Source organism: Bufo gargarizans, chromosome 2 (assembly GCF_014858855.1).
Source record: "Bufo gargarizans isolate SCDJY-AF-19 chromosome 2, ASM1485885v1, whole genome shotgun sequence".
NCBI lineage: Eukaryota > Metazoa > Chordata > Amphibia > Anura > Bufonidae > Bufo > Bufo gargarizans.
This window is the reverse complement of record NC_058081.1, coordinates 442239761-442302811: the sequence shown is the minus strand read 5'-3', so window position 1 is coordinate 442302811 and position 63051 is coordinate 442239761. Positions and strand designations below refer to the sequence as shown.

The 63051-nt window shown below is 50.6% G+C and overlaps 5 protein-coding genes across 5 annotated transcripts in view; 2 read left to right on the top strand and 3 right to left on the bottom strand.

The window, feature by feature from the left end:
- Positions 1-14981: 14981 nt before the first annotated feature.
- On the bottom strand, positions 14982-22326 carry LOC122928279. Its single transcript, XM_044280956.1, has 3 exons — positions 22273-22326; positions 18504-19152; positions 14982-17188 (listed from the first exon to the last, which is right to left on the bottom strand). Exons 2-3 carry the CDS (start codon positions 19142-19144, stop codon positions 16144-16146), a joined length of 1686 nt encoding a protein of 561 aa, XP_044136891.1. The 5' UTR covers positions 19145-19152; positions 22273-22326; the 3' UTR covers positions 14982-16143.
- A 462-nt stretch (positions 22327-22788) lies between these two features.
- LOC122925991 (serine/arginine repetitive matrix protein 2-like) lies at positions 22789-25634 on the bottom strand. Its single transcript, XM_044277384.1, has 3 exons — positions 25602-25634; positions 24512-25541; positions 22789-22859 (listed from the first exon to the last, which is right to left on the bottom strand). The coding sequence occupies exons 1-3, from the start codon at positions 25632-25634 to the stop codon at positions 22789-22791; spliced, it is 1134 nt and encodes a 377-aa protein (XP_044133319.1).
- Positions 22792-32299, top strand: LOC122928278 (interferon-inducible GTPase 5-like). Its single transcript, XM_044280955.1, has 3 exons — positions 22792-22984; positions 29193-29836; positions 30532-32299. The coding sequence occupies exons 2-3, from the start codon at positions 29196-29198 to the stop codon at positions 31658-31660; spliced, it is 1770 nt and encodes a 589-aa protein (XP_044136890.1). The 5' UTR covers positions 22792-22984; positions 29193-29195; the 3' UTR covers positions 31661-32299.
- Positions 25640-26901, bottom strand: LOC122925990 (nuclear transcription factor Y subunit beta-like). Its single transcript, XM_044277383.1, has 2 exons — positions 26869-26901; positions 25640-26731 (listed from the first exon to the last, which is right to left on the bottom strand). Exons 1-2 carry the CDS (start codon positions 26899-26901, stop codon positions 25640-25642), a joined length of 1125 nt encoding a protein of 374 aa, XP_044133318.1.
- Positions 32300-54716: 22417 nt separating the features above from the next.
- The window catches only part of LOC122925989 (urokinase plasminogen activator surface receptor-like), a 19924-nt gene continuing 11589 nt past the window's right edge, over positions 54717-63051 (top strand). The window contains exon 1 of the mRNA XM_044277381.1: positions 54717-54868. Coding sequence (XP_044133316.1) covers positions 54817-54868 — 52 coding nt within the window. The 5' untranslated portion in view covers positions 54717-54816. The remainder of the gene's footprint in view (positions 54869-63051) is intronic.

Genomic DNA, 63051 nt, shown 5'->3' with positions numbered 1-63051 from the left:
TTATGCTATAGAAAGTCTTGAAGAGTGTAAAGGTGCTCATGCCCTTTCACCAGTCGTTTGGTGGATAGCCATCCATTCTGACCTGCTCGGCAGGTATGTGTGACCAGTGGACATAAAGGCACTAAGGATCAGGCAGTGAAACCCCCTATACATATTACTTGGTGGCCAATCCCAATGAAAACAGTAGACAATAGCCTTTAAAGAGCATCTGTCAGCATGATCAACCCTATTAAACCAGGCATAACGCCTGGTAGGTGTAGCTGGCCAGCTAAGACCTGTCCTAAGTTGCTAATACAGCTTATATGTTTATACAGCTAGACCTGCCAATAACCGTAATACAGTTCCTATGTTCGTGTGTTAAAGACAATTGCAGAGTTAATTACAGTGACTTCATATTTTGGATGTCATATAACTGTTATATATTGTGTTCACAGAAGCAGAAAAGATAATATGCCTTTAAGATTCATTATATGGATGTGAGGTAAGCTCAATGTCACAGCAATGTCTACAGCCAGCCTTACACGTAGCCTGTGTGGGAAATTCCCCTAGCAGGAGCTGCTAGAAATTGTTATTCACCAGAGAGAGAAGCTGAACAGACATTCACTCCACTAAGAGCTGTGTTTTATGGAAGCAGAGAGGCCAAAATAGGTATTTAGAACATATAATGTTCCTACTGTTAATATAGTGATTAGAACTGTATACTGAACCAGTTATATGTGTGTTTACTTACAGCTCCACCAATTGCAAACTTCAATCCAAATTCAAATTCCATATTGCAATCCAAATTGCATACAACCATACCAGATCATACTCAACCAATCTGCAAATAGTTACTGCTAACTGCATACTGCAAATTGTGACCAAACTCAGATATACCTCTCAGAGAGATCAGAAGGTGCTTAAATAACTTAAAGTGGGAGTACAGATACTGAAGAGAGAAATATATCCACCATTTTATGTTGAATGACAAGATTGAACAGTTGAACCACCATCTTATGCATACCGCCATTTTGTGATATCTTTTGAACACGTGTTATGTACATGGACTATCTGCTGCGGAGGCGGCAGTGTTATATATGAAGAAAGGTTAAAGTTAATAAAGAAGTTATTTCCAGCATTTGTTGTGCTCTTTACACCTACTGTTTCCATAGAACGGCGCTAGAAGAATTACAGAGTAATAGACAGTCTGGTTAGACTAAAAGTCAGAGATATCAAATTCTTCTAATACCACAGCGCAAAAGGCACTTCATAGTGCTGCGCCTGCCACAATAGGGTTGAACATTCTGGGTAAAATTACACCGTTTTTGTCTCTGCATTGTACTGCTGCGAGGTTACTTTTTAGATTTATGCAAATAACAAATTTCGAGCACCAGGGGGCTGGCCGCAGCAGTTGGAGCGCAACATCGATCTGTTCTGTGCACTCCTCCCTTGATTGACACAACTGGACATGTCTTCTAGCTCTGCGTTGTCGCGTCACCACAGAGTTGGCTCAGTGACTCGGTGCTTGCACAGAGGATGATGTGGCGAAACCAACCTCACCACGGTGTTTTGGAGGGGGCTGTTTGCCAGCCTCCTGCCCCAGGATTACGGCCCTTTGAGATACTTTTGTTAACTTTTAAACCACTGAACCTATTCAAGTGAATTTTGGATAGGTTTGTCCCCAAGTTATACTGTTTAAATTGATGTAAGTTATATGTATGGACAATGTAACCTCACAAAGTTATAACAACTTATAATAAGTGTAACTTGTCAGCTTGGGAGGAATATGCTGGGTGTGTTTCTATTGTCCCATTGTGTGTTTAAATGGTGATATCTGTCCTGTTGTCTCCACATGTGTATTGGCGATCTCCCCTTTGTCCTGAGAGATAATTGGATTGCCCTCGGTTGTCTCCGGGACAGAGAGGAGGAAACCATGATGCATTGTGGGGATGTGTTGTATCTGTTCTGTGTCGCAGTCTCCCATCTGGTCCTCTAGGGGGCGGGAACGATTGGTTGCTGTACTTGCATTGTGTGTGTTGTAAGATATTGATTGGTTGGATTTCAAAACCCTGTGGGCAGTACTATGTTTGTTTTTTATGAATAAAAGAGGCTGTACTTGAAGTACAGTCAGACCACTGCTTGACCCTCAAGACGGAGCCTTGTCTCGTTGTTGGGGGGATTCCCTGTATGCTGTTAGAGACTGATTGCCAGGAGTGTAAGCTGATTGGATGCTTTTCCTGTTCGTCTGCTGGCAGCTATTTGTGAGGTTCCAGTTTGGAGTGCTATTTGGTATCCCAGTTCGGGAGTTTGGTGTTCTGCAGTAGCTGGCCTGTCTCTCAGAAAGGGGCATATCGCCTAAACGGATTTTAACCCCTTGTCTGCTGAACGGTCCGTTACATTGGTGGCAAGCAGCGGGATCGTTCCTACAGCCAGAGGACAGCTACAGAAGACACCATTTCTTTGGATTTTACAACTTAAGGGCAACGCATGTCTCAGTACGGTGACCCTAAAAGCACCAGGATGGAACAGCAGTGGAGTACAGATACTCTGTTGAGGAATTTGACCGTATGATGTGGTTGCGGCTGAACTTCTTCGGACCCAATCCAGCTGAGAAATTCCGTGAAGTTCGTTGAGGAGTCTAGTGTTCAAGACCCTACTATACCGGCAGAAGTGACGTCAGCTGCCACGTTGGGTGGACCTCCATCGGAAGTTACAGTTGCGGGACAGAGGGAGCCCAGTCTCCATTCCCCAGCGGCAGTGTGAATTGCAGGGAATTGGGAGCCCAGTCTCCATTCCCCAGCGACAGTGTGAAGTGCAGGGAGAGGAGAGCAGCGGCCTCCCTCCCCAGCGGCAGGCTGAGTTACAGGGGGCAGAGGTAGTTGTTCCTGCCCCCCAGCAGCAGTAAGGCTACTTTCACTCTGGCGTTTCTGGGTCCGCTTGTGAGATCTGTTTCAGGGCTCTCACAAGCAGCCCAAAACAGATCAGTTCAGCCTCAATGCATTCTGAATGCATAAGGATCCGTTCAGAAGGCATCAATTTGGCTGCATTTGGTCTCCGTTGCGTTTTTTAGACAGTCACTAAAACGCAGCTTGCAGCGTTTTGGTGACCGTCTGACTATGCAGAACCTAACGGATCCGTCCTGACTTACAATGTAAGTCAATGGGGACGGATCCGTTTTTCACTGATACAAGATGGTGCAATAGAAAACGGATCCGTCCCCCATTGACTTTCAATGTAAGTCAGGACGAATTCGTTTTGACTTAGACTTTTTATTTTATGACTAATGCAAACTGATCCGTTATGAACGGATACAAGCGTTTGCATTATTGGTGCGGATCCGTCTGTGCAGATACATATGCCATAAACAATCTCACAGATGCAGGTCCCACCCATGGGACGCCTATCTGTCTGAAGAACGGGGCCCGCTCCCTGGCTGCAGTGTATGGAGAGGCACCAGTGCATCGGATTCATTAAGGCCCCTTTCACACGAGCAAGTTTTCCGCGTGGGAGCAATGCGTGACGTGAACGCACAGCACCCGCACTGAATCCGGACCCATTCATTTCAATGGGTCTGTGTACATTTTCACGCATCAGTTCTGTGTTGCGTGAAAAACTCAGCGTTTTTCACGCAGCCCTGGCCCCATAGAAGTGAATGAGGCTTCAGTGAAAAACGCATTGGATCCGGAAGCAAGTGCGGCTACAGTGTGTTTTTCACTGATGGTTGTTAAGAGATGTTGTTTGTAAACCTTCAGTTTTTTTATCACGCGCGTGAAAAACGCATCAAAGCGCATTGCACCCGCGCGGAAAAAAACTGAACGCAATCGCAGACAAAGCTAACTGAACTTGCTTGCAAAATGGTGCGAGTTTCACTGAACGCATCCGGACCTGATCCGTAACCCCCGTGTGAAAGAGGCCTGAATAAGTGTATTTCTGTGAAGTGGCAATTGTGGAGCATCTTTTCTTAGAATGTTGTAATCCCTCAGTTATTCCTCCTGGAAATGTGTGACTAAATTGAAATTGATTTAAAACTTTTTTGATGATTAATGCTTTCATTTTATAATTCAGATAATTACCAGTTATGTATGTTTTTTCATATGTAATTTATTTACAAATTACAGATGTTTAAAAGAGAAAAAAAACAACGCAATTCTGCAATTGTTTGTACTTATATATATATTTTTTTTAACCTTTATTCATAATGGGGTGAATGATGCCAGAGGTGTCAGCCGGCGCCTGTGATGTCATGGGGACATGCCCCACCAGCAAGGGAACTGTGACATCCAGTTGTCAATTTGGTCACACATTTCCAGGCGGAATAACTGAGGGATGACAACATACTAAGAAAGACGCTCCACAATTGCCATTTCACAGCCTGTTCCAGCTCTTGATTTCTCAGAATATTCCCAGCAGCGTGCAGTGTAAATCACCGCTTCCAAAGCGGTGCAGCCGACAGGCGCGGCGGACAAGTTTTACTGCCCATCTACGGACAGAATATGTTCCGTGTGCAAATCAGGGCGGTATATTCTGTGTGGTCCAGGTGAGGAGATAATCTCATCTCACTGCAGACAGCCAGTCTGCTATTCTCTGCAGAAATATATGGCGCTGGCTACATGTGCATACGAATGCCGGCCGCGGACGTGCTGCGCCATTCCAGACGCTTAATGCGGCCATAGATCTGAGCCCGATCCGACCAGAGTTCATGTTTCTTGCTGGGACCTTCATCGCAACGAAACTCTATGCGTAAACCACTCACGGGTGCCGACCGTCCCGTTATACACTATTAGGCCTCATGCACACGACCGTTGTGTGCACCCGTGGCCGTTGTTCCGTTTTCCGTGATTTTCTGCGGACCCATTGACTTTCAATGGGTCCGTTGAAAACTCGGAAAATGCACCGTTTGTCATCCGCCTCCGTGATCCGTGTTTCCTGTTCGTCAAAAAAATATGACCTGTCCTATTTTTTTGACGGACAACGGTTCACGGACCCATTCAAGTCAATGGGTCCGTGAAAGAACACGGATGCACACAAGATTGGCATCCGTGTCCGTGATCCGTGGCCGTAGGTTACTTTCATACAGACGGATCCGAAGATCCGTCTGCATAAAAGCTTTTTCAGAGGTGAGTTTTCACTTCATGAAAACTCAGATCCGACAGTATATTCTAACACAGAGGCGTTCCCATAGTGATGGGGACGCTTCTAGTTAGAATATACTACAAACTGTGTACATGACTGCCCCCTGCTGCCTGGCAGCACCCGATCTCTTACAGGGGGCCGTGATCAGCACAATTAACCCCTCAGGTGCCACACCTGAAGGGGTTAATTGTGCGTATCATAGCCCCCTGTAAGAGATCAGGGGCTGCCAGGCAGCAGACCCCCCTCCCTCCCCAGTTTTAATTTCATTAGTGGCCAGTGCGGCCCCCCCTCCCTCCCTCTATTGTATTAATATCATTGGTGGCCAGTGTGCGGCCCCCCTCCCTCTATTGTATTAATAACATTGGTGGCACAGTGTGCGGCCCCCCCTCTCCCCCGATCATTGGTGGCATCAGAGTTCCGATCGGAGTCTCAGTTTAATCGCTGGGGCTCCGATCGGTAACCATGGCAACCAGGACGCTACTGCAGTCCTGGTTGCCATGGTTACTTAGCAATTGTAGAAGATTCATACTTACCTGCTGGCTGCTGCGCTGTCTGTGACCGGCCGGGAGCTCCTCCTACTGGTGACAGGTCTGTGCGGCGCATTGCTGTCACTTACCAGTCGGAGGAGCTCCTGGCCGGTCACAGACAGCGCAGCAGCCAGCAGGTAAGTATGATGCTTCTACTATTGCTAAGTAACCATGGCAACCAGGACTGCAGTAGCGTCCTGGTTGCTCATGGTTACCGATCGGAGCCCCAGCGATTAAACTGGGATTCCGATCGGAACTCCGCTGCCACCAATGATCGGGGGGGGGGGGGGAGATGGGAGGCCGCACACTGGCCACCAATGTTATTACTAGAATAGAGGGAGGGAGGGGGGGCCGGGGGAGGCCGCACACTGTGCCACCAATGTTATTAATACAATAGAGGGAGGGAGGGGGGGCCGGGGGAGGCCGCACACTGTGCCACCAATGTTATTATTACAATAGAGGCAGGGAGGGGGGGGGGGGGGCCCACACTGCCACCAATGATATTAATACACTAGAGGGGGGCCGGGGGGGGGGGGGGTCCGCACACTGTGCCACCAATGTTATTAATACAATAGAGGCAGGGAGGGGGGTCCGCACTGGCCACCAATGATATTCAAACTGGGGAGGGAGGGAGGCGTTCCCATGGTGATTGGGACTCTTCTAGTTAGAATATACTACAAACTGTGTACATGACTGCCCCCTGCTGCCTGGCAGCCCCTGATCTCTTACAGGGGGCTATGATACGCACAATTAACCCTTCAGGTGCGGCACCTGAGGGGTTAATTGTGCTGATCACGGCCCCCTGTAAGAGATCAGGGGCTGCCAGGCAGCAGGGGGCAGTCATGTACACAGTTTGTAGTATATTCTAACTAGAAGAGTCTCAATCACCATGGGAACGCCTCTGTGTTAGAATATACTGTCGAATATGAGTTTTCACGATGTAACTCATATCCGACAGTATATTCTAACATAGAGGCGTTCCCATGGTGATGGGGACGCTTCAAGTTAAAATATACCATCGGATTGGAGAAAACTCCGATCCGATGGTATAAAAGGGACTCCTGACTTTACATTGAAAGTCAATGGGGGACGGATCCATTTGCAATTGCACCATATTGTGTCAACGTCAAACGGATCCGTCCCCATTGACTTGCATTGTAATTCAGGACGGATCCGTTTGGCTCCGCACGGCCAGGCGGACACCAAAACGACTTTTTTTTCATGTCCGTGGATCCTCCAAAAATCAAGGAAGACCCACGGACGGAAAAACGGTCACGGATCACGGACCAACGGAACCCCATTTTGCGGACCGTGAAAAAAATACTGTCGTGTGCATGAGGCCTTAGGCATCTGATAGCTGTAACCCCCATAAACATTTACGTTCAGCTCGGCCAAACATGTCTACCCTCTGGGGAGAGTGGAGAACAAAAGGATCAGAAGAAAATATGGGGACAGTGGGAGAACAAAAGGATCGGAAGAAGATATTCATTTCACCCGACCTTTCTCTCCCCCGAAATCATCGATATAGCATGACATAGATGGTGATGGGCGCCCTTACAACGATACTACGGCTGGCACTGAGCAGTAAGTGTTGTCATAGGGACGCAGGGGCAGAAGGACGACAGGCTTCAGAGCAGTCACAGTTTTCATGGGCACTCCGGCCTCCGTTACCAAACTACAGAATCTACGCGCTTCCATCGCCTCAGCTGACCTATGAATAATTAATAACGACAATTTCCGAGGACGCACTTGGATAAGCCGTGTGATTGGGGGTAACACCGCTCGTAACGTTCTAACGTCCTCGCAGTCGAGTGTTTCATATGGAACAGTCTGACATTTCCCGGAGGTAGCATTACACGAGTCCATGAATTTCATCACACGGTTTAGAAGGGATCGTTGCGCTGATGACGCATGGCGCCGCTCAGGGAGAAGGTTACGAGACGGCGGCAGAAAACGGGCGAACGCTGTTATCTGAAAGTTGTATGTTCTGCCCCAAATCAAGGTCTGACATGACGTGACACTCAAAGGGTTCCAGGCAGCTGAGATGCGGGGTGCTGTTTGTAGGGCCATCACACTGCAGAGCTGTTTTGGATGACTGGGTGTTTTTCAGTTTTTTTGGTTTCCACGTCCTGTCGTCCCAAAGCCATAACCTTTTCATTTTTCCATTGACGTAGCTGTATGAGGGATGGTTTTTTGCGAGACAAGTTGAACTTTCTAATGTTAGGATTTACGGATACATACAATGTAGTGGGAAGCAGGAAAACAATTCCAAATGAGGTGGAATTATAAAACAAAATTCTGCCAGTCTTATGGGTTTTGTTTTTACAGTGTTCTCTATAAGATAAAACGGACCTGTTCTCCTCATTCTCCGGGTCAGTACAATTACAGAGATACCACATTAGTATAGTTTTACGGTTTAGTTTTTATGGCGTTACCTATAAGATAAAACGGACCCGTACCCTTCATTCTCAGAGTCAGTACGCTTACAGTGATACCACATTTATATCGTTTTACGTTTTTTATGGCGTTCCCTATGAGATAAGACTGACCTGTAACCTTCACTCTCCGGGTCAGTACGATTACAGCGATACCACATTTATATCTTTGTTATTCTGTTTTAATACTGAATAATGTGCATCGCCACATTCTGACCCCAATCACTTTTTTACTTTTATGTGTACGGAGCTGTGTGAGGACTTTTCATTGATACCATGTGTGGAGCGTGTATGACTTGTCCCTAAGGGCACAATGGGAACGCTCCCTAGGGGCACAATGGGAACGCTCCCTAGGGGCACAATGGGAACGCTCCCTAGGGGCACAATGGGAACGCTCCCTAGGGGCACAATGGGAACGCTCCCTAGGGGCACAATGGGAACGCTCCCTAGGGGCACAATGGGAACGCTCCCTGGGGGCACAATGGGAACGCTCCCTAGGGGCACAATGGGAACGCTCCCTGGGGGCACAATGGGAACGCTCCCTAGGGGCACAATGGGAACGCTCCCTGGGGGCACAATGGGAACGCTCCCTAAGGGCACAATGGGAACGCCCCCTAGGGGCACAATGGGAACGCTCCCTAGGGGCACAATGGGAACGCTCCCTAGGGGCACAATGGGAACGCTCCCTAGGGGCACAATGGGAACGCTCCCTAGGGGCACAATGGGAACGCTCCCTAGGGGCACAATGGGAACGCTCCCTGGGGCACAATGGGAACGCTCCCTAGGGGCACAATGGGAACGCTCCCTAGGGGCACAATGGGAACGCTCCCTAGGGGCACCATGGGAACGCTCCCTGGGGGCACAATGGGAACGCTCCCTGGGGGCACAATGGGAACGCTCCCTGGGGGCACAATGGGAACGCTCCCTGGGGGCACAATGGGAACGCTCCCTGGGGGCACAATGGGAACGCTCCTGGGGGCACAATGGGAACGCTCCCTGGGGGCACAATGGGAACGCTCCCTGGGGCACAATTGGGAAGCTCCCTAGTGGGCACAATGGGAACGCTCCCTAGGGGCACAATGGGGAACGCTCCCTAGGGGCACAATGGGAACGCTCCCTAGGGGGCACAATGGGAACGCTCCCTAGGGCACAATGGGAACGCTCCCCTAGTGGCACAATGGGAACGCTCCCTAGGGGCACAATGGGAAACGCTCCCTAGGGGCACAATGGGAACGCTCCCTAGGGGCACAATGGGAACGCTCCTGGGGCACAATGGGAACGCTCCCTGGGGGCACAATGGGAACGCTCCCTGGTGGCACAATGGGAACGCTCCCTTGGGGCACAATGGGAACGCTCCCTGGGGCACAATGGGAACGCTCCCTGGGGGCACAATGGGAACGCTCCCTGGGGGCACAATGGGAACGCTCCCCTAGGGGCACAATGGGAACGCCCCCTAGGGGCACAATGGGAACGCCCCCTAGGGGCACAATGGGGAACGCCCCCTAGGGGGCACAATGGGAACGCTCCCTAGGGGCACAATGGGAACGCTCCCTAGGGGCACAATGGGAACGCTCCCTAGGGGGCACAATGGGAACGCTCCCTGGGGGCACAATGGGAACGCTCCCTGGGGGCACAATGGGAAAGCTCCCTAGGGGCACAATGGGAACGCTCCCTAGGGGCACAATGGGAACGCTCCCTAGGGGCACAATGGGAACGCTCCCTAGGGGCACAATGGGAACGCTCCCTAGGGGCACAATGGGAACGCTCCCTGGGGGCACAATGGGAACGCTCCCTGGGGGCACAATGGGAACGCTCCCTGGGGGCACAATGGGAACGCTCCCTGGGGGCACAATGGGAACGCTCCCTGGGGGCACAATGGGAACGCTCCCTGGGGGCACAATGGGAACGCTCCCTGGGGGCACAATGGGAACGCTCCCTGGGGGCACAATGGGAACGCTCCCTGGGGGCACAATGGGAACGCTCCCTGGGGGCACAATGGGAACGCTCCCTAGGGGCACAATGGGAACGCTCCCTAGGGGCACAATGGGAACGCTCCCTAGGGGCACAATGGGAACGCTCCCTAGGGGCACAATGGGAACGCTCCCTAGGGGCACAATGGGAACGCTCCCTAGGGGCACAATGGGAACGCTCCCTAGGGGCACAATGGGAACGCTCCCTAGGGGCACAATGGGAACGTTCCCTTACAGTTACAACTATGGGGCAGAAAAGGCTAAAATACAAAAAAGAATAAATAAAACCGCCACACTCCCCTCGCCGATCCTGCAACGCCACTGTAGAGGCTTACCGGGTCCCCGATGGTCTCTACTCCCCCTGTCACGGTAAGTGGGGTCCTGTACGTTTTAGAACAGCAGCAGCGGGCATCGGTAAGCCCACCGGATGACTGAAGTGAACGGAGAGCAGGCGCCCCCTCCATTCACTGAGCGTCCTCCGCTATCGTCAGAAGTCCCACAGCAGTGAATGGAGAGGAGGCCGCGCCTGCGCAGTGTGCTCCCTGACAGGGCCCCAGGGGACACTGATGGCACGTCCCCGTGATACCAGGCTGACACATTCAGACCCCTCACTGATAATCATCTGCCCAGTAACCTCATGACTTTGTCCATCCAGTTGCCTAGCAACACGAGGCCCGGTCCGTGGGGGACACACACAGGTCTCCGCACTCTCATGGAGTCTGGAGGTGTCACCCACATTTAAATGAAGCAAGATGGCCGCCCCCCCCCCCCCCCCCCCCCCCAGTCTTGGGGTGAGGTATTCTCCGGTAGCCCGCGGTCACCGTTTTTTTTTCCGGCAGATGTCCGCCAGACACGGGCTGAACAGGGTTAATTTCGGCAGAACCACAGGGGCCCGAGTGTCGTGGCCGTAACCGGGGGGCTACCACACACTGTAAACTTTCCTCGTGGTGGGGTCCAGGGGGTCGGCCATTATAGAGCGGTCACTCCACACTGCAATGAATGGGAGACAGCCATGTCTGTCAGGTATGTCACCACAGGTAAGTGCATGGCCACCATTTTGCTGGCATCACGTGACTTGGGACAGGGTGGACTACCCCCCCTCCCAGACAACACAGGGGGCTGCTCCCCCCGTCCTCCATCCAATATTACGTCACAGCCTGCCCTCCCCCATGACAGAAGCAGCCCAGGTCACGTGACCCCCCCTCCTCCTCCTCACCTCGTCCCGCCGGGCAGCCTCAGGGGTCAGAGGTCAGCGCCTGAACGCCGTTACCATCACAACTAAACGCCCAGACAGCTGATGCTCAGTCAGTGGGCGGAGTCGCCTCCTCTGCCCATGACGTCGGCGTTGTAGAAGAACAGGACGACGGCTGGGTCACGTGATCGTCCCGACGCAGCGGCCATCTTGGAGGTGGCAAATTCCGCTGTGAACACGCTACCCCAAAAATAATGAAATTCCGGATAATTTCATGTTTGATTTTTACACGAGGCTAAAAGTAAAAGCCCAGAAATGGGTTTGGCTCCATTTTATGACTGGAATCCCTTGTAACCAGTACAAATCCGCTAATAAGTATCTATGTACATAGTGTGAGGGGCCCATGTAGATTCTGACTGACCACACCCCTTTTAGGGCATTAGATTTGAAGATGGTGCAGTGTATTTTAGTTTACTTTAAAAAAAATGGCGCTATACGTCACAGATAATTTTTGCGGACGTTGAAGGCTTCATTTTCCGGCTGAAACAAAGACAGTGCGTCATATTTTCTGGTTCTGGAACCCCCCTTAAAGACCACATCCATGGTCAACAACGATGTCTAAGTGCGACCGGCGACTGTGGCGCGGTACCCACAGGCCAAGCTGCACGTGTAGTACCGCCCTGAGACAGTGTGACCGGACGTGGCGATGCAGCGGTTTATGTTCACCGGGTGTCTCTATATTTCATAAGTAATGGGGGTCGAACGGCGCTGCGCCAGTTTCTTATGTAAAAAAAAATCTCAAAAGCCTTTTGTTTGCAACTTTTTAAACACCCGGGTGACAACAGTTTGTTGCCCAGGCGTCTTTGTGCCAGATTCGGGAGTGGTGGGCGACAAACTCCTCCAGTAATGGGGTGCAGTAGTTCCTCAGCCTGGCGCACGGACGGCTGATTATAGTGAGGCAGGCGGCATCCTCCGCCAGCGCAAGGGGGACCAAGACTGGGGGAAAAAGACGGTCCTAGTAAATGACCCCCAATGTATTTTCATATGTGTTGTATATGAGGATATAGCGTATTCGTGTACGCAGAGCGCGGGGCATTTACCTTAAAATGTTCTCATGGTCCAAAGGCTTGTGCACTCTGTAAGGGATCATTCACACTGTATGGGATCATTCACAACTGTATGGGATGATTCACTCTGTAAGTGATTATTTACACTGTAAGGGATCATTCGCTCTGTAAGGGATAATTCACACTGTAAGGGATCATTCGCTCTGTAAGGGATCATTTTCTCTGCAAGGGATCATTCACACTGTAAGGGATCATTCGCTCTGTAAGGGATCATTCACTCTGTAAGGGCTCATTTTCTCTGCAAGGGATCATTGACACTGTAAGGGATCATTCACACTGTAAGGGATCATTCACACTGTAGGGGATCATTCGCTCTGTAAGGGATCATTGACACTGTAAAGGCTCATTCACACTGTAAGGGATCATTCACACTATAGGGGATCATTCGCTCTGTAAGGGTTCATTGACAGTGTAAAGGATCATTCACACTGTATGGGATCATTCGCTCTGTAAGAGATCATTCACTCTGTAAGGGATCATTCGCTCTGTAAGGGATCATTCACACTATAGGGGCTCATTCACATGACCGTATTGTTTTCTGGATCCACGTGGCCTTCTTCTAGTCCACATCTCAGGATGCCGATAGCCATTCAGTAGATGGGAGTAGAATAATACGGAATCCATATGCATTTTGCGGATCAGTTGCAGAATGAAATGTAGACCTGGCCATGTGTATGAGGCCTAATCCTGTGAGCACGGATCCGACATGGAGGCCGTCCATGTGCTGCGTTAGGATGGCGCTCGAGGGTCAGTATCCAGGGAGAACTCCGTATTACAGCACAGGATGCAGTGGGGCGTGTGCAGGATTATATGGACTCCATCAGAAAAGAAAACCCAAATAGAAGGCACATTATGGGCTCCATATTCCGAGTCTGACCACTGCAGGGCCTCATGAATACATGTACGGTATACGGTTTTATGGCGGCCTTCAGTCTGCTCCACTAATGTATACCAATGGATTCCACCATGACAGTGGCCAGTAGGACATCGCTGAGGCCTCCGTCGGTAAATGGGGCCCAGTATAACAGACAGACTGGGAGCCTTTCCCGGCGTATACACTAAATGTAGGCAGGGGCGGACTGGCATAGACCCTTCAGGGAAATGTCCGGTGGGGCGATGCCCAGGGGCCACCCACGCCCTCCTCATGGCTGCCAGCCAGGTACATAAAGATCTAAAGCTCTCAGCATTAATTAAAGGGGTTTTGCGGGCAGGTCATCAATATCAGATCGGTGGGGGTTCGATAACCGGCACCCCGCCGATCAGCTGGATGAAGAGCAGGTACGCGCTGTGTACACGTGCCGTCTCCTGTCTCTCTTCCTGCCCGCTGCTGCTCTGACCACGGTAAAGCGGCAGCAGCGAGCGGGCAGAGAGAAGGGACGTGCGCACTGTGCACGCCGTCCCTTCATGTAGCTGATTGGCGGAGGTGTCAGGTGTTGGCCCCCCCACAATCTGATATTGATTACCTATCCCGAGGAAAGGGCATCAGTATTAAAAGCCTGGAGAACCCCTTTAATGTAGGAGCCTCAGGCACTTATCGCCTGGCCAGGGGCCCCACTGAACTCAACTGTATCGCCGTCCACAGGATGATGCTACAGCTTTGTACTGTGGCATTTGGTTCTACAGGGTGGTATTCAGTTCTGCGGGGTTGTATTAGGCTCTGCGGGGTGGTATTCGGCTCTGCGGGGTGCTATTCAGTTCTGCGGGGTGCTATTCGGCTCTGCGCGGTGGTGTTTAGTTCTGCGCGGTGGTGTTTAGTTCTGCGCGATGGTATACGGTTCTGCGGGGTGGTATTTAGTGCTGCACTGTAGTATTTGGTTCTGCAGTGTGGTATTAGGCTCTGCGGGGTGGTATTCAGTTCTGTGGGGTGGTATTCGGCTCTGCACGGTGGTATTCGGTTCTGCGCGGTGGTATACGGTTCTGCGGGGTGGTATTTAGTGCTGCACTGTAGTATTTGGTTCTGCAGGGTGGTATTAGGCTCTGCGGGGTGGTATTCAGTTCTGTGGGGTGGTATTCGGCTCTGCACGGTGGTATTCGGTTCTGCGCGGTGGTATTCGGTTCTGTGGGGTGGTATTCGGCTCTGCGCGGTGGTATTTGGTTCTGCGCGGTGGTATACGGTTCTGCGGGGTGGTATTAGGCTCTGCGGGGTCGTATTCGGCTCTGCGGGGTGCTATTTGTCTCTGAGCGGTGGTATTCGGTTCTGCGGGGTGGAATTTGGCTATGCGGTGTGGTATTTAGTGCTGCACTGTAGTATTTGGCTCTGCGGGGTGGTATTTAGTGCTGCTCTGTGGTATTCGGTTCTGCGGGGTGGCAGTATTTTGTGCTGTACTGTAGTGTGGCCGGCCCTGCCTACTTGGCCCTACAACATGGGGCCACTTTAAATTCGCGGTCGGCCCGGAATCTGGGGTGGGTGCACAGTCTAGCTTAGCTCCAGGCTCGGGGTGTAAGGACCTGAAGGCACCTAGAGCTGCAGACATCACCTTGGTCACAGTGGGCAGCTCCTGACACCCGACTCCGCAGAGCAGCTGCCCGCTTCCTTCTCTTTTCCCATTTTGCTGATCTCTGTAGCGATGACGGGTTTGACCATCGGAACGACACAGACGCGTTTCACAGCCACCGTGATGACAACAGCTTGTTTATTAGCGACATTATAATTACAAGACACCTGCGCGCACCGGTGCGAGGACATGCTGGACGTGTGGGGACGACTGGTTTTCAAGCAGATTGCTGAAGTTTAGCCACTGTAGCCGCGTACGCACATGCAGAATGCAGCCCTTTACTACCGCACACTCCTGGCCATCCTCCGCTCCTGTGGCCGTAGACAGGCGCGGTGCATTCCTCCCCGTGTCTACAGTCCAAGTAAATATAACACGGCAGAGATAGTGCTGTCTTCATATACCAGGAGAGGTGCGGGCTGGCGCGGTGCCACGTGTGCCTTCACCCCAAGTCCTATCTGCCCCCCTATGTATTGTGTGTCACCTCTGTATGAGTACAGACTTTACAACTGGCAGCAATCAGACAACCGATCCCAGTGTGGACAGTTGTGCGGCACTACTACGCGGTCTGCCATGTACATACTGTAATGCTACAGTGGGCACAATTTCTATATATCGCCCTATCCTGTACTTATATACCATATCACTTTGCAATCCGGGGGCCTCAACGGACCAGACATTGGTGTCTGTCCCCCCATTATACTACTGTATGACTCTACACACAACCTGGTGGACGGTGACTACTGTGCGGACACTGTACTAGTCTACTGCCTGCCACAATAATACCGCAGCTGTGTGGCAGCCACTGCTATGGGGCATGATTGCAGCACACAAGTGCCACGGATGGGGCAGTATGCTATATGGAGCTGGGATAATATCTGGTCCCGGTATAATGTAGGGACTGTACTGCTATCCGGCATATTGTGGCGGTATTCTCCCACATGGTTGCGTGGGTTATTTTCGGGGTCCCCCTGGCATAGTCAGTGATAGTAGTGGTAGGACGTGAAAGAACGCCGTCTGCCTCCATCTCCGTCCTCCTATTAGCCTGGCATACACAACACCCGGGTATCACGTTGGCAGTTGGACGGAAGTAGCTCCATGCATGGTGCCCAGGTCTACTGCAGGCACGCTACACAATGAGGACAATGCACAGGTTTATTTTATTCCTCCTATTACTACTATGGGCACTATTGTTTCTATATGGGGTTTAGGGCGATGCCAAGCTTGCCACCCAGACACAGGTACATTGAAGCATAAATATGGGGGCCACGGCTCTGGAGAAACGAGATCACACACAGGGCCAGTGGCAGAAGGCAGTCTTTTCTTTTGCCACCTTCTGATTGGTACACCCATGCAGCAGTACCCTCTCCGCATCCTCCGCCATGCCCCATACGGCCTCCACCAGTAGCCGGTAGGTACGGTCTGGAGACAGTCTGGTGGGGGTCTCTTCTCCTCCGCCCCAGTGTGGCACATAACTCCAGACGAGCTCCGTCAGGGAAAGCGGTTGGGAGGTCAGTTGAAGCAGTTGATCCGCGCTCGGATCTTGTGCCAGGGGGCACTGAATCTCAGTACGCAGGTCCTCTGTGCTGCACCCGGTCACTTGGGATATCAGGGTTAAGGAATCTTCATCCAGACCGTAACGTGCGCGGAACGAGGACAGCTTGGAGGACATGGTGGCCAGGGCATCTTGCAAATGCCCTTGACTTGCCCTGGCACACAGATCCAGGCAGATCTCATATATCGCCATCATCAGCCTCCTCCGCTCACGTCGTACCAGCTGGGCAATGATGGCGGGGATGGCATGAAGCAACCTTTCCCTCACCAACTGTGGTGCTCCCTTCTCCAACGCTACCCTCAGTCCAGGTAAGTCTGTCCCAGGATGGCACTTTTTACCCCCTTCCTCCTGCCCCTTGGCATCCTGTCTGTGCCGCTTATCTCCTTCTCCACCAATCAGCATGCAGTGTTTGCCCGCTGCCACCAAGGCTTCCACCAGTATGGCGCGGGAGCTGTTGTCCATCCCTGAGCCCAGAATCAAGTAGACGTCACAGGCCTCGGACTGCAGGTTCTGCAGGTACTGCTCCACCGACATGGGGGGTGTCCCGGGACCAGGGAGGGGTTTCACAACGAGGCCTGAAAGCGGCGGTTCACAGAGAGCGGTGACTGTGGCTTCTTTATCGCTGCCCGTCACGCCCACCACAGCGGAGACCGGAGGAGGGTTGTCTAAGAAGATGCTGAGCAGCGAGCAGAACTCGGAAAGTCCTTCCTGGTCGCACTGCACCTCAAACACCGACACCAGTTCTTGACATTGGGGTTCAGTGGTGAAAGGGACGGGCCTGCAAGCAAAAAGACGAGCCATGAGCGCCATCCAACAGGATTGGACCACGGGGGCAGCTTTTACCACCAGCTGTCCCATTGGTCTTCCATTGATTTTGCACTACTGATGCAAAAAATGCTTTGATGGTTTGGGGGTCCTACTGCTGGGACCTCGCACGACTGGAACGGCAGTGTGCACGTGGGCCACGTCCATTCCTACGAGTCCCATAATAAATGCAACGGTGGTCACACATGCGCACTACTGCTCCATTCACACTGGGATTCGGGGGGGCCCGTCCTTGTGACATCATCATCACCCCCAGTCGTCATACATTGATATGGACAGATGAAAAATGTTAATGGCCAACCCCTTTAAAGGAGTTCTCCAAGACCGGGCAGCCAGGGGTTAAAAAAATAAAATAAACCTCACCTGCCTGCACTCCCTTCTCCTCTGCTTCTGGTCCCTGCGGCGCTATCTACGTGGATTGGGACCGGGAGCAGAGGAGGCCCGGAGTGCCGGAGCCAGGTGAGATTTCGTTTTTTAACCCCTACACCCTGCCTGCCTATAAGAAAAGGGGTTTCCAGTCTCGGAGAACCCCTTTAACAATTGCAGACAGTCTACACTGCGGACATGTCTGTTGCAGTAAGTACTTGCATTCCCCATGCGATAATTCTGGAGCATCTATTCTCACCGCCCTATGCTGCGCCTTTCCTTTATTATTCCTCCTAGAAGTTATGAATGAATTGCTAGCAGTTTGCAATGAAGGTCCAGGTGGGTGTTACCAGGTGGGGGGTGTCCCTGCACAGGCTGGCACTGACAGCAGGGACACAAGCCTAAGGGCTCATGCACACAAACTTAATTTGTGTCCGTTTTTTTTTTTTCGACCTGTTTGCGGAACCATTCACTTCAATGAGGCCACAAAAAAAAATAATGAGGGGGTTTTGCGGATCTCTTATTTGCCGTCGTGTGCATGAGCCCTAACTGGTAGCATCCTGCTGGCTATTCACTCCCAACTGCTAGGAGGAATAATATAGGAATGGCCTAGCATAGGGTCCTGAGAATAGTTATTACATGGGGGCAGTCACTACAACAGCCATGTCCGGAGAGGTGCCTGCCCCTCTTTCTCATGCCTGATCTGACGCCGGACTTGGAGAGCTGCCATTTCATGCTGGACAGGTGGCACCATACAATGCCCAGGGAGTGCCCTATACCCTCCGGGTGTCGTAGCGGTAGCTGCACCGCCCAGCCTGTAGCAGCGCCCCTCTGTGCCGGATTTCAGACAGGGAATCTGGATGTCAGAGAGGGCGTCCCCTGCTGGAGCCCTCATCGCTCACCTCTTCCACTGCAGGATCTCCTTCTCGATGTAATCCACCATTCCTGGAAAGTCGTAGTTCTGGGGTTCTAGACCGGACACCAGAAAGACACCGGATCCTGGCAGTGCCCCCAGCTGCTCCTGCGCTTTACCCCTCAGGGCCGTCAGCGTCTGCCCCCTCCAGTAACCCTTCCCCTGCTGTCTCTTTTCTGTGTGCAGGGTGAGGTCAATATGGGTTTGCACTACACAGACGGGTTTCCCTAAATGTTTTGTGGCCCCCAGAAGCTGCAGGTCTGCGTCAGTGACGGTCTCCCCGAATGTTAGCACCAGGCAGTGCACCCCGTCAGGCTTGATGCTGTCTATGTATACAGAGGCAGGGTCGCCAGCTTTATACCCTGGGCAGTCGAGGAGAGTCACGTTGGGCAGTGGTGGGTAAGTGTGCTGCTGGACGCCATGGTCTCCGTCCTCCCCCCTAAAATAAGAGTCCAAGAAGCTAGCAGTGAACTGCTCGGTGCGGTTACAAAGAGATCGGACTAGCGTGGTCTTTCCAGAACCCCTCGGTCCAATGATGGCGACGGTGAAGTGCAGAGATTCTGGGGTTGGCGGGGTCTCAGGGGCCGCTGGTCCAGACCCAACATCTTCAGGTATCTCAGCTTCGGCCATGTCGGATTCTTGCAAGAAGATAAAGATTCAGAGGTTAAAATAGAGAACAGAAAGAGGGAGCGTACATCATGGGTCGGCGGCGAGGGTGGGCCGGGCATGGCGGTGAGTAAGCAACACCAGCTGCCAATGAGGGCACCGTGACGCCCGGCTCTCAAAAATAGCATCGTATAAAAGATTAATCAGGACTTAGGACAACTTGCATCAAAGTGGTGGACCGGAGCGAAGGTGGGGGAGGGGGCTCCAGACCACTGGTGCCAGCAGAGTAATGAGGGGCCGAGACCCTTGCGCTACTTTAGAAATAACTGGGTTCTGCTATTTTGCCTCCAGTCCTTGCAAAACTTTACATCACACCCATGTCCTGTTCTCCGTCACCAAGGCGATGACTGTCCCTCATACACGTAGCACCGGGGTCCTACATGGGATCAGTTTGTGCCCCTGCTGCCCCCCGGGTATCACTCTCATTAGGTCACAGCCAAAGGGGATGATGACGATTATAGTAGGCAGCTATGAGGTTACATTGTAAAGGGGCACAATCATACACAGGGGTCTGCCCGAGACAGCAGGGTATTGGAGGGGGGGGGGGCATAGCATGGTACAGGGGAATATATATGTGTACTTACCTGCCGGCCTCAACTGTGCCCGGCGCTGGTCAGGGAGGAGACACAGCAGGATATTCGGGGGCATAGCGTGGTACAGGGGTATATATATATATATATATAAAGGACGTATGTATGTTCTACGATCACTCAAAAACGCAACCATCGATTTTAACGACACTTGGTATACACGTCCCTTGCTACCGGGAAAGAAATCTTGTGGGGTCTCAGCTCTCTAGGACGTACCGTTCCTGAGATATTCCCCAAAAATGACCTGCATTAGACAATACAAGCCTGCAACTGCCATACACACGGTCACATGACCCTCATCAGCCAATAGAAGCTCGCAGGCCCTTAGTCTCCACACACAGTTTTACTCCAGGTTTCCATAACAACCCGGCCATTTTTCTTCACTGCTGTAGGTCAGCTTTAGGCCTGGGCTACACGACGACATGTGTCGCGCAAAATCCATCTTGGACCATAGACTATCATTGTAAAAATTGTTGTGACAAAATGTCGCGCGACATATGTTGTCGTGTAGCCCTAGCATTAAAGGGGCAGGGCGCTGTGGAGGTCACTGTTAAAGGGGCAGGGCGCTGTAGAGGTCACTGTTAAGGGGGCGGGGTGCTGTACAACTCACTGTTAGGGTCCATTCACATGTCCGTGTGTGTTTTGCGGACCGCACATCGCTGGCAGTAATAGAATATGCCTATTCTTGTCCGCAATTGCGGACAAGAATAGGGCATGTTCTATTTTTTTCGGGAATGGAAATGCGGACCCAGAAGTGCGGGTCCGCATTTCCGAATCCGGGGCGCACATCGTGCAGCCCCATAGAAATGAATGGATCAGCAATTCCGTTCCGCAAAATGCGGAACAGAATTGCGGACGTGTGAATGGACCCTAAAAGTGGCGGGCTGCTGTGAAGGCCAAAGTTAAGGGGATGGGCTGCTGTGGAGGCCAAAGTTAAGGGGATGGGCTGCTGTGGAGGTCCCATTTTAAAGTGGCGGGGCACTGTGGAACTCACTGTTAAAGGGGCGGGTGCTGTGGAGGTCACTGTTATGGGGGACACTGTCGATATCTTTTAACAACACACAAACATTAAATGAAATATATCCGAGCGAAGCCGCGTCCTTCTGCTAGTGTGTATATATATATATACTTACCTGCCGGCCTCAGCTGTGCCCAGCGCTGGTCAGGGAGGAGATACAGCAGGATATAGGGAGCATAGCGGGGTACAGGGGTATATATATATATGTGTACTTACCTGCCAGCCTCGGCTGTGCCCGACACTGGTCAGGGAGGAGATACAGCAGGATATCAGGGGGCATAGCAGGGTACAGGGGTATATATATATATATATATATATACTTACCTGCCGGTCAGATGCTATTGTTGTTGGCAGCCCTCGACTGTGCCCGGCGCTGGTCAGGGAGGAGATACAGCAGGATATCGGGGGGCATAGCTGGGTACAGGGGTATATATGTGTACTTACCTGCCGGTCAGATGCTATTGTTGTTGGCAGCCCTCAGGCCTTGGCTGTGCCCGGCGCTGGTCAGGGAGGAGATACAGCAGGATATCGGGGGGCATAGCTGGGTACAGGGGTATATATGTGTACTTACCTGCCGGTCAGATGCTATTGTTGTTGGCAGCCCTCAGGCCTTGGCTGTGCCCGGCGCTGGTCAGGGAGGAGATACAGCAGGATATCGGGGGGCATAGCGGGGTACAGGGGTATATATGTGTACTTACCTGCCGGTCAGATGCTATTGTTGTTGGCAGCCCTCGGCTGTGCCCGGCGCTGGTCAGGGAGGAGATACAGCAGGGTATCGGGGGGCATAGCGGGGTACAGGGGTATATATATATGTGTACTTACCTGCCAGCCTCGGCTGTGCCCGGCGCTGGTCAGGGAGGAGATACAGCAGGATATCGGGGGGCATAGCGGGGTACAGGGGTATGTATATGTGTACTTACCTGCCGGTCAGATGCTATTGTTGTTGGCAGCCCTCGGCTGTGCCCGGCGCTGGTCAGGGAGGAGATACAGCAGGGTATCGGGGGGCATAGCGGGGTACAGGGGTATATATATGTGTACTTACCTGCCAGCCTCGGCTGTGCCCGGCGCTGGTCAGGGAGGAGATACAGCAGGATATCGGGGGGCATAGCGGGGTACAGGGGTATATATATATGTGTACTTACCTGCCGGTCAGATGCTATTGTTGTTGGCAGGCCTCGGCTGTGCCCGGCGCTGGTCAGGGAGGAGATACAGCAGGGTATCGGGGGGCATAGCGGGGTACAGGGGTATATATATGTGTACTTACCTGCCGGTCAGATGCTATTGTTGTTGGCAGCCCTCGGCTGTGCCCGGCGCTGGTCAGGGAGGAGATACAGCAGGGTATCGGGGGGCATAGCGGGGTACAGGGGTATATATATGTGTACTTACCTGCCAGCCTCGGCTGTGCCCGGCGCTGGTCAGGGAGGAGATACAGCAGGGTATCGGGGGGCATAGCGGGGTACAGGGGTATATATATGTGTACTTACCTGCCCGGTCAGATGCTATTGTTGTTGGCAGCCCTCGGCTGTGCCCGGCGCTGGTCAGGGAGGAGATACAGCAGGATATCGGGGGGTATAGCGGGGTACAGGGGTATATATATATGTGTACTTACCTGCCGGTCAGATGCTATTGTTGTTGGCAGGCCTCGGCTGTGCCCGGCGCTGGTCAGGGAGGAGATACAGCAGGATATCGGGGGCATAGCGGGATACATGGGTATATATATACGTGTACTTACCTGCCGGTCAGATGCTATTGTTGTTGGCAGCCCTCAGGCCTCGGCTGTGCCCAGCGCTGGTCAGGGAGGAGATACAGCAGGATATCGGGGGGCATAGCGGGGTACAGGGGTATATATATGTGTACTTACCTGCCGGTCAGATGCTATTGTTGTTGGCAGGCCTCGGCTGTGCCCGGCGCTGGTCAGGGAGGAGATACAGCAGGATATCGGGGGGCATAGCGGGGTACAGGGGTATATATATATGTGTACTTACCTGCCCGGTCAGATGCTATTGTTGTTGGCAGCCCTCAGGCCTCGGCTGTGCCCAGCGCTGGTCAGGGAGGAGATACAGCAGCGTCACTGCAGAGAGGAATGAAAACAGGAACATGTGAGAGGAAGGAGGAGGAAGAGGAGGAGAGACACAGACATACAGCCGCTGCTGGAGGAAGGCCCTGCCACCAGGAGATCTGCTGCACCTGAAACCAGTGAGAAAGAAGGGGACCCCCTCCACCCCCCATGTTGTTGGCCACGTCCCCCTGCATCACGCCTCTGCTGCATGCCCCCCTGTGATACATTGTAACCACCCTGTATCAATTCTACTATATTTACCTAATTCCCTCCCCCGCTCCTATTATAATGGGGGCTCGATATCTTCCCTGTAACCCTTCCCCCTCCTTCCTCCCTGCGCTGTAATTGTACATTCGCATGATGCTCCTTACCTTATATACACTGTGTAATGGTCTTCAGCCCGTGCCCCTCCCGCTGGTGCAGAACTAACACACCCAGCATGTGGCCTGATGTGAGCTGTAGTTCTGCAAGAGCTAGAGAGGAGTGCTTCTTCTCAATTGTGCATTCCAGAAAGGAAGGAGTTAAAGCTGTGCAGAGGCCCCAATAATGGCTCTAGCTGCCCCCAGGGTGCGGGGACTGTTAACTCTGTCCTGACCAGAGCCCTGCTGCAGAGCCACAGGTTGGAGACCACCGCCCTATACTAGTAGGGCTCCTTCACACACAGCAGGTTTTCTTCTTCCTGCCAAAACGGAACGGATTCTGCAACAAAATCTGCTGCGTGTGAAGGCGCCCTTAGGTCCCACATAGAAATTACAGCAAAACCGTCCCAACCTGCTGGTTTCAGAGGGGGCGACTCCTCACATCTGAGCCTTCCCTGCACCAGCAGTGGTCTGAGAGCTACACAGCACAGCAGCTAGCTGACTTTGTTACAATGTATCAGCTCACAGACCATTGCCGAGCCTGGATACAATTGTAGCAGTCATCGTGACTTTTGGGTTTCACATAGTTAGCTCCTTCAGTGTTTTTAGATCTTTTTGTCAGATGTTTCTATGGTAACTGATGGACAACCCTAAGAATTTCTGAAGCATTTTAACTTTTATTGACAAATCCTTCAAGTTTATGCAAAGACTAAATAGGGGTCATTTACTAATGCCAGTTTAGTGTAAAAAAAAAAAAAAAAAAAGGGTCGCATGGCACAGTTTTCCGACTTTTTATTCACCCTGGATGCTGGGTGTCAGTTTCTGGGTCCAATTCTGACTGATGGAGACCCATTCTTGCCTAATCAGTGTTTGCAGTTCATCACAATTTCTGTATTTTTGTTTGTCCGTCCACTTTTTGAGGTCTGGGGAGTTTCCTGGCCACGGACCCAGAATTTAAACGTTTTTTTCATTGAGCCACTAATTGATCACTTTTATCTTGAGGCATGGTGTCCATCATGCTGGAAAAAGCACTGTTCATCACCACATTGCTTCTGGATAGAGATGAGCGAACTTTGTGTTTTTAAAGTTCGGCGTACAAGGTTCGGATTCGGGTAATCTAAGAATTCTATTATGGATTCCACTATCACGGACCATATAAGTTATGGTCCATGGTAGTGGAATCCTTAACAGATATGGATTCCACTATCACGGACCATATAAGTTATGGTCCATGGTAGTGGAATCCTTAACAGAATTCTTAGATAACCCGAACCTTGTACGCCGAACTTGAAACACAAAGTTCACTCAACACTACTCCTGGATGGTTGGGAGATGTTTCTCCTGTATGGTCGGGAGACTGTATGGTTGGGAGAAGTTTCTGTTCCTGGATGGTCGTAAGAAGCTGTTCCTGAATGATTGGGAGAAGTTGCTCCTGGATAGTTGGGAGAAGCTTCTGCTTCTGGATGGTTGGGAGAAGCTGCTGCTCCTGGATGTTGGAAGAAGCTGCTGTTCCTGGATGTTGGAAGAAGCTGCTGTTCCTGGATGGCTGGGAGAAGCTGCTGCTCCTGGATGGTTGGGAGAAGCTGCTGCTCCTGGATGGTTGGGAGAAGCTGCTGCTCCTGGATGGTTGGGAGAAGCTGCTGCTCCTGGATGGTCGGGGGAAGCTGCTGCTCCTGGATGGTGAGCAGCTCCTCGATGGTCGGGGGTAGCTGCTGCTCCTCGATGGTCGGGGGAAGCTGCTGCTCCTCGATGGTCGGGAGAAGCTGCTGCTCCTCGATGGTCGGGAGAAGCTGCTGCTCCTCGATGGTCGGGAGAAGCTGCTGCTCCTCGATGGTCGGGAGAAGCTGCTGCTCCTCGATGGTCGGGAGAAGCTGCTGCTCCTCGATGGTCGGGAGAAGCTGCTGCTCCTCGATGGTCGGGAGAAGCTGCTGCTCCTCGATGGTCGGGAGAAGCTGCTGCTCCTCGATGGTCGGGGGAAGCTGCTGCTCCTCGATGGTCGGGGGAAGCTGCTGCTCCTCGATGGTCGGGGGAAGCTGCTGCTCCTCGATGGTCGGGGGAAGCTGCTGCTCCTCGATGGTCGGGAGAAGCTGCTGCTCCTCGATGGTCGGGAGAAGCTGCTGCTCCTCGATGGTCGGGAGAAGCTGCTGCTCCTCGATGGTCGGGAGAAGCTGCTGCTCCTCGATGGTCGGGAGAAGCTGCTGCTCCTCGATGGTCGGGAGAAGCTGCTGCTCCTCGATGGTCGGGAGAAGCTGCTGCTCCTAGATGGTCTGGAGAAGCTGCTGCTCCTCGATGGTAAGCAGCTCCTGGATGGTTGGGAGAAGGTTCTGATCTCATTCTTTATGCAGTGTTCTTAGGCAAATGTGAGTCCAGTGTCTTTGATGAGATGCATCCCCACACATGATGGTCTCAGGATGCTTAATGTTGACATGACAGTTAGGTGAAGGTTGGGAGAAGCTGCTGCTCCTGGATGGTTGGGAGAAGCTGCTGCTCCTGGATGGTTGGGAGAAGCTGCTGCTTCTGGATGGTCGGGGGAAGCTGCTGCTCCTGGATGGTGAGCAGCTCCTCGATGGTCGGGAGAAGCTGCTGCTCCTCGATGGTCGGGGGAAGCTGCTGCTCCTCGATGGTCGGGGGAAGCTGCTGCTCCTCGATGGTCGGGGGAAGCTGCTGCTCCTGGATGGTCGGGTGAAGCTGCTGCTCCTCGATGGTCGGGGGAAGCTGCTGCTCCTCGATGGTTGGGAGAAGCTGCTGCTCCTGGATGGTTGGGAGAAGCTGCTGCTCCTGGATGGTCGGGAGAAGCTGCTGCTCCTGGATGGTTGGGAGAAGCTGCTGCTCCTGGATGGTCGGGAGAAGCTGCTGCTCCTGGATGGTGAGCAGCTCCTCGATGGTCGGGGGTAGCTGCTGCTCCTCGATGGTCGGGGGAAGCTGCTGCTCCTCGATGGTCGGGAGAAGCTGCTGCTCCTCGATGGTCGGGAGAAGCTGCTGCTCCTCGATGGTCGGGAGAAGCTGCTGCTCCTCGATGGTCGGGAGAAGCTGCTGCTCCTCGATGGTCGGGAGAAGCTGCTGCTCCTCGATGGTCGGGAGAAGCTGCTGCTCCTCGATGGTCGGGAGAAGCTGCTGCTCCTCGATGGTCGGGAGAAGCTGCTGCTCCTCGATGGTCGGGGGAAGCTGCTGCTCCTCGATGGTCGGGGGAAGCTGCTGCTCCTCGATGGTCGGGGGAAGCTGCTGCTCCTCGATGGTCGGGGGAAGCTGCTGCTCCTCGATGGTCGGGAGAAGCTGCTGCTCCTCGATGGTCGGGAGAAGCTGCTGCTCCTCGATGGTCGGGAGAAGCTGCTGCTCCTCGATGGTCGGGAGAAGCTGCTGCTCCTCGATGGTCGGGAGAAGCTGCTGCTCCTCGATGGTCGGGAGAAGCTGCTGCTCCTCGATGGTCGGGAGAAGCTGCTGCTCCTCGATGGTCGGGAGAAGCTGCTGCTCCTCGATGGTCGGGAGAAGCTGCTGCTCCTCGATGGTCGGGAGAAGCTGCTGCTCCTAGATGGTCTGGAGAAGCTGCTGCTCCTCGATGGTAAGCAGCTCCTGGATGGTTGGGAGAAGGTTCTGATCTCATTCTTTATGCAGTGTTCTTAGGCAAATGTGAGTCCAGTGTCTTTGATGAGATGCATCCCCACACATGATGGTCTCAGGATGCTTAATGTTGACATGACAGTTAGGTGAAGGTTGGGAGAAGCTGCTGCTCCTGGATGGTTGGGAGAAGCTGCTGCTCCTGGATGGTTGGGAGAAGCTGCTGCTTCTGGATGGTCGGGGGAAGCTGCTGCTCCTGGATGGTGAGCAGCTCCTCGATGGTCGGGAGAAGCTGCTGCTCCTCGATGGTCGGGGGAAGCTGCTGCTCCTCGATGGTCGGGGGAAGCTGCTGCTCCTCGATGGTCGGGGGAAGCTGCTGCTCCTCGATGGTCGGGGGAAGCTGCTGCTCCTCGATGGTCGGGGGAAGCTGCTGCTCCTCGATGGTCGGGAGAAGCTGCTGCTCCTCGATGGTCGGGAGAAGCTGCTGCTCCTCGATGGTCGGGAGAAGCTGCTGCTCCTCGATGGTCGGGAGAAGCTGCTGCTCCTCGATGGTCGGGAGAAGCTGCTGCTCCTCGATGGTCGGGAGAAGCTGCTGCTCCTCGATGGTCGGGAGAAGCTGCTGCTCCTCGATGGTCGGGAGAAGCTGCTGCTCCTCGATGGTCGGGAGAAGCTGCTGCTCCTAGATGGTCTGGAGAAGCTGCTGCTCCTCGATGGTAAGCAGCTCCTGGATGGTTGGGAGAAGGTTCTGATCTCATTCTTTATGCAGTGTTCTTAGGCAAATGTGAGTCCAGTGTCTTTGATGAGATGCATCCCCACACATGATGGTCTCAGGATGCTTAATGTTGACATGACAGTTAGGTGAAGGTTGGGAGAAGCTGCTGCTCCTGGATGGTTGGGAGAAGCTGCTGCTCCTGGATGGTTGGGAGAAGCTGCTGCTTCTGGATGGTCGGGGGAAGCTGCTGCTCCTGGATGGTGAGCAGCTCCTCGATGGTCGGGGGTAGCTGCTGCTCCTCGATGGTCGGGGGAAGCTGCTGCTCCTCGATGGTCGGGAGAAGCTGCTGCTCCTCGATGGTCTGGAGAAGCTGCTGCTCCTCTATGGTAAGCAGCTCCTGGATGGTTGGGAGAAGCTGCTGCTCCTGGATGGTTGGGAGAATCTGCTGCTCCTGGATGGTTGGGAGAAGCTGCTGCTCCTCGATGGTCGGGAGAAGCTGCTGCTCCTCGATGGTCGGGAGAAGCTGCTGCTCCTCGATGGTCGGGAGAAGCTGCTGCTCCTCGATGGTCGGGAGAAGCTGCTGCTCCTCGATGGTAAGCAGCTCCTGGATGGTTGGGAGAAGGTTCTGATCTCATTCTTTATGCAGTGTTCTTAGGCAAATGTGAGTCCAGTGTCTTTGATGAGATGCATCCCCACACATGAATGGTCTCAGGATGCTTAATGTTGACATGACAGTTAGGTGAAGGCTTATGGAGGATGGCCTGGTGTCAAGAAGGGCAGCAAAGAAGCCACTTCTCTCTAGGAAAAACATCAAGGACAGACGTACATTCTGCATGAAGTATAGAAATTAGACTGCAGGGGACTTGGGGAAAGTTATTTCTCTGATAAAGCCCCATGCAGACTATTTTGGACATCAAAATGATTGTCTGGGGAAGAAAAGGTGAGTGCTACCATGAGTCCTGTGTCCTGATAACAGTAAAGCGTCTGGAGAGCATTCATGTGTGGGGTTGCTTCTCATCCAGTGGGCTCACTCACAATTTTGCCTAAGAACTAAGCCATAAATAAAGAATAGAATCAAAACCTCCTCTAACAGCAAGTTTTCCCAACCATCCGGGAGCAATCTGGTGATGAACGGTGCTTTTTCCAGCATGATGGACATGTCACAATGTGAGAGCTAAGTGGCTCGATGAAAAAAACACAGAAATTTTGGCTCATTGGCCAGGAAACTCCCTAGATGAAATCCCATTGAGAACCCGTGGTCAAGCCTCAAAAAGTAGGCAGACAAACAAAAACACAGAAACTGTGATAAACCCTTCATCAATCAGGATTTGGCCCAGAAGTTGATTTCCAGCATCCAGGGGGGGGGGGTGCAGAATTAAGAGAAGAGTCAGCACTGGAAATATTGAGTCTTTGTATAAACTTGATGGATTTGACACGTTTGAAGTTAAAGAACTTAAGATATGATTATAATTGTCCTTCAGTATACCATAGAAGCATCCGACAAAAAAGATCCAAAAACACTGAGGCAGCAAACTGTGTGAAAAAAAATTTGTGTTAGTCTTAAAACTTTTGACCATGACTATAGTCTCGGCTGTGAGAAGCATTTGGTCTGGAGGGATTTTCAGCTTCAGGACGTAAACCAGAATTTTACTATTTAGTGACAGCAAGAAGTGATCTTCAAATCTCTGTATTGCAAACGTCTGTCACTTTTCCTTCTAGGTCATGGAGACATTTAGTGAGCTGAGCCTGAAGGAGGTTGATCTCAGACAACTGGAAGATGAAGGAAGCCATGAAGATCCCCTTCTCGAGGACTGCTGGGATTTTTCTGTTGCTGTTGCAGGAGGACCAGGTGTTGGGAAGACTGTTTTAATACAGGCCCTTCTGGGCTTCAATGAGAATGGCCAACATTCGAGAGCAGCTTTTTTGAATCCTAAAAAGCCTGATGGCCCTTTACTGTACCTTCATCCATTGCATCCTGGTCTAACCTTCTGGGAGCTACCACTGGACGATGGTTCTCCTGAGAAGTGGATATCTGAGGCGGACCTTCTCCTCCTGGTTACTGATGCCCAGTTCACACAAGTCCATGTTGATTTGGCCAGTAGTGCCCTTATGCAGGCTAAGAAACTCTGTTTGGTGCGCTCAAAGGTGGACTGTGACCTGCACACCCTAAAAAGAAGGATGAAGGAAGACTACTCCAGGGTAGAAGTGTTGTCAGCATTGCGTACCGTCCTCCTTGAGCCATTTAATGATATGGCAAAGAAGGAAGCCTTATCGCTTTTCCTGATGTCTGGATTTGAACCATATCAATTGGATGCGCCAGCACTGAAGGCCAAAATAGAGAAGACATCACAGGAACTTGGCAGGTAAGTCAGCTGTGAGCATGTAGCCAACGTAGAAGAAGCATGGGGTTGTCCAACCATAATGCCTATCCGCAGCATAAGGGAATAAGCATCTGATCAGTGGGCATCTGAACGCTGGAACCCCCAAGGATCATGAGAATGGTCTCCCCGATTCCCTAAATGAAGGGCGATGGTCACACATGCATGCTGCCAATCAATTCAAAGAGAATCTGAGTAGAATCCGCAGCTTTCTCAAGCAGCCCCATAGAGACTAATTGAGTGGCACCACAAATATGGGATTCAGAGAGACATATTCTTATCATCAGTGAGAGTTCCCCACCGATCACATATTTATCACCTTTCTTATGGTGGGACAATACCTTTTAAATGGAAACTTCAGTCTTCAAGTAATTTTACTTAAGGATTAATAAATATGGTGTTGGGTGCCAGATGGGGTGGGGGACAGCAGGCCACACTGATTTGGCCAAGCTATTCTGATACAGGGTTAGGGCAGTGAACTGAATCTTTAAACACAGGGTTAAAAAAAAAAAAAACACTATTGTGGAGTCTGAACTGGACATGGTGTGTTGTGGTGATAGCCACTAGTTTCTACAGTGTAGAATAATGAGGAATTACATGCACACATTCCACTGTTTTATTAGGTTGTGTTTTCTCCGTCCCACCATCTTCACCGATGCCCCATCCTTTTTTTCCACCAGAGCCTTGTGCCTTGAACAACAGGGTTATGAAGTGATTGACTATGAAGAAATTGCTGAATTACAGTCTGCACTAGAAAGAGGAGGGATATCGGAGATGGTCAGATTCATCCAGAGCAGCTTGGACTCTCTTTTGGACACCCGCTTCGATCTGGCATTAATGGGGGGTAACCCTGGCTTTCGTCACTCTATCTTGAATTCACTTCGCGGTTTGAAGGATGGAGAGGATGGTTCGGCCCATGGTGGAAATCCAGAAAACCCAATTGAGTATGCCTGTCTTAAATACCCTAAAGCCAGCTTGTGGGACCTCCCAGGAATGGAAAGTCTGGAGTCTCAGCCAAAAAAGTATATGGAGAGTGTGCACATGAGCCGATATGACTTCACTATGCTGTTCCTCACACCATGGCAGGAGGCCTCGAGTAGTTACAGATCTCTTGTACATGAGCTACAGAAGGAGGGGAAGAAGAGTGTCTTCATCCAAGACTGTGAAGATGATGAGATGCCACCAGGACCACGAGAAGATGAAGTATTTGTTCTATCTCCTACTAGACTTCCAGGGACAGAATTTCATAGGTTATTGGGTTATCTAGAGAAGAAACTGCCCAGTCGCAAATTGCGAGCATTCATGCTCTCCCTTCCAAATCTCTCTGCTGAAGTAATCTTAAAGAAAAAGGAAGCACTTTCTCAAGAGGTCTGGAAGGTGGCCCTTCTCTCGAGCTTGGTGGCTAGTGTGCCTATCCCTGGAGTTGCCATAGCATGTGACCTTTCCTTACTCACTGCCCGTCTGGACACTTATCGCCAAGAACTTGGACTGGATGCTGACTCTCTGGCCAACCTTTCCCATAAGTCGGGAGTTCCGGTTCCCCAGCTAATGTTAGAGATCCAGAGCCCCGCTGGGAAGGGGGTAACACGCCAGTTGGTTCAGAAAATGCTAGGATCCGCTACTGGAATCGGGTTGGAGGTGGCAGGAGTTTTCTTACATCGATTTCCTCTTCTAGGTCCCTTGGCCACAGGGGGAATTGCTTTTCATGCTAGCTACTTAGTGCTGAGCAGATGTTTAGAAGCGATGGCGGAGGATGCACAGAGAGTCCTATCCAGAGCACAATCACCTCCTAAGACCATAAGTTACTGAGATGGCAGCTCATGCATACAATAAATATTACTGCTCACTACTTTTGGCATCTTTCATAGCTATAAGTTGTGTGGAAGGTTCTTGAGAAACCCACAGAAAAACTCCTTTCTTGCAAAACAGTATACGGTACTTTATAAAGACCCTAATTCTTGAGGTCCTGTTTGACTTTCTGAACCCTGAATTCCAGATTATTTTATTTTCACTGCACGCTGTATACTCAGTAGCAGCAAAGCAAGATATTGCAGCTTTGCGTGAATGCAACATCGCTGCAGTATACAGAACAAGTGAACGTGGTCTGTTGTATGGACTGTTATAATCATTGAAGAGACAGTAGCGCTTACTCAAGAACCATGGCTCCTTCAAACAGCTGATCTGCAGGAGTACTAAGTCAAAACCCCCTACAATGATTCGATAATGTTAACCTATCCTAATGCCACCACTAGGGGGATCTCATTACATATAGATTATATAGCCACCACTAGGGGAGCTCAGGAGGCTACTGCATAGAGAAATAAACAGCCACCACTAGAGGGAGCTCAGGAGCTTACTATATACAGATATATACAACCACCACTAGAGGGAGCTCAGGAGATTACTGCATACTGATATATACACCCACCACTAAAGGGAGCTCAGGAGATTACTGCATACAGATATATACAGCCACCACTAGGGGGAGCTCAGGAGATTACTGCATACAGATATATACAGCCACCACTAGGGGGAGCTCAGGAGATTACTACATACAGATATATACAGCCACCACTAGAGGGAGCTCAGGAGATTACTACATACAGATATATACAGCCACCACTAGAGAAAGCTCAGGAGATTACTAAATACAGATATATACAGCCACCACTAGATAGAGCTCAGGAGATTACTACATACAGATATATACAGCCACCACTAGAGGGAGCTCAGGAGATTACTACATACAGATATATACAGCCACCACTAGGGGGAGCTCAGGAGATTACTACATACAGATATATACAGCCACCACTAGAGGGAGCTCAGGAGATTACTGCATACAGATATATACAGCCACCACTAGGGGGAGCTCAGGAGATTACTACATACAGATATATACAGCCACCACTAGAGGGAGCTCAGGAGATTACTACATACAGATATATACAGCCACCACTAGAGAAAGCTCAGGAGATTACTAAATACAGATATATACAGCCACCACTAGATAGAGCTCAGGAGATTACTACATACAGATATATACAGCCACCACTAGAGGGAGCTCAGGAGATTACTACATACAGATATATACAGCCACCACTAGGGGGAGCTCAGGAGATTACTACATACAGATATATACAGCCACCACTAGAGGGAGCTCAAGAGATTACTACACACAGATATATACAGCCACCACTAGAGGGAGCTCAGGAGATTATTACATACAGATATATACAGCCACCACTAGAGGGAGCTCAGGAGGTTACTACATACAGATATATACAGCCACCACTAGAGGGAGCTCAGGAGATTACTACATACAGACATATACAGCCACCACTGGAGGGAGCTCAGGAGATTACTACATACAGATATATACAGCCACCACTAGAGGGAGCTCAGGAGATTACTGCATACAGATATATACAGCCACCACTAGAGGGAGCTCAGGAGCTTACTGCATACAGATATATACAGCCACCACTAGAGGGAGCTCAGGAGATTACTACATACAGATATATACAGCCACCACTAGAGGGAGCTCAGGAGGTTTCTACATACAGATATATACAGCCACCACTAGAGGGAGCTCAGGAGATTACTGCATACAGATATATACAGCCACCACTAGAGGGAGCTCAGGAGATTACTACATACAGATATATACAGCCACCACTAGGGGGAGCTCAGGAGGTTACTACATACAGATATATACAGCCACCACTAGAGAGAGCTCAGGAGAATACTACATACAGATATATACAGCCACCACTAGAGGGAGCTCTGGAGCTTACTGCATACAGATATATACAGTCACCACTAGAGGGAGCTCTGGAGCTTACTGCATACAGATATATACAGCCACCACTAGACGGAACTCCCTGCATACTATCTTATCATTTGACTTAATGTATAGCATGTACAATAAGCCCCCCTTAGTGGTTGCTGAGGGATTTTATCATGTAACTAGGTCTTTGTATCAGGAAAACAGATCTGACAGCTACAAAAATAAAACAAATGAATCAGAAGAGAAATGACCTTTACAGATTAGTGAAATTCAATGGATTCTTTTCAATTTCCTTAAAGGGGTTGTCCGGGTTCAGAGCTGAACCCGGACATACCCTTATTTTCACCCCGGCAGCCCTCCTGAGCCTGGCATCGGAGCATCTCATGCTCCGATGCGCTCCAGTGCCCTGCGCTAGATCGCGCAGGGCACGGGCTCTTGTGTTTACAATAACACACTGCCGGGCGGTAACTTCCGCCCAGCAGTGTGTTCGGTGACGTCACCGGCTCTGAGGGGCGGGCTTTAGCTCTGCCCTAGCCGTTTTACTGGCTAGGGCAGAGCCAAATCCCGCCCATCAGTGCCGGTGACGTCACCGGGGTTCCTGTCAGCCCCATAGAGAGCCCGGTACGTCACCGGAACTCAGAAAAATGCCTTTGCCCTGCGCGATTTAGCGCAGGGCAAAGGAGAGCATCGGAGCATGAACTGCTCCGATGCTCATGTCAGGGGGGCTGCTGGGGTGAAAATGGAGGGATGTCCAGGTTCAGCTCTGAACCTGGACAACCCCTTTAAGGTGTTTTATCCAATGAACTACTGGACTGAGGGCACAGCGGCATCTGTAAGGTTAAAGGGGTATTCCATGACTGATGATGACCCCTCCTTAGCATAGGTTATCAATATCAGATTGGGGGGGTCCGACTCCCGCCATCCCTGGTGATCAGCGCTGCACAGCTCCGTACACCGTGTAGTGGCCGCGCCTGGTTACTGCAGCTCAGTCCTGTACAAGTGAATGGGGAGAGCTCTGCAGTACCAGGCGCGGCCACTACACGGTGTATGGCGCTGTGCAGTCAGCTGATTGGCACTATACAAGTCCCCATTATAGCTCTAGACCACCCTGTATGATGTCCACATCGCTGATCATTATCTGTTGTCTTGTCAGCAGAGGAGGCCATTTTGAATCGCTGCTCATTGCCTCCCGCCACTTGCTATATAACCTCTTTATAATCGGCCTTGTTTTATTACAATGCCCCGCAGCACCGGCGCAGCCATAATTATTGCCGTAATATACTACGTGGAGTTTGTTGCTGTCTGCGGAGGTCCCAGATGTACACAGTAATTAAAATGGCAGCAGAGACGCACTTCATTAGCGGGCAGAGGCGCTGTATCAGCCAGGACACCGCGCACACCATTAAAACGTGCTGGAATAATGACGCGCAGCGCCACCTGCTGCTTCCACGGAGACACTGAAGTCAGGTGAGCCGTCCTATGGCGGCTTTCTGCGGGAAATTATAATTGCATGCCGCAAGCGTCTGATTTAATTTATTTGAACTTGTAAAATAAAAGAACATGAAATGAAATCCAGGTTTGGGCTGATTCTTGCTGTTCTCAGCGCTCGTCAGTTTACTCCACCCACCGCCGAGGGTCACGTGTCTGACTCGGCCGAAAGTGTTCACCTGCCGATCTGCAAGGGTGATGGTCACAGCTCACATCTTCCTCCTCCCCCCTGTACAATGACCTCTGCACAGGTAACAGAGCTTGTCCACAACACTCTCCAATAGAGGTCAATAGGTGATAGTCACAGCTCACTTCCTCCCCCTCCCTGTACAATGACCTCTGCACAGGTAACAGAGCATGCCCACAACACTCTCCAATAGAGGGCAATAGGTGATGGTCACAGCTCACATCCTCCCCATCCCTGTACAATTACCTCTGCACAGGTAACAGAGCATGCCCACAACACTCTCTCCAATATAGGTCAATAGGTGATGGTCACAGCTCACCTCCTCCCCCTCCCTGTAAAATGACCTCTGCACAGGTAACAGAGCATGCCCACAACACTCTCTCCAATAGAGGTCAATAGGTGATGGTCACAGCTCACCTCCTCCCCCTCCCTGTACAATGACCTCTGCACAGGTAACAGAGCATGCCCACAACACTCTCTCCAATAGAGGTCAATAGGTGATGGTCACAGCTCACCTCCTCCCCATCCCTGTACAATGACCTCTGCACAGGTAACAGAGCATGCCCACAACACTCTCTTCAATAGAGGTCAATAGGTGATGGTCACAGCTCACATCCTCCTCCTCCCTTCACAATGACCTCTGCACAGGTCACAGAACACACCTACAGCACTCTTCTATAGAAGTATATAGGGATATCACAGCTCACATCCTCCTCCTCCTCCCTGCACAATGACCTCTGCACAGGTTACAGAACACATCCACAGCACTCTTCTATAGAAGTATATAGGGATATCACAGCTCACATCCTCCTCCCCCCCTGCACAATGACCTCTGCACAGGTCACAGAACACACCCACAGCACTCTTCTATAGAAGTATATTGGGATGTCACAGCTCATATCCTCCTCCTCCCTGCACAATGACCTCTGCACAGGTCACAGAACACACCCACAGCACTCTTCTATAGAAGTATATAGGGATGTCACAGCTCACATCCTCCTCCTCCTCCCTGCACAATGACCTCTGCACAGGTCACAGAACACACCCACAGCACTCTTCTATAGAAGTATATAGGGATGTCACAGCTCACATCCTCCTCCTCCTCCCTGCACAATGACCTCTGCACAGGTTACAGAACACATCCACAGCACTCTTCTATAGAAGTATATAGGGATATCACAGCTCACATCCTCCTCCTCCTCCCTGCACAATGACCTCTGCACAGGTCACAGAACACACCCACGGCACTCTTCTATAGAAGTATATAGGGATATCACAGCTCACATCCTCCTCCTCCTCCCTGCACAATGACCTCTGCACAGGTCACAGAACACACCCACAGCACTCTTCTATAGAAGTATATAGGGATATCACAGCTCACATCCTCCTCCTCCTCCCTGCACAATGACCTCTGCACAGGTTACAGAACACATCCACAGCACTCTTCTATAGAAGTATATAGGGATATCACAGCTCACATCCTCCTCCTCCTCCCTGCACAATGACCTCTGCACAGGTCACAGAACACACCCACAGCACTCTTCTATAGAAGTATATAGGGATATCACAGCTCACATCCTCCTCCTCCTCCCTGCACAATGACCTCTGCACAGGTTACAGAACACATCCACAGCACTCTTCTATAGAAGTATATAGGGATATCACAGCTCACATCCTCCTCCTCCCTGCACAATGACCTCTGCACAGGTCACAGAACACACCCACAGCACTCTTCTATAGAAGTATATAGGGATGTCACAGCTCACATCCTCCTCCTCCCTGCACAATGACCTCTGCACAGGTCACAGAACACACCCACAGCACTCTTCTATAGAAGTATATAGGGATATCACAGCTCACATCCTCCTCCTCCCCCCTGCACAATGACCTCTGCACAGGTCACAGAACACACACACAGCACTCTTCTATAGAAGTATACAGGGATGTCACAGCTCACATCCTCCTCCTCCCTGCACAACGACCTCTGCACAGGTCACAGAACACACCCACAGCACTCTTCTATAGAAGTATATAGGGATATCACAGCTCACATCCTCCTCCTCCCCCCTGCACAATGACCTCTGCACAGGTCACAGAACACACCCACAGCACTCTTCTATAGAAGTATATAGGGATGTCACAGCTCACATCCTTCTCCTCCCTGCACAATGACCTCTGCACAGGTCACAGAACACATCCACAGCACTCTTCTATAGAAGTATATAGGGATATCACAGCTCACATCCTCCTCCTCCCCCCTGCACAATGACCTCTGCACAGGTCACAGAACACACACACAGCACTCTTCTATAGAAGTATACAGGGATGTCACAGCTCACATCCTCCTCCTCCCTGCACAACGACCTCTGCACAGGTCACAGAACACACCCACAGCACTCTTCTATAGAAGTATATAGGGATATCACAGCTCACATCCTCCTCCTCCCCCCTGCACAATGACCTCTGCACAGGTCACAGAACACACCCACAGCACTCTTCTATAGAAGTATATAGGGATATCACAGCTCACATCCTCCTCCTCCTCCCTGCACAATGACCTCTGCACCGCTCACAGTATATACCCACAGCACTCTTCTATAGAAGTATATAGGGATGTCACAGCTCACATCCTCCTCCTCCTCCCTGCACAATGACCTCTGCACCGCTCACAGAATATACCCACAACACTTTCACATAGTAGTATATAGGTATGTAACAACTCACCTTCTCCCAGTCCCTGAACATGTCACAGAGGATACAGAGGTCACAGAGGATACCACAGAAGTCTATAGGTGATGTCATGGCAAATCTCTTTATTCTTCCTGCCTAATGGCACAGAGCATGCTGACAACACTCTCCCACAGGAGTCAATTGTAATGGTCATAATTAACTTCTTCATTCCTCCCTGCACAATGACCTCTGCACAGTTCACAGAACATACAACACTCTCCCACAGAAGTGTATAGGTATATCACAACTCGCCTCCTCCCCCTTCCTGCACAATGACTTCTGCAGAAGACATAGAGCATGCTAACAACAATCTGCCATAGTAGTTAATAGGTGATGTCGCAGCACATCTCCTTATTCTTCCTGATCAATGGCACAAAGCGTGCTCACAACACTCTCCCATAGTAGTAAATTGTGATGATCATAATTCACCTCATTCCTCCCTGCACAACGTATATCAGTATGTCACAGCTCATCTCCTCCCCCTCCCTGCACAATGTATATAAGTATGTCACAGCTCATCTCCTCCCTCTCCCTGCACAATGACCTCTGCACAGGTCACAGAATATACAACACTCTCCCACAGAAGTATATAGGGATTATTATTTATTATTAAAGCGCCATTCATTCCATAGCGCTGTACATATGATAAGCGGTGCACATGCATAATACAGACCATTGCACCAATCATAAACAAGACGAGTTACAGACTGGTACAGAAGGAGAGAGGGCCCTGCCCGCGAGGCGTACAATCTTCATGGTATGGGAGCAGGACACAGTAGGTGCGGGTGAAGTTGGTCATGGCGGTATAGAGGCAGTAGGGTCACTGGTTGTAGGCTTGTCTGAAGAGGTGGGTTTTCAGGTTTCTTTTGAAGGATTCCACTGTAGGTGAGAGTCTGATATGTTGGGGTAGCGAGTTCCAGAGTACGGGGGATGCGCGGGAGAAATCTTGGAGGCGATAAGAGGAGAGGAGAGAAGGAGGTCTTGTGAGGATCGGAGAGTGCGTGTGGGGGTGTATCGGGAAAGTAGCTCAGAGATGTAGGGAGGGGACAGGTTATGGACGGCCTTGTATGTATTTGTTAGTACTTTGAACTGAATTCGATGGGTGATGGGGAGCCAGTGAAGGGATTGGCAGAGAAGTAACAGGGTGAGAGGTGGATCAGTCGGGTAGCAGAGTTGAGGATAGATTGGAGGGGTGCGAGAGTGCTAGATGGGAGGCCACAGAGGAGAGTGTTGCAGTAGTCTAAGCGGGAGATAATGAGGGCATGTACAAGCATTTTTGCAGATTCAAAGTTAAGGAAAGCACGGATGCGGGAGATGTTTTTGAGTTGGAGGCGGCAGGTGGTGGAAAGGGTTTGGATGTGCGGTCGGAAGGAGAGGGCAGAATCCAAGGTCACTCCAAGGCAGCCGACTAGGTTGACTGGGGAGAGTTTGCAACCATTGATCGTGATAGATAGGTCTGTAAGGGGGGTTGAGCAAGAGGGTGGAAAGATGATGAATTCTTTTTTATCCATGTTAAGTTTAAGAAAGCGAAAGGCGAAAAAGGATGATATAGAAGATAGACATTGTGGGATTCTGGATAGTAAGGTGGTGATGTCTGGACCAGAGAGGTAGATTTGTGTGTCATCAGCATAGGAGTGATACTGAAAGCCATGGGACTCTATGAGCTGTCCCAGGCCAAAAGTGTAGATAGAGAAGAGCGGGGGTCCTAGGACAGAGCCTTGCGGGACACCAACAGAGAGAGAATGAGATGAGGAGGTGGTGCGGGAGTGGGAGACGCTAAACGTCCGGTCTGTGAGGTATGATGTGATCCAGGAGAGGGCCAGGACAGTGATGCCAAGAGATGAGAGAGTTTGCAACAGAAGGGAGTGGTCGACAGTGTCAAAGGCAGAGGACAGGTCAAGGAGAAAGAGGATAGAGTATTGTTTCTTGGTTTTGGCTGTTAGTAGGTCATTGGTGAATTTGGTGAGGGCAGTCTCGGTCGAGTTGGTGGGGTCGGAAGCCAGATTGTAGGTGGTCAAAGAGGGATGTCACAGCTCACCTCTTCCCCCTTTAACAGAGCATGCCTACAACACTCTGCCATAGTAGTAAATAGGTGATGTCACCACTAGAAATGAGCAAATTTTTTAAAAATTCGATTTGGCCGGTTTGCCAATTTATTTTATCCGGTTTGATCCTAAATTTAGTCACAGCGAATCGCGTTAAAAAAATTGCTATTTCCTGGCTGCAGAGATCCTGTATAGTGGTGTAGAACACTGTGCCTGTATAGCGGTGTAGAACACTGTGCCTGTATAGCGGTGTAGAACACTGTGCCCGTATAGTGGTGTAGAACACTGTGCCTGTATAGCGGGGTAGAACACTGTGCCTGTATAGTGGTGTAGAACACTGTGCCTGTATAGAGGTGTAGAACACTGTGCCTGTATAGCGGTGTAGAACACTGTGCCTGTATAGTGGTGTAGAACACTGTGCCTGTATAGCGGTGTAGAACACTGTGCCTGTATAGCGGTGTAGAACACTGTGCCTGTATAGCAGGTGTAGAACACTGTGCCTGTATAGTGGTGTAGAACACTGTGCCTGTATAGTGGTGTAGAACACTGCGCCTGTATAGCTGGTGTAGACACTGTGCCTGTATAGGGGTGTAGAACACTGTGCCTGTATAGCGGTGTAGAACACTGTGCCTGTATAGCAGGTGGAGAACAATGTGCCTGTATAGGGTGTAGAACACTGTGCCTGTATAGTGGTGTAGAACACTGTGCCTGTATAGCTGGTGTAGAACACTGTGCCTGTATAGCGGTGTAGAACACTGTGCCTGTATAGCGGTGGTAGAAGCACTGTGCCTGTATAGCGGTGTAGAACACTGTGCCTGTATAGCGGTGTAGAACACTGTGCCTGTATAGTGGTGTAGAACACTGTGCCTGTATAGCGGTGTAGAACACTGTGCCTGTATAGCGGTGTAGAACACTGTGCCTGTATAGCGGTGTAGAACACTGGCCTGTATAGCGGTGTAGAACACTGTGCCTGTATAGCGGTGTAGAACATTGTGCCTGTATAGCGGTGTAGAACCACTGCCCTGTATAGCGGTGTAGAACACTGCGCCTGCTATAGCGGTGTAGAAACACTGTGCCCTGTATAGCGGTGTAGAACACTGAGCCTGTATAGTGGTGTAGAACACTGTGCCTGTATAGTGGTGTAGAAAACTGTGCCTGTATAGCGGTGTAGAACACTGTCCCTGTATAGGGGTGTAGAACACTGTGCCCTGTATAGGGGTAGACCACTGTGCCTGTATAGTGGTGTAGAAGCACTGTGCCTGTATAGCGGTGTAGAACACTGTGCCTGTATAGTGGTGTAGAACACTGTGCCCTGTATAGCGGTGTAGAACACTGTGCCCTGTATAGCGGTGTAGAACACTGTGCCTGTATAGCGGTGTAGAACACTGTGCCTGTATAGCGGTGTAGAACACTGTGCCTGTATAGTGGTGTAGAACACTGTGCCTGTATAGTGGTGTAGAACACTGTGCCTGTATAGCGGTGTAGAACACTGTGCCTGTATAGCGGTGTAGAACACTGTGCCTGTATAGCGGTGTAGAACACTGTGCCTGTATAGCGGTGTAGAACACTGTGCCTGTATGGTGTAGAACACTGTGCCTGTATAGCGGTGTAGAACACTGTGCCTGTATAGCGGTGTAGAACACTGTGCCTGTATAGGGTGTAGAACACTGTGCCTGTATAGGGTGTAGAACACTGTGCCTGTATAGCGGTGTAGAACACTGTGCCTGTATAGCGGTGTAGAACACTGTGCCTGTATAGTGGTGTAGAACACTGTGCCTGTATAGCGGTGTAGAACACTGTGCCTGTATAGGGTGTAGAACACTGTGCCTGTATAGCGGTGTAGAACACTGTGCCTGTATAGCGGTGTAGAACACTGTGCCTGTATAGCGGTGTAGAACACTGTGCCTGTATAGCGGTGTAGAACACTGTGCCTGTATAGCGGTGTAGAACACTGTGCCTGTATAGCGGTGTAGAACACTGTGCCTGTATAGCGGTGTAGAACACTGTGCCTGTATAGCGGTGTAGAACACTGTGCCTGTATAGCGGTGTAGAACACTGTGCCTGTATAGCGGTGTAGAACACTGTGCCTGTATAGCGGTGTAGAACACTGTGCCTGTATAGCGGTGTAGAACACTGTGCCTGTATAGCGGTGTAGAACACTGTGCCTGTATAGAGGTGTAGAACACTGTGCCTGTATAGCGGGTAGAACACTGTGCCTGTATAGCGGTGTAGAACACTGTGCCTGTATAGAGGTGTAGAACACTGTACCTGTATAGCGGTGTAGAACACTCTGCCTGTATAGCGGTGTAGAACACTGTGCCTGTATAGCGGTGTAGAACACTGTGCCTGTATAGCGGTGTAGAACACTGTGCCTGTATAGCGGTGTAGAACACTGTGCCTGTATAGCGGTGTAGAACACTGTGCCTGTATAGCGGTGTAGAGCACTGTGCCTGTATAGCGGTGTAGAACACTGTGCCTGTATAGCGGTGTAGAACACTGTGCCTGTATAGCGGTGTAGAACACTGTACCTGTATAGCGGTGTAGAACACTCTGCCTGTATAGCGGTGTAGAACACTGTGCCTGTATAGCGGTGTAGAACACTGTGCCTGTATAGCGGTGTAGAACACTGTGCCTTGCAGTAACACACATAGGGAGTCTGCTGTGGTTGTGAGATAATACTGTGAGTCCGTATGACATGCAGATGACAGGCGTCGCTCTTAGAATCACTGCACACGTCACTTATTTGGGCAGTCATGGGGCCAAAACTGACCAAATAACTCCAGTGTGAACTCAGCCTTACAGGTCGATGTTGGCGCCAAGAAGAAGCGCACTCCTTTTACACCGTCGTCAGCTGATTCCACATAGATGTCTACAGGACCTGTTCTATTAACCCCTTATACAAGTAGAGCCCCCGACAGAGCGGAGAGGGGGTCAGCAGTAAGGTTGTGGTGACGTCACTGATTATTTTGCCCTTCCTCTGATCCGTCAGAACAATAACCCCCGAAAAACGGATCCTGTCTGTGGAGCATCAGCCGTCACTCGGTCAGCATTTGGTCAGTAATCCATCAGTATTGATAAAGCCCAAAACAACAGGATTAGCTCCAAAACAGAGATGACCGAGTCAACCAATCCAGAACCGCTGGGTTGCTGGTCAAGACACGACCACTAGCTGACACCAGGAGCTCAGGCCTCTCGCTGCGATCCAGCCCCTTACTCTGCCGCGACCTCTGCATCAGATACATTGAGGCCTCTGCCCCTCCTCTGTGCAGGGCCGGGCACTTCTCTGTCTGACACACTGTTAGATCAAATAAATAAATAAAAAGAATATTAAAACACCCCAAAAAAGTCTGTAATTTTCTCACTTCACCAGACAACGGCTAATAGGCCCTTTTTTCCCACTAATACAAGCAAAAAATGCTTTAGAACATATAACTGCACCGCACAAGGGCAAATAAGACGTAGACATATCTCCCTGTAATAACCCATGTTAATGGCGGTATCACACTGTTAATGGCGGTATCACACTGTTAATGGCGGTATCACACTGTTAATGGCGGTATCACACTGTTAATGGCGGTATCACACAGCACCTGCACCCCAATAACAAGACCGGTTTGCTGGAATTACAGAGCTGTATAATGGCAATGTGGATCCGCAGTCAGTGCAGCAAGGTGTAACAGGATTGTTCCTATTCCCCAGGCTGTAACCTCCCCTATTGGACCCTGTTCTACAGAAATGCTGTGGAATGATTCCTCCCTATCCTTTCTCTGAACTTCTATACAGCAAAATAAAAATTTTCAAGTCTTTCCTCGCACTGTCCCTAGCGCCGGCTGACGTCTCCCCCTGCACTAAGTACGCTGGAAAATGGCAGAATCCAAGATGGCTGAGGCTATTCATTGAGCTGTGACATCACAGGGCTGGCTGCTGATTGGCTGCATGCATGGTATTATGGGTGATCCCTCGTTCCCTGAGTTCCTTGCTCCATGTCCTCACACGTGCAGCAGCCATTTTAGGAAAAAATGTGATTTGTTACCACGAAGCCTGAGAAAATTCGGATTCGGTGCAAATCTAATTTTTCCTGAAATTCGGATCAAATTCCACTTCGTCAACTTCGATTCGCTCATCTCTAGTCAGCACCTCCCCCTCCCTGCACAATGACCTCTGCACAAGTTACAGGGCATGTCCACAGCACTCTCCCACTCTGGTCATCTCCAGGCTACAGGTTCCTATGGTCCTTGTGGCTGCTCTACAGCAAATATCCAGTCAGTAGATTTGTACCTATGACACCGGCTGACCAGTTACATGTGCGCTCAGCAGCTGAAGGCATCTGTTTTGGTCCCGTGGTCATTTATGTCCACATTGCTGAGAAAAATTATGTTTTAATATATGCAAATGAGCCTCTAGGAGCAACAGGGGCGTTACCATTACACCTAGAGGCTCTGCTCTCTCTGCTCCCTCTGCACTTTGATTGGCCGGACCAGGTGTGATGATATTTTTACTACCTGGTCCTGTCAATCGAAGTGCAGAGGACGCAACAGTTGCAGAGAGAGCAGAGCCTCTAGGTCAGGCATGCCCAACCTGAAGCCCTCCAGATGTTACAAAACTACAACTCCCAGCATGCCTGGATAGCCTACAGCAGGGCATGGTGGGAGTTGTAATTTTACAACAGCTGGAGGGTCGCAGGTGGAGCATCTGTGAGATAGGGAAACAGCTCTCCTTGTCTGAACACTGTGTAGATTAAATTAAATGATCCAGACTGACATTCTGCTGTTTGGCCACAAGATGCCGCTGTTTTCTAAACACAGCTACAGACTGCACATATATCTCCATATTCATGAGAGAGGTGGAGTTTTACACAACGTCTGGAGAGAAGGGAAGGAGAGAGCAGCCATTTTAGAGGGAGGTGAAAACTAAGGAGCTGTGTGAGCAGAGAGTCTGACGGCATCCAGGTGTGAGAGCATCCCTCAGTGACCAGAGCTGCAGCTGAGTGATGCTGATCGTGTCCACAACCCTGATACTGTCCAGAGGAAGAAGGATTGCTGCCAGAGTAACAAAGCTACATACACTGCGGTACCGCATGCTTGTTGGAGAAGTGTTTGTTCACCAGCGGATGCAGAGCAGACCCGGGTCGGTAAGATCGTGCACGCACCTCATTACAGTGTTGGCGCCTGGAGACTGAGACCAGGCCTGTAGTTAGTTAGGGTCTCTGTACAAGGCCACAAGTGTTACTACTGTTCATTTCAAGGACTTCATAACTTAAAGTGACATTTCACATTGGAGAGCTGATAAACTTCTCACAAACTCAAGCCAGGCTGGCGTTTTCTTGCTCAGCAGGAATACTCAGGCACGTGCTACAGGAGCAGCTATGGAAGGGGGAATCCTGTAGAGCTTTGTAATATTGTAAGCTGCTGTGCTGCACCGCAGGCTAGCCCCTACCACACACCCATACAGTTATTCTTGTTTTTAGGGTAATAACAGGTAAGGTGTGGCAGTTTAGTTGTGCCCGCCAGTAGGTAAATTACTGCACTTTCCATCGGAGGGCGCCGCGCTGTGCAGCACAAGGGTCTCAGCCTTCGGGCTGGGTGTATGTCATTTGATTGTACGTTCCCAGCATTTGTGGTTGGGCTCATTGCCACATTTAAGTAAAATTCTGCTTTGGCAAAAGCTGGTGTTGGGGTGGCTTTCCTCGTTTCCTGGGGAGACCGCCCCGATACACGGGTTGCACATCACTGCTCTAGGTGTAATGACAACGCCCCCATTGCTCCTAGAGGCTCATTTGCATATATTTAAACATCATTCTTCTCATTAATGTGGGCAGATATGAACATGGGACCAACACAGATGCCTTCAGTTGCCGAGCGCACATGTAACAGGTCAGCCAGTGTCATAGGTACAAAACTGCTGACAGATGCAGCTCAGGGAAGATGGCCGCCCCATAACCATGTACAGAAAATACAATAAAAAAGTCTACAATCAGAAAACAGTAAAGGCTGGCCCACAAATATTAGGGAAGTACATTAGGCGATCAGAGAAAAACCTAATGAATAATTCCAATGCTTTTAAGTGGAGTTCCCCTTTAAGTCCCCACGGATCAGCCCGTAAGTATTTAATCACTGCTCGGAGAAAATCCTCCCATTATATCACGTAATACCGTTCAGACAAGTGAACCGCTTTACATAAAATGAATCCTATTCCCGCACAATGGCGTTATATTTCTGAGGTATAAAGTACAATATAACGGCGACATTGTCATCCTGAAATACCGGCGGCGGGATGGCTGATGTTTATGAACGATTAGGCGGCACTTGTACGCTGCAGCGCGTACATCGGGATGGCGGTGACCTTTCCAGCAGTCAATAAATAAATATCAGGCCGTGTTTGCAGGAGATTTCCGCTCGTCTTTGCTTTTATTTAGTTTATTCTCTTCTTTATTTCTTTGTGGATTTGTTCTAGTCCGCCGGCTTATTGTTATTTATTCAGCTTGATCTCCGCGGCGCGCGCAAGCGTGATATCTCAGATGTACTGTGAATGGTGGATTCTAAGAGCGGAAAATGAGAAGCTCTTCATAATCTGTCATCTCAGTTTATTAATGGGATTAGCAATGGAGATTAGAGGGAGCCGGGCCCCTGAACAGTGACGGTATACACAGGTCCTGGAGGGCGGGGGCCCAACCAGCAGCAGCCGCTACCAAGGGGCGGAACCAACCGGGAATATGGCTGACAGTGGAGGGACATCATGGCTGTGTCTGACCAGGGATCTGCTTATCAAGACTCAGAAATCTACAAGAGGAAGCTGCTAAGCCGAGCAATGTGACAGACATGTTGTGTTTGATGTAGCAGCACGTCCCGTGTGTGCATGGTGTATGTTACATGTGTCCCGTGTGCTTGGTGTGTGTGACATGTGTCCCGTGTGCATGGTGTGTGTGACATGTGTCCCGTATGTGCATGATGTGTGTGACATATGTCCATTGTGTGCATGATGTGTGTGACATGTGTCCCGTGTGCATGGTGTGTGTGACATATGTCCCATGTGCATGACATGTGTCCATTGTGTGCATGATGTATGTGACATGTGTCCATTGTATTCATGATGTGTGTGACGTGTCCCGTGTGCATGATGTGTGTGACGTGTCCCGTGTGCATGATGTGTGTGACATGTGTCCCATGTGCATGGTGTGTGGCATATGTCCCGTGTGCATGGTGTCTGTGGCTTGTGTCCCATGTGCATGGTGTGTGTGGCATGCGCCCCATGTGTGCATGGTGTGTGTGACATGTGTCCATTGTATGCATCATGTGTGACGTGTCCCGTGTGCATGATGCGTGTGACATGTGTCTTATGTGCATGGTGTGTGTAAAATATGTCCCGTGTGCATGACATGCGTTTATTGTGTGCATGATGTGTGTGACATGTGTCCCGTGTGCATGGTGTGTGTGACATGTGTCCTGTGTGCATGGTCTGTGTGACATATGTCCCTTGTGCATGACATGTGTCCATTGTGTGCATGATGTGTGTGACATGTGTCCATTGTGTGCATGATGTGTGTGACGTGTCCTGTGTGCATGGTGTGTGTGGCATATGTCCCGTGTGCATGGTGTCTGTGGCTTGTGTCCCGTGTGTGCATGATGTGTGTGACATGTGTCCAGTGTGTGCATGATGTGTGTGACGTGTCCCGTGTGCATGGTGTGTGTGACATGTGTCCTGTGTGCATGGTGTGTGTGACATGTGTCCCGTGTGCATGGTGTGTGGCATATGTCCCGTGTGCATGATGTGTGTGACGTGTCCCGTGTGCATGGTGTGTGTGACATGTGTCCTGTGTGCATGGTGTGTGGCATATGTCCCGTGTGCATGGTGTGTGGCATATGTCCCGTGTGCATGATGTGTGGCATATGTCCCGTGTGCATGATGTGTGTGACGTGTCCCGTGTGCATGGTGTGTGTGACATGTGTCCTGTGTGCATGGTGTGTGTGACATGTGTCCCGTGTGTGCATGGTGTGTGTGACATGTGCCCCGTGTGTGCATGATGTGTGTGACTTGTGTCCCGTGTGTGCATGGTGTGTGTGACATGTGCCCCGTGTGTGCATGATGTGTGTGACATGTGTCCCGTGTGTGCATGATGTGTGTGGCATGTGTCCCGTGTGCATGGTGTCTATGGCTTGTGTCCGTGTGCATGGTGTCTATGGCTTGTGTCCGTGTGCATGGTGTGTGTGGCATGTGTCCCGTGTGCATGGTGTGTGTGGCATGTGTCCCGTGTGCATGGTGTGTGTGACATGTGTCCCGTGTGCATGGTGTGTGTGGCATGTGTCCCATGTGCATGGTGTGTGTGGCATGTGTCCTGTGTGCATGGTGTGTGTGACATGTGTCCCGTGTGCATGGTGTCTATGGTTTGTGTCCTGTGTGCATGGTGTGTGTGACGTGTCCCGTGTGCATGATGTGTGACATGTGTCCCGTGTGTACACGGTTTGTGTGGCATGTGTCCAGACACTGGATCACCACCAATCAGACACTGATGTCATAGAGGCCCTCGGGGGTGGGGAGGCCGGGCGTGCTGGGAAGCAAGATTCACGGAAAGGGTGCCATAATGGGAAACCCCTCTTCTGCGTATGCCACTGTGCATTCAGTGGTATGCTTATGGTGGGAATCTGTAAGGTGCCCACACTCATTATTAAGGGGGCATCGGTGCCAGCAGTGGGGGCAATCCAGTCTTTTACATCATAAATTCTCTTTGAATTTCTGTTAGGAATGCGCCTCGGTCCCGCCATGCACGGCCCGTTTTTTGCCCCAATAGTCACACGAGACAGACACAGTAGCCCGTGTATGGCCGCTTTAGACTCTTTACACCGTGCCAGCATCTGGGCCCTTCTGTCTTTCTTATAATACCCTCTAAATGCCCAATTTTAAAAGGGATGGATCCAACAACTCACTCCAGTGGGAGGAGAGGTAGTCCCATAACAAGAAACACCACATTGCCACCCCTGCCACCCCCTATCCTGGTGCAGAGTCTGGTAGGGCTGCCGTAAAAGCAGAGATGAGGAGCCCTTCCGAGGAACCCGTCCCATCCCCACAGCAGGGCACTCAAGTACTTATTTTTAAAGGTCCACATACCTGGGGTCTACCACCGAGGGAAGGTCAGAGCGGAAAAATGTAAGGAGGGAGAGCGCCAATGATGCATAGCGCACTGCATCCACTGTAATGCCGCTCATGCCCTTTTGTGCACCCAACTAAGTAGTGGTGCCCACTTAATGCTTCTCCAGACAGTAATGATACCTCTTAGTGCCCCCACAATATGATACCTCTTAGTGCCCCCCACAGTATGATACCTCTTAGTGCCCCCCACAATATGATACCTCTTAGTGCCCCCCACAATATGATACCTCTTAGTGCCCCCCACAATATGATACCTCTTAGTGCCCCCATAGTATGATACCTCTTAGTGCCCCCCACAATATGATACCTCTTAGTGCCCCTCACATTATGATACCTCTTAGTGCCCCCCACAGTATGATGCCTCTTAGTGCCCCCCACAGTATGATACCTCTTAGTGCCCCCCACAGTATGATACCTCTTAGTGCCCCCCACAGTATGATACCTCTTAGTGCCCCCCACAATATGATACCTCTTAGTGCCCCCCACAGTATGATACCTCTTAGTGCCCCCCACAGTATGATACCTCTTAGTGCCCCACAGTATGATACCTCTTTGTGCCCTCCACAGTATGATACCTCTTAGTGCCCCCCACAATATGATACCTCTTAGTGCCCCCCAGTATGATACCTCTTAGTGCCCCCATAGTATGATACCTCTTAGTGCCCCCCACAGTATGATACCTCTTAGTGCCCACACAGTATGATACCTCTTAGTGCCCCCCCACAGTATGATACCTCTTAGTGCCCCCCACAGTATGATACCTCTTAGTGCCCTCCACAGTATGATACCTCTTAGTGCCCCCCACAGTATGATACCTCTTAGTGCCCCCACAGTATGATGCCTCTTAGTGCCCCCCACAGTATGATACCTCTTAGTGCCCCCACAGTATGATACCTCTTAGTGCCCCCCACAGTATGATACCTCTTAGTGCCCCCACAGTATGATACCTCTTAGTGCCCCCACAGTATAATACCTCTTAGTGCCCCCACAGTATGATACCTCTTAGTGCCCCCACAGTATGATACCTCTTAGTGCCCTCCACAGTATGATACCTCTTAGTGCCCCCACAGTATGATACCTCTTAGTGCCCCCACAGTATGATACCTCTTAGTGCCCCCCAACAGTATGATACCTCTTAGTGCCCCCACAGTATGATACCTCTTAGTGCCCCCCACAGTATGATACCTCTTAGTGCCCCCCACAGTATGATACCTCTTAGTGCCCCCCACAGTATGATACCTCTTAGTGCCCCCCACAGTATGATACCTCTTAGTGCCCCCCCACAGTATGATACCTCTTAGTGCCCCCCACAATATGATACCTCTTAGTGCCCCCACAGTATGATACCTCTTAGTGCCCTCCACAGTATGATACCTCTTAGTGCCCCCACAGTATGATACCTCTTAGTGCCCCCCACAGTATGATACCTCTTAGTGCCCCCACAGTATGATGCCTCTTAGTGCCCTCCACAGTATGATACCTCTTAGTGCCCCCCCACAGTATGATACCTCTTAGTGCCCCCACAGTATGATACCTCTTAGTGCCCCCCACAGTATGTTACCTCTTAGTGCCCCCCCCAGTATGATACCTCTTAGTGCCCCCTACAGTATGATACCTCTTAGTGCCCCCCACAGTATGATACCTCTTAGTGCCCCCCACAGTATGATACCTCTTAGTGCCCCCACAGTATGATACCTCTTAGTGCCCCCCACAGTATGATACCTCTTAGTGCCCCCCACAATATGATACCTCTTAGTGCCCCCCACAATATGATACCTCTTAGTGCCCCCATAGTATGATACCTCTTAGTGCCCCCCACAATATGATACCTCTTAGTGCCCCTCACAATATGATACCTCTTAGTGCCCCCCACAGTATGATGCCTCTTAGTGCCCCCCACAGTATGATACCTCTTAGTGCCCCCCACAATATGATACCTTTTAGTGCCCTCCACAGTATGATACCTCTTAGTGCCCCCCACAGTATGATACCTCTTAGTGCCCTCCACAGTATGATACCTCTTAGTGCCCCCCACAGTATGATACCTCTTAGTGCCCCCCACAGTATGATACCTCTTAGTGCCCCACACAATATGATGCCCATTTAGTGCCCCACTCACAGTAGGATGTCCACTACATACACCCCTCATAGCAGGGTGATCCCTTGGTGCCCCGCACAATGTAAAAGTGCCCCACACACAGAATGAAGCCCCCTTAGGTGTGCCCCCACACAAAGTGATATCCTCTGAGTGCCCCAAGGTATAATGTCCCCTTAGGTGGCCCCTTACAGAGTGATGCCCTTTAAGTGCCCCCACACAGCCAGCTTAAGTGCCTCCCATAAAGTATGAGGTCCCCTTAAGTGCCCCTACACAATGATGACCCTTATTGCCTCCAAACTGAATACTCAACGACTCCCCGATGAACAGATCTGCTCCAGTCTGTGCTGTGACCGTGTCTGTGGTCCTGCGCAGCAGTGGTGATGATGTCACTGCATCGCGCAGAACCACCAACGACAGGGTAATGGTGCAGCAAAGAGCTGACCACTCTCTACTTCACCATTGTATTTAGCAGAGGTCTGGAGCTCTGGAATCGGCAGTCCACCAGCTGAGTATTTCAGCCCCGGGGATCCTCAGGGGCGGTCTCTAAGGTCTGTTATGTCATTGGCTCGTCACTGATTGGTTACTAGGAGTTACTCTATGTAAATACCATTAATTATAAAGTAATAATTTCACACAAAAATACATTTCCGGGTGGTAAAAACCCTGTAGGGAACGTGACCCCAAGTAATAAGACACTAGCGCCATCGGTCAGTGAGACGTAAGCCATGGACTTGGGACGATACATCCGTCACAGACTTCACCAGCGATGTACGTTTTATAGAAAAGCTTGTTTTCGAGGGTTAAGAGTTTCGGCTTGGAAATTGTCCGTCCCCTCCGCCCCGGTTATCTGTACGTGCCAAGTACAGGGTGTTGTGGGTGACTCATGGACACCTGTCGTTTCCCAATCTATAATTACCGCGGGTTCACGAGGATATATATAATGATAGAAAGGGAAATATTAATACGATACTTACGAGAACGTGAAGTATGGCCGCCAGCCCCTCTTAAAGGGGTTGTCAAACAGGACATGTAGGCCGGCCTCCTGAACTGACCAATGTCCACCTGCCCTGGTAACCGGACCTCCTGGCTGGCGACATCATCTCCGTGTGCCAGTTTCCATGGCTACCTAACTGTGAGGAGACAACCGTCCATTTTATTATCAGGAAGCTCCTCCTTTTAAAGGGATCCCTAACAACTGTAATTGTTATCAGCATATTCACTAAACTAAATTTGCCAAATCGGGACTTTTACGCTTAATTTCCAGGAACATCCCCGAAATGGGCACTTTTGGAGTAAAACGACCTAAGCCCCAGGGCTTCTCAGTCCGGACTGTCCCCCAAAAATTGAGACTTTGTTAGGGAAGTTCTGTTTATGAATTTCTGACCTTCATTTTGCAGACCCTCAGGATGGTTCACTGAGGTTCTTGGGACCACGATTCTGGAGGCCACTCTACCCGTCTATACAGAAGGTTTGCATGGACACTTTGTAATGCACCAAAACAGCACATGCCCCATCATAATTCCTTTATGTGCCCCTAATTATGGCTGTATAGCTGACTATATGTCGCCTGTACTCTCCCTCAAGCGTTAGACTGGCCCACCAGAGGATCCTTTGGGGGCCCAGGCTCTGATCCCATAGAGGACCCCAAAGGTCCAGGAGAAAACATTTGGAGCCAATCACCTGCCACCAGCGTCTATTATTTATTTGAATCAAAACCTATTAGACTCTACTTGTGACAAGGGAGTTTGGGCCCCGAGAATAATTTCCTCTGGTGGGCCCCAGGAGCCCCAGTCCAACCCTGCCCCCCATTCTCTATATATGATAGCTGTGTTCTACCTGCGTCCCCTGTATCCTGCTCTCTGTAGAACACAATATAGCCACATATAACCTAATAGCATTTATGAGAGACCCCTTAAGAAAAATTCCACATAAATATAGACCACCGACCAGACCCCCCTAAAAATAGACAGATAGACCGCCCCCATAAAAACACATACGCCAGACCATACCCCTGGAAAAACACATAAGCCAGACCATACCCCCTGAAAAACACATACGCCAGACCATACCCCCTGAAAAACACATACGCCAGACCATACCCCCTGAAAAAAACATACACCAGACCATACACCAGACCATACTCCCTGAAAAAACACAGTCATCAGACCATACTCCCTGAAAACACATACACCAGACCATACTACCTGAAAAAACACATACACCAGACCATACTCCCTGAAAAAACACATACACCAGACCATACTCCCTGAAAAAACATACACCAGACCATACTCCCTGAAAAAACACATATACCAGACCATACTCCCTGAAAAAACACATATACCAGACCATACTCCCTGAAAAAACACAGTCACCAGACCATACTCCCTGAAAAAACACAGTCATCAGACCATACTCCCTGAAAAAACACATACACCAGACCATACTCCCTGAAAAAACACATACACCAGACCATACTCCCTGAAAAAACACATATACCAGACCATACTCCCTGAAAAAACACATATACCAGACCATACTCCCTGAAAAAACACAGTCACCAGACCATACTCCCTGAAAAAACACAGTCATCAGACCATACTCCCTGAAAAAACACATACACCAGACCATACTCCCTGAAAACACATACACCAGACCATACTCCCTGAAAAATACATACACCAGACCATACTCCCTGAAAAAACACAGTCATCAGACCATACCCCCTACTAAAAAAAAATAAAAAAAACAGTCACCAGACCACCCCCCAATAAACACGGACCATATTATAAAAAATGCAGGCACCCAATTAAAAACACAGTCGCCAGTCTCCCCCCCCCACCGTTATAAAACACAGACACCAGACCCCCCATAAAAACAGTACTACCGTAGAAGTAGTCACCTCCCGCCTTTGTGAGCTCAGAGTCTCCTCCCACTCCTTGAGTCCACCAATCACCTGCACTCCTGCTCTGCTGAAGCCGCAGCCTCTTGGTGGGCGGGAGCTTTGCCGCCTCTCCAAATGTCCAGAAGATCTTCCCTTTTCCCAGAAGTCTGCTGGACGCTCCAGGAGAGTTGGTAAGTATAGGTAAGTTATTGCACCAAACCAGGTTGTTGACTGCTGGACCCCTTAGTGGAGGCACTTGGGTGGAGTAGTCCACCCTAAATAAACTTTAGTATTTCTGAGTGTCCCAGATGTGACGGCTACTTAAGGAGTCCTACTGTGTCCCCATGACTTATACATCACTTAGTCACCGCTCTGAACCAGCTAATTACTCATCGTAAACATTACGAGTGGCCATGAAGTAGTTAATCCCCTAAAGGGAACATCAGGCCTTGACTTGCAGGTATCACTAGTACACAACCATCGCCCTGGCTCTCACCCCTCCCTGGTCCTCCCAGGTACAGAGCAGCAGGACCTGTTTATATACGGCACCATCTGGAGGATCCTGTCACATCGCATCCCAGACCGACGGCAGAGATCCAATGATGAAGCTGCTCCTGCAGTCCGGCCTCTCCAGCGCCCTCCTGTGTCTGGGTAAGTACTCACCTCTAATAGATATAGGGGGCACACTACCTATAATGAGGAGTGCATATACGGTCAAATATAATGCTAAACAACAACAAAAAAGCCGGAGAGCTAAGAAATAGCATCAAGAAATATAGAACAATACCTGAAAAAAGTAAAGTGCAACGGTATAGACCCTGGACAGTAAGTGTGGGCCTATGTCAAAGAAAGACCGCCCCACGCGTATCGCTGGTGGAACCCGGGGTGACCCCTGAGGAAGCTGGGTTCCACCGGCGATACGCGTGCGATGGTCTTACTTTGACATAGGCCCACACTTAATGTCCGGGGTCTATACCGTTGCACTTTACTTTTTTCAGGTTTTGTTCTATATTTCTTGATGCTACATTTTCATTTATATAATATTTTTTCAATTTATGGCATTGAACTGAATTTCTAAGTTATCCCGGACTGTACACGTTTGGCCCCTATTTGTGGACATGGGTGGCTGTGTGTCTGGTTTCACTTTTACCGGCACATTCTTCATTGTATAGAATTTTTTAAGTGTTTGTATTCTTGTCTTGTCTAATAAAATTGCTTCATTGTTTTTATATTAATGTGTAATTAATGCGATGCAGGTTTCCAGTTTTTTCTAATTTTAACAAGGATGGATTCTATAGATCGGGGTCGCCTTGTATCGCGCTCATTGATGGCAACCTGCGGAGGGCAGGGACAACTTGGCGATTCTTCTACTATGCGCTCCAGCATTAGAGTCATCGCATCACCTACCTGCGTTCACCTTATATTTTTGCAGACGGTCCCAAAATTTTTATGAAAACGGTTATTTCAGGTTATTTCTTACGGATAGAGTCATTGAAGCCATGATGATGCCATTAAGAAGTCAGGGGATCCCAACAGAGGGCAGGGAGACCGTGAAGCCCCTATACTGAGCACTCAATGCTCAGGGTGTAAATATAGGGCTAGCTCCTAGTGGTGGAGCCCAGTGTCCCCTAGGGGAACACCAGGACAAGAAATAACATGAGAACCATAGGGTGAAACCCAAAACTGGGTGGAAATACGGTAAGGGAAATTTTGCAAATATTATGTAGGGATATCCATTAAACTGGACATATCCATTCTTCAGCAGGAGAAACTACTAGGGAGCACAGCCTTCCTTCCAGGAGAAGAACAATCAGGACTAGTCATAGGACTACGCATTTCGGTTCACCAGGTCTGACGTACATATATAGCCACAATTTATATATGATAAGAAACCTGATGAAGGACTCCGAAATGCTTCCCAGAAGAAGGGACGGCTCCCTAGTAGTTTCTCCAGACGAAGACTCCACAAATAAACTGAGTTGTGCAATCTGAGGATGTCTGATAAGTGGGGTGTGACTCCCGGCACGCACACCGATCAGCTGTTGGAAGAGGCCATGGCCCTTGGGCGGGTGCTGCAGCTACTTCCTCGACCTGTGACATCCCGTCCATCAGTCTCATGGCTTCTCGGCAGCTCGTTTCCATTCATGTGTCACTGCCACGGTTTTTGTCCGTGACTCCTTGGGAGCCGCATACTGTTGCCCGCGGTTTGGGTTGTTGTTTCAACCGCAGCTTGAGGCATGATGTTTCTTGTCTCAGGTGCGGTTGCCGCGGACAACAGGTATGTGTGCGGTCCCTTTGGAGTCTGTGTGCACTCTGTGTATTGTGTGGTGTGCACTGACACCTTTCCTGCACTGTGGTTGCCTGTGGCAACGTTTGGTGATGTGTACATGTGGTGGCAGTGTCCCGGCCTTTGGGCTGACTCCCAGGACACGCTTGCCACCCATGTCGTTGCCAGCGGTAACAACCACAGTGTGTTTGTTGTGTTTGGACAGTATGACCGGAACGGCTCCTTGCTTGGAGGTTTCTCTCGAAAGAGGGTAAAGCATGCACCGCCGTCTGCGGAAGGGGTACATGCGCGCTCTTCGGAGGGAGAGCGTTCTGGGGGTTTCGCCTCTGACAGCGCGGTGAGTGGCGTTTCCCCGCCATCCCTTCACCGTTGCCTCATCTGGCGTCCCTCTGATTTTATTGCACGGTGGTGTTTCTTTGGTGTGCGGTGTGCACACCTTCGGAAGAGGGTGCAGCATGCAGTGCCATCCCCTTGTGGCCTGCATGCGCGTTCTCCGGAGGGAGAACGTCCCGGGGGGATCACCGTTAACGGCACGGTTGGTGGCTTATTCCCCGCCACCGTACCTTCCGTGTCCGTGTTGGTGATCCCTCTTCCCTCTCCATGTTCCCATCTCTGGTCGTTTGCTGGCAGCACTCCGTTAGTGGTCCGGCTGCGTGCTGGGTAGGAGTGTCTGCTGGCAGCGACTGGAGTGGGGACGTGAGTGGAGAGTCCCCTCGTCCATCTCTCAGTGGTTCTCTCCCCTGTGTCGCTGGTGCGGGCTGCAGGCCTCGTCGGACTGGCTGTAGTTGTGTGCTGGGAGAGGATGCAGCTGACAGCGACTTTTTGGGAACCATGTCTGAGAGTGGACGTCCCCTTCTCCCATCCCCTTGTGTTGAGTCCCTCACGTGTTTTTTTTTTTGGGTCGGGGGGGGGCTTTGAGGGGTGGGAGTGTCACGGCCACGGTTTTGGCCGTGACTCCTTGGGAGCCACATACTGTTGCCCGCGGTTTGGGTTGTTGTTTCAACCGCAGCTTGAGGCATGATGTTACTTGTCTCAGGTGCGGTTGCCGCGGACAACAGGTGTGTGTGCGGTCCCTTTGGAGTCTGTGTGCGTGTATGGATGCACCGATGTTTGTCTGTGTATTGTGTGGTGTGCACTGGCACCTTTCCTGCACTGTGGTTGCCCGTGGCAATGTTTGATGATGTGTACATGTGGTGGCAGTCTCCCGGCCTTTGGGCTGACTCCCAGGACACGCTTGCCACCCATGTCGTTGCCAGCGGTAACAACCACAGTGTGTTTGTTGTGTTTGGACACGGTTTCTTTAGTTGGTGTTTTTCCTTTCCTGTGGTGCTGGAAGGGTTAACTCTCTTCCCAGTGTGTGTGATGTCACTGGGTGTGTCTGACCGGTGGGTGTGGCCACTTAGGCCTATATAGCTTCTGTCTTTGGCATGGCTCAGGAGGTTGCTTCAGTCATGCTTTGCTGTAGCAGCCTCCTGTGATTTCTATCTCCTTGTAAGGGCCACCCTTCCGGTCATATGTTATTATTGCGTGATTTGTTGTTGATGTCCTGTGTCTTTGCTTTTTGTGCAGCTATGGATGTCCTGGTCCCTGTGTGTCTTCATGTGTGTGCTGTTTACCTTTGTTTGTGTGGACAGCGTTTGCACGGGTTCCAGTCAGCTAGGCTGAGACAGGTATGTGTGGAACTGTTAGGGTTCACCTGTCTTATCCGTAGTCCTGTTTATGTACCCCCATCTTCATGCTGCTTGGCCAGTGAGACTACTGCTCCTCCGTTCCTAGGAGGAGTGGGTTGTCTTACCCTGCTCCTTAGCCCAGGGACCGGACGGAGGGTAAGTCAGGGCTCTGAGGTTCCTGCGCATGGGTCCTCCTACCATCAAGGTCGGCCCATGCAGGTAGGAGACAGGGTCAGCGTTAGGGACGCAACAGGAGGTGACCTGCTCCCTAATTCTGTGTTCCTGGCGAGTAGCGACTGGAGATCTTCCGTCACCGCACAGCTGAGGATTTCCCCCATCCTCAGCCATGACATCATGTGAACGAGACAGAGGTACAATAAAAGAGACCACTATACAAGGTGTGGCCTGTGCATGGTATACATCAAAGAGGCCCTTTCCAACCGCTGATGAGGGCCCTGGATGTCCACAACTGATAACTGGTGGACATATATGAAATTAGTCAAAAAGGATCAGCTCTTGTGGCTCTGCTTGGTATTACAGTGTTCACATTACCTGACCACAGGGGGCGCTATTTCATGGCTACACATGCACAGTGGGATGCGTTACCATTGCATCTTGGCTGTGGCACCTTGGCTGCCTCATAAGAGGCTAGCTGATTTATACAAGGCATCTGACGGGGAGGGAGTGTACTACAGATTTTGCGTGGAGGCCACGGACCTTCGTCTTCATCTCTGGGATTATATTTTACAGTTTTATGAACACAAGGCGTGAAGTTCCCTGTGCATTATAATTACAGTGTGAGGATATTACTGAGCTCCGCTGTAGACTTGCAGTGTGCGGTTTATGAGGTGTCTTAAGCCCACGCTGCAGTTTTATGTCATGATGATGGGTTCACTTTAAAAGACACCTGTGACACAGCGAAGCCCTAGAAAACTGGGTTTATCACCACAACATTCACAGCTACAAATATGACTAAAACTTGCACTGAAGACGTAATAATACTGCTGAAGAGAGGAGAATGAGAGTCTGCGCCGGACTCCAGTCTCCGGGGATGTGGAGCATGAGCTCGCTAGAATGGGAGGATGACCCTTTTACACCTTACTTCTCAACCCATGAATTTTCAATATGGAAGTGACATTGAGAAAACACAAATACTGTATATATTCAGAATGAGATACAAAGCTGATAACTGAGCAGATTGATGGCTTGGAAAATTGCTTGCAACTGTATAAACCAAAATCAGCTGAAAAACAAAACTAGTATACAACTACTGTCCCCTATGGACAAGAATAAAGGTACTATAATACTGCCTCCTATGTACAAGAATATAACTACTATAATACTGCTCCTATGTACAAGAATATAACTACTATAATACTGCTCCTATGTACAAGAATATAACTACTATAATACTGCTCCTATGTACAAGAATATAACTACTATAATACTGCTCCTATGTACAAGAATATAACTACTATAATACTGCCTCCTATGTACAAGAATATAACAGCTATAATACTGCTCCTATGTACAAGAATATAACTACTATAATACTGCTCCTATGTACAAGAATATAACTGCTATAATACTGCTCCTACATACAAGAATATAACTACTATAATACTGCTCTTATGTACAAGAATATAACTGCTATAATACTGCTCTTATGTACAAGAATATAACTACTATAATACTGCCTCCGATATACAAGGATATCACTACTATATTACTGCCTCCTATGTACAAGAATATAACTACTATAATACTGCCTTCTATGTACAAGAATATAACTAATATAATACTGCTCCTATGTAGAAGAATATAACTACTATAATACTGCTCCTATGTAGAAGAATATAACTACTATAATACTGCCTCCTATGTACAAGAATATAACTACTATAATACTGCCTCCTATGTACAAGAATATAACTGCTATAATACTGCCTCCTATGTACAAGAATATAACTACTATAATACTGCTCCTATGTACAAGAATATAACTAGTATTAAGGCTGGTTACAGCCTGCATTTGTGGGAGGGGCTGCTGTCTATATGTTCCCCACGCGTCCTCACCTGGAGGACGTCTGCTTCATGCAGCTTCCTCGATCCGTCACTTCCGGTCGCAGCGCGTCTCTTCCGGGGCTCCTCCGAGCGGCGGTCACGTCCTCCTTGCGCTCTGGACCCAAGCGCTTCGTCTCCCCCACGCGTCGGCGGGATGGTATTTAAAGGGTACCTAAACCTTTACTCAAAGCAAAGAAGATGAATCGTTCAGTGCGCCCTTCATCTCGTCTTGTACCACCATTGCTCTGCTTTTGCAGATTTCGGTGTATGAATCCGGTATATGCACGATGGATTGGTTATCTGCATACTTCAAAAGCAGAGCAGAACCAATGTCAAAGATGTGCTTGGGTATGACTGCACGGTGGGGTCGCGTGGTGCTTTCGTTGCGGCTGCGCTGTGTTTGGGCATCATACGGTCGTGCGGGACATAGCGGGTTCTCGGGCTAATGGGGCCTCACTGTCCAGCGGATCTGTATTGTTAATGGCCGCGTGGCACCGTCAATACTGCGCGGCTGGTTGATGGTGCGGAACAGTGTGGTCTCATTGGTTTTATTGGAGCCTGCTGCGGCCCGTGTGGCAGTTTGCTCGGCCGCGGCGTGGCGGAGTCGCGGGCGCCGGGTGACCGTGCGTGTGATCATACTCTTAGGGGTGTTTAGTATTTTTCACTTCAATAGTAATTCGGAAACACTGTTCGATCACATGTGATGTTACTTCTAGCAGCCGATTGCCGGTCCTTTACAGACAATGCTGGCGGAGCCTGCAATGCCACGTATCCTCTCCTGTGATCACAGCTAGGGCAGCGTGCGAGTCCTGTGCGTATCTAGTGCCGTGTCTGCCGCCCTCCTGGGCGCATGCATCGGGCACCATTGCAGTGCCGTCCTTGCATGCTCAGGTTTGGCACGGCTGTCCCGTGCGGCCCTCCTGGGCGCTTGCGTGTGGCACCGCCGTGTTACACCTAGGTGCTGATTATTGCTTGTTGTCTATCCCTGGGTCTGTTTTCCTTGCTTCTTATCTCGCTCGCACACATCATCCGTAGTCTTCCTGGTTCGCCCTGGCTCGTTTCGCCCCTGTCATCCTGGATCGCCCAGGCCCGTTCCTGCCTCTGTCATCCTGGTTCGCCCGGGCTCGTTCCTGTCTCTGTCATCCTGGTTCATCCAGGCCCGTTCCTGTCTCTGTCATCCTGGATCACCCAGGCCCACACTGCCTCTGCCATCCTCCTTTGCTCCCCATCCGGTTCTCCGGTCCCGCATCCTCTTTCTCTTCCCTGCTCTCCAAAGCGATGTCTAAGAATAATGATAATATCAAAGCCAACTGGTACAAGTTCTTCTTTAGTACAACGGACTTGGGGGTATCTACAAATGTAATCAGGTATAATTGCATGTATTGTTTCTATTTTTTCATTTATTTAGCAGTACATCCTAGCCGAGAAGCCGTGGTTAGCAGGCACGGGGCTGGCCGGCCTGTTTCTCCATTTCAAAAAAAAAAAAAAAAAAAAAAGAGAAAAGAAGCTTCAGGAACACAGCGGAGAGACCAGACGCCGGTGTGATCATTAAGGTGCTGCCTTGCGGACGCTGCTGCAGGGCTCTGGAACTGCGATTCTGGTTCCCATCGTCTAGGCTACCGCTGGCCCATTCCCACAACTGCCCCTTAGTCGCTGCACAATCGCTCTCTGCCTCCTCGACTGGAACCAGAAACTGCACCTTCCACCGCCGCTACCAGATGTAACACAGGTTATCCCCTCCGGGGTAGCTAACTCCATGGACGTCATTTTAGTCGTGGGGTTTCTGTTACTGTGCCATTTTTCCGGTTTCCTAATGTACCATTTTTGGGCAATCTTTTCTATAACAAACAGGGCTGTGGTGCTGTCGTTCATTCAGCCCTCCCGATCTGAAGTAGCGGCTCATCAGCTTCCCGAATTCTTCAGGTATCGGGTATACGCCTTTTGTCTGTCTTCCCTGTCGTCCTGGATCTCCCAGGCTCTCTCGGCTCCTGTCATCCTGGATCGCCCAGGCTCGCTCTGCTCCTGTCCTCCTGGATCGCCCAGGCTCGCTCTGCTCCTGTCGTCCTGGATCGCCCAGGCTCGCTCTGCTCTTGTCGTCCTGGATCGCCCAGGCTCGCTCTGCTCCTGTTGTCCTGGATCGCCCAGGCTCGCTCTGCTCCTGTTGTCCTGGATCGCCCAGGCTCGCTCTGCTCCTGTTGTCCCGGATCGCCCAGGCTCGCTCTGCTCCTGTCGTCCTGGATCGCCCAGGCTCGCTCTGCTCCTGTCGTCCTGGATCGCCCAGGCTCGCTCTGCTCCTGTCGTCCTGGATCGCCCAGGCTCGCTCTGCTCCTGTCGTCCTGGATCGCCCAGGCTCGCTCTGCTCCGGTCGTCCTGGATCACCCAGGCTCGCTCTGCTCCGGTCGTCCTGGATCGCCCAGGCTCGCTCTGCTCCGGTCGTCCTGGATCGCCCAGGCTCGCTCTGCTCCTGTCGTCCTGGGTCGCCCAGGCCCTCTTTGCTCCTGTCGTCCTGGATCGCCCAGGCTCGCTCTGCTCCTGTCGTCCTGGATCGCCCAGGCTCGCTCTGCTCCTGTCGTCCCGGATCGCCCAGGCTCGCTCTGCTCCTGTCATCCTGGGTCGCCCAGGCTCGCTCCGCTCCTGTCGTCCTGGATCGCCCAGGCTCGCTCTGCTCCTGTCGTCCTGGATCGCCCAGGCTCGCTCTGCTCCTGTCGTCCTGGGTCGCCCAGGCCCTCTTTGCTCCTGTCGTCCTGGATCGCCCAGGCTCGCTCTGCTCCTGTCGTCCTGGATCGCCCAGGCTCGCTCTGCTCCTGTCGTCC

Excerpts from the sequence above, each read along its gene's own strand:
- LOC122928279 (XM_044280956.1), bottom strand. The coding sequence starts at position 19,144 with ATGGCCGAAGCTGAGATACCTGAAGATGTTGGGTCTGGACCAGCGGCC. Across the intron at positions 17,189-18,503 it reads GAGATCCTGCAGTGGAAGAG|GCCCGTCCCTTTCACCACTG; the intron begins GTGAGCGATGAG and ends TTTTGCTTGCAG.
- LOC122925991 (XM_044277384.1), bottom strand. The coding sequence starts at position 25,634 with ATGTCAACATTAAGCATCCTGAGACCATCATGT. Across the intron at positions 25,542-25,601 it reads GCATCCTGAGACCATCATGT|AATGAGATCAGAACCTTCTC; the intron begins GTGGGGATGCAT and ends CACTGCATAAAG. Across the intron at positions 22,860-24,511 it reads CCATCCAGGAGTAGTGTTGA|TGACGCTGCTGTATCTCCTC; the intron begins GTGAACTTTGTG and ends TCCTCTCTGCAG.
- LOC122925990 (XM_044277383.1), bottom strand. The coding sequence starts at position 26,901 with ATGTCAACATTAAGCATCCTGAGACCATCATGT. Across the intron at positions 26,732-26,868 it reads GCATCCTGAGACCATCATGT|GAGCAGCAGCTTCTCCCGAC; the intron begins GTGGGGATGCAT and ends CAGACCATCTAG.
- LOC122928278 (XM_044280955.1), top strand. The coding sequence starts at position 29,196 with ATGGAGACATTTAGTGAGCTGAGCCTGAAGGAGGTTGATCTCAGACAA. Across the intron at positions 29,837-30,531 it reads ACATCACAGGAACTTGGCAG|AGCCTTGTGCCTTGAACAAC; the intron begins GTAAGTCAGCTG and ends TTTTTCCACCAG.